Below are 63,154 nucleotides of genomic sequence, written 5' to 3'. Positions count from 1 at the left end.
GTTGAAAAATTATCACTAATGCATCCACTATTTCTGGGGCTACTTCCTTAAGTACTCTGGGATGCAGCCTATCTGGCCCTGGGGAATTATCGGCCTTTAATCCATTCAATTTACCTAACACCACTTCCCGCCTAACCTGGATTTCACTCAGTTCCTCCATCTCATTTGACCCCCCCCGCTATTTCCGGCGTATTATTTATGTCTTCCTTAGTGAAGACAGAACCAAAGCAGTTATTCAATTGGTATTTTTTTCTTCACATATCTATTAAAACTTTTGCAGTCAGTTTTTAAGTTCCCTGACAGTTTTCTTTCATAATTTCCCTTTCCTAATTAAGCCCTTTGTCCTCCTCTGCTGGTCTCTGGATTTCTCCCAGTCCTCAGGTAGGCTGCTTTTTCTGGCTAATTTGTATGCTTCATCTTTTGTTTTTATACTATCCCTGATTTCCCTTGTTATCCACGGATGCACAACCTTCCTGATTTATTCTTTTGCCAAACTGGGGTGAACAATTGTTGTAGTTCATCCATAAAGTAAACTAATTCATGCCATTTCTGCCAGCAATTCCCACAGCAATTATTGTGAAGGGATTTGGGCCCCATATCTAAGGGGGGATGTGCTGACATTGGAGAACGTGTAGAGGAGGTTTACGAGAATGATCCCAGGAATGATTGGGTTAACAGGATGAGCATTCCATCCCAAAGGCACGTGTGTGTAGGTTAATTGGCCTGATCGCTGGTCGGCGTGGACTCAGTGGGCTGAAAGGTCTGATTCCGTGCTCTGAACTAATCCTCTTTTGCCCCCCCCGCCCCTATATTTTCACCATGTTTTTGTGCTGACACGGTGGGCCGAAGGGTCTGTTTCCACGCTGTATCTCCAAAAAGAAAGTCTAAAAAGATAGATGGGCTGCTGGGAGATCGGTGACAATCAGAATAATTATATGACATCCTTAATGAAGTAAAACCTTCCAAACTGCCGCGTGGGCGAGCTGATAGCCATTCAGTCAGAAGACAGCATTCCCATCACAACTCAATGTTATCAGGTAGACAAAAGTGCTGGAGAAACTCAGCGGGTGAAGCAGCATCTATGGAGCAAAGGAAATAGGCAACATTTCGGGCCAAAACCCTTCTTGGGTTTCCTTCTTGGAAGAAGGGTTTCTCCCCGAAACGTTGCTATTTCATTCGCTCCATAGCTGCTGCTTCACCCGATGAGTTTCTCCAGCACTTTTGTCTACCTTCAATTTTCCAGCATCTGCAGTTCCTTCTTAAACACTTCATTTTCTCAGGATTTATCTGAGGTTTAAAAGTTGCCCTGCCTAAGTACAGGTGCAGTTTATTACTAGGACATGGCAGTGTATGCGTGATGAAGTGTACGTCTGAGGTTAATTAGGCAGCAAGGTTCCCACTCTGCTGGGGAACTCTTGCGCTCCCTATTAGGAAACAATTCCAAAGCCCTGAGCTGTAAACGTGATCGCTCTGTAAGATAAACAGATGCATCTGGGCTGCATAGTTGCAAGCCTCTGTCAGACTCTCGTTCCTCTCTCCTTGAAGGTCTTGCTCCTGAGTTCCTGGCAATAGCTCTCCTACCCAACGACCAAAGAAGCATTCAGCATAGCGTGGCATTGTGCAAGACCTTGGTGCGGCCACATTTAGAGTGAAGATAGACACAAAATGCTGGAGTAACTCAGCAGGACAGGCAGTATCTCTGGGTAGCAGGAATGGGTGACGTTTTTCGGGTCAAGACCCTTTGTGTTCAGTTCTGGACACCATGTTATAGGAAAGATGTTGCCAACCTGGATATATCTCTCTACATCACCATTGGTATCTCTCGTCTACCTTTCCTCTGACTCTCAGTCTGAAGATGCTTCTCGACCGGAAGCGTCACCTATTCCTTTTCTCCAGAGATACTGCCTGCCCCGCTGAGTTACTCCAGCTTTTTGTGTCTACCTTCATGAACAAAGCCATGCTGACTGTACCTAATTAACCCATTCATTACCAAATGGAAGCAAACCCTATCCTGTAGAATCCTCTCCAATAGTTTCCCGACCACTAATGCAAGACTCAACTACATTTAAGGGTAGTGTGTAACTTTGCCTGCATCTTGTGGCAACTCTTTTGTGCACAGTGTATGCAAAAAAGCAAAGAATGTCACTGTATCTTCATGGTACTATTCCGACCCACTGAGTTACTCCAGCTTTTTGTGTCTCTCTTCGGTTTAAACCAGCATCTGCAGTTCCTTCCTGCGTAAACTCTATGTGTACAGATACCCTGACAAGGAGTGTGCGGCAAGGAACTGCAGATAGATACAAAAAGCTGGAGTAACTCAGCGCGACAGGCCGCATCTCTGGAGAGAAGGAATGGGTGACGTTTCGGGTCGAGACCCTTCTTCGCGGACTGCAGATGCTGGTTTATACCGAAGATAGACGTAAAGAAGAGTGTGAAGAAGGTTTCAACCCAAAACGACACCTGCTCTTTTTCTCCAGACACACCGCCTGACCTGCTGAGTTACTCCAACACTTTGTGCTTACCATGACAAGGCGCATTTAAGCCGGTTTTCATACTGTACTGATGGAAGTAATATGAAAGGTTCACCACGTTCTGTGGGCCGCAAACTGTGGTTACATAAATGCTGTTCGTCTAGAACATTCCACCAAACAAAAATGTTAACATATTCAAAGGGTGAGGCAGCATCTATGGAGCGAAGGAATGGGTGATGTTTCGGGTCGAGTCCCTTCTTCTCCACCCGAAACGTCACCTATTTCCTTCGCTCCATAGATGCTGCCTCACCCGCTGAGTTCCTCCAGCATTTTTGTCTACCTTCGATTTTTCCAGCATCTGCAGTTCTTTCTTAAACGTGTTCAGGGAGTGATATTGAGAAGGGGATTAATGTTAATCTGGTTGGCAGGGACATGTGACGAGTTCCTACACTAAAACAAAAAGCTTTTTTCACTGTACCTCAGCACACATGACAATGAACAAGATACTTTTAATGAGGCAGGTTCCACCTCCAGGCGGGGGAGAAGGTCATTGTTTGGAATTGCTACTTTAAGCCCTGCCCTGCAACTTGCTGCCGCGTTTTCAGAGCCGACAAGCAAGTGCAGAGGGAGAGAGGCGGTGCAGGTGCAGCTTCTGTAACAAAGATCACGGCGCTCTTCAGCCCGCCGGGCCGGCTCTGCACTCACTAGTGCCGGGGCTTTAGGCGGAGAGTGGAGCTGGTATTCGGACGGATTCACACCCCCACCCTCTCCCCGTCCCCTGCACTGGACACGGCAGCGTTGCAGGTTGCCACGGCGCTGCAGGTGTACAGCCTTGCCTGTGCTTGACGGCCGCACCGACAGACTGGGACACAGGCAGCGGGGCCGGAGCCCCCCACACACGACCACCATGGGCGGCCGACCCTGGCGCCGCGCACTCAGTCTAGTCCTGGCCACAGGTGAGGGGGGAGAGTGGGAGGTGACGGGTGCGGGCAGGACAGGTGAGAGGGGGAGACGGGTGAGAGGAGGAGACAGGTGAGAGGGGGAGGGCACGTTGGGGGCAGGACAGGTGGGGAGAGGGCAGGGGAGGGAGGTGGATGGGTGATGTAGTGAGAGGGAGGGGGGGAGGAAGTTGAGGGCAGGTGTGGTAGGAGGGGGGGTGGGATGATGGGGAAGATGTGTTATGCGGAGAGGGAGAGGTTGACGGGGAGGAGACGGACAGGACAGGTGAGGGTATGATGGGGCAGGTGAGGGGCGGGATAGGTGAGGTATGGGGAGGAAATGGTGGTCGGTGGGGAGGGAAGGGGTGGTGGTGTGAGCAGCTTGTGAGGAGGTACAGGTGAGGGAGTGGGGTGATGGGTGAGTGGTGTGCTTGGCTGCAGAGGTCAATGAGAGTGGGCGCCGGTCATCGAAGGGTCCGTGGCCTCACCTTCACTTTAGTATTGAATCTGGGCTGAATGGATTGTATGATGTAATGAAACCTGTTATCAGGCTTCCATCTGCCAGGGTACTGTCCAATTCAAATCCAAGACTGCAAAAAATAGCAGAGAGTTGTGGATGTAGCCTATTTTATGTCAATGATCAATGAAATCAATGATCATCAATGATTTGGATGAGAACTCACGGGAAGATTAGCAAGTTTGCAGATGAAACTAAAGTGGGCGGTTTTGCAGATAGTGAAGATGGTTGTGAACGATTGTAGCAGGATCTGGATCGATTGACCAGGTGGGCGGAGGAATGGTTGATGGAATTTAATACAGAGAAATGTGAGGTGTTGCATTTTGGGAAGTCTAACATGGGCAGGACCTACACAGTAAATGGTAGGCCTCTGGGGAGTGTTGTAGAGCAGAGGGATCTAGGAGTGCAGGTGCACGGTTCCTTGGAGGTCGAGTCGCAGGTAGATGAGGTGGTCAAAAAGGCTTTTGGCACATTGGCCTTCATCGGTCACAGTATTGAGTATAGAAGTTGGGAGGTCATGTTGCAGTTGTATAAGACGTTGATGAGTGCATTCAGAGTATTGTGTTCAGTTCTGGGCACCATCTTATAGGAAAGATATTGTCAAGCTGGAATGGGTACAGAGAAGATCTACGCGGATGTTGCCAGGATTAGAGGGTGTGAGCTATAGGCAGAGGTTGAGTAGGCTGGGACTCTATTCTTTGGAGCGTAGGAGGATGAGGGGTGATCATATTGAAGTGTATAAAATCATGAGAGGAATAGATCGAGTAGATGCACCGTCTCTTGCCCAGAGTAGGGGAATCAAGGACATAGGTTTAATAGGTGAATATGAGGGGTAACCTTTTCACACAAAGGGTGGTGGGTGTATGGAACAAGTTGCCAGAGGAGGTAGTTGAGTCAACGACTATCCCAACATTTAAGAAAGTTAGGTAGACACAAAATGCTGGAGTAATTCAGCGGGACAGGCAGCATCTCTGAAGAGAAGGAATGGGTGACGTTTCGAGACCCAAAACATCACCCATTCCTTCTCTCCAGAGATGCTGCCTGTCCCGATGAGTTACTCCAACATTTTGTGTCTACCTTTGATTTAAACCAGCATCTGCAGTTCTTTCCAAGCATTTAAGAAAGTTAGACAGGTACATGGATAAAACAAGTTTGGAGGGACATGGACAAAACGCGGGCAGGTGGGACTGGTGTAGCTGGGACAAGTTGGCCGGTGTGGACAAGTTGAGCCGAAGGGCACGTTTCCACGCTGTATTACTCTATGACTCCAGGACTCACACAGACCAGACTCCCCACCATTGAATCCATCTACACTTCACGCTGCCTCGGGAAAGCAGCCGACATAATCAAAGACTTGTCCCTGTCCTACCCCGGTCATTCCTTCTTCTCCCCGCTCCCGTCCTGCAGAAGGTACAGAAGCTTGAAAGCGCGCACCACCAGACTCAGGAACAGCTTCTTCCCCTCTGTTATCAGGCTTCTGAACGGCCCTTCCATCAGCTAGTATACTGTCCGATTCACCTCTACCCCATTGCGGACATTGGACTTTGTCTCTGGAACTGATGCGCTACAATGCTGAGAACTATATTCTGCACTCTGTATCTTCCCCTTTGCTCTACCTATTGTACTGGAGTTTGTCGTGATTGTATTTATGTGTAGTATTATCTGATCTGATTGGATAGCATGTAGAACAAAGCTTTTCACTGTACCTCGGTACACGGGACAATAATAAACCTAAACCTGTGGTCCTGTGTCTTGAGCACAGAAATGGGCACTTTGGGCCACCTTGCCCATACCGACCAAGTTGATATAGTGGGCCAGTCACATTTGCTTGCATTAGTCCCATAGCCTTCTGTACCCTTCCGTAGTCCTGTATCGTGAGAGAGTGATTTCTGTTCCTACTGTTACAGTGGCACGGTGGTGCAGCGGTAGAATCACAGCGCCAGACACCCAGGTTCAATCCTGGCAAATTCATTTCACTTGCACTTTATGTGGAATGTGACGAATTAAACTAATTTATTGATTGCTGGATTGATTAACTACGGGTGCTGCCTGTGAGGAGTTAGTACGTTCTCGCTGTGACCACGTGGGTTTGCTCCGGTTTCCTCCCACACTCCAAAGATGTACAGGTTTGTAGGTTAATAGACATCTCTAAATTGTAAATTGTCCCCAGTGTGCAGGATAACGCTAGTGTACGGGGTGATCTCTGCTCGGCGCGGACTCGGTGGGGTGAAGGGCCTGTATCTGTACTGTATCCCTAAAGTCTATAAGTTACAAGCTGCCCTGGAATGATCTATTTTGCTGCCTCAGAAGGGACCTTGATGAAAAACATGAGAGTAACAAATGTTGTTTGTTTAAGAAGGGAAGTAGCAAGAATCCAGGGAATTGGAAATAGTTGAACCTTGCATTAGTGGTCGGGAAACTATTGGAGAGGATTCTACAGGATAGGGTTAGCTTCCATTTGGTACTGAATGGGTCAATTAGGGACAGTCAGCATGGCTCTCTGGAGAAAAGAACAAAGTGACGTTCGGGTCGAGACCCTTCTTCAGACTGAGAGGCAGGGAGGATGGAAACGAGAGATATCGATGGTGATGGGAAGAGATATTGAACAAATGAATGAAAGATATGCAAAATGATAAAGGATGTTTAAGAAGGAATTGCAGATGCTGGAAAATCGAAGGTAGACAAAAACGCTGGAGAAACTCAGCGGGTGAGGCAGCATCTATGGAGCGAAGGGAATAGGCAACGTTTCGGGTTAAAACCCTTCTTTCGACCCAAAACGTTGCCTATTTCCTTTGCTCCATAGGAACAGAAACTCACCCGCCGAGTTTCTCCAGCATGTTTGTCTACCTACAATGATAAAGGAAACAGGCCACTGTTGGCTGTGTGCTGTACCTGTTGTGCCTTACTAACTTAATTGAGTTTATTGATAGAAACATAGAAAGACAGGTGCAGGAGTAGGCCATTCAGCTCTTCGAGCCAGCACCGCCATTCAATATGATCATGGCTGATCTTCTAAAATCAGTACCTCATTCCTGCTTTTTCCCCATATTTGTTGATTCCTTTAGCCCTAACAGCAAAATCTAATTCTCTCTTGAAGTGAGGGTAGGGCGGTGGATAGTGTCTATGTGGATTTTAGTAAGGCATTTGATGAAGTCCCCGTTGATGGGCTGATCCAGAAGATGCATGGGATCCAGGTCGATTCAGAACTGGCTTACTGATAGATGACAGCGGGTTGTGAGGAAGAGCAATATTCCGGTGGGAGTTCTGTGACCAGTGGTATTCCGCAGTAATCTGACCTGAGACCACTGCTGTTTGTGATATAACTAAATGACTTGGAAGTAAAGGTAGACGGGTTAGTTAAGTCAAGTCAAGTTTATTTAGTTAGTAAGTTTGCAGATGACATCGAGATTGCTGGGGCCACGAGCTGCAGGCACACCTGTCAAACTATACAGTGAAATATAGATTAGCTACAGTAATGGGCAGAGAGATGGCAGATGGAGTTTAATCCGGGCAAGTGTGAGGTGTTGCACTTTGGGAGGCATTTTTGAGCGTATTTGTTGATGGGAGGTTGGGTTGCAATGTAGCTGATCTAAGACAATCGGCAGACAGACCAGGGAGGAGAGATGACTAAAGGGCCTGTCGCACTTGGGCATCATTTGCGCGTCACGCAGGTGGCGCGCGAAGATTTTGTGAATCCCAAAATCCTAGGGCGCCGCGTGCGACCGAGCGTCACTGGCTACGCCACCACGTCTCTCCACGCGCCATGCGCGCGTCACATGCACGTCACAATGCGCGCGTGACGTGTAAATTATGTCACGTAAATGACACGCAAATAACGCCCGTGGGACAGGTCCTTATGGCTCAACATGTGGCTGCGGTTTGGGAATGTGCTCGATGAAATCAGGAACCTTTTACAGAGAACTGTATTGTGAGCAGTTTTGGGCTCCATATCTGAGGAGTGGTTCCAGAGGAGGTTTATCCCAGGGATTATTGGATTAACATATGATGTTTTGATGGCACTGTTTAGTTTAGTTTAGAGATACAGCGCGGAAACAGCCTCTTTCGGCCCACCGGGTCCGCGCCGACCAGCGATCCCCGCACATTAACACCATCCTACACCCACTAGGGACAATCTTTACATTTACCAAGCCAATTAACCTACAAACATGTACGTATTTGGAGTGTGGGAGGAAACCGAAGATCTTAGAGAAAACCCTCGCAGTTCACGGGGAGAACGTACAAAATCCGTACAGACAGCACCCGTAGTCGGGATCGAACCCGGATCCCCGGCGCTGTATTCGCTGTAGGGCAGCAACTCTACCGCTGCGCCACCATGACCACCCACTGGGCCTGTACTCGCAGGAGTTTAGAGAGATGAGGGAAGAGAGAAGGAAAACAGTGAAAGGCCTGGATAGAGTGGATGTGGAGAGGATGTTTCCACTATTGTGAGAGTCTGGACCAGGGGCCATTGCCTCAGAATAAAAGGACATGCCTTTAGAAAGGAGATGAGGAGGAATTTCTTTAGCCAGAGGGTGGTGAATCTGTGGAATTCATTGCCAACGACGCTTGTGGAGGCCAAGTCATTGGGTATTTTTAAGGCATAACTTGGACAGATTCTTGATTAGTGCGGGTGTCAGGGGTTATGGGGTGAAGGCAGGAGAATGGGGTTGAGAGGGAAAGAGATCAGCCATGAATGGCAGAGGAGACTGTGCTAGGTTTTCTCCGAGTGCTCCGGTTTCCAAAGACGTGCAGGTTTGTAGGTTGATTGGCTTCTGTTAATTGTAAATTGTCCCTAGTGTGTAGGATAGTGCTAGTGTAAGGGGTGATCGCCGGTCAGCACAATCTCGGTGGGGCGAAGGGCCAGTTTCTGCGCTGTATTTCGAAAGTAAAGTCTAAGGTCTGCATATGATGCAAACTTGGAGGCACTGTTATCTGTGATGAAGGCAGCAATAAACATTAAGGCAAAGTGCTGGAGTAACTCAGCGGGTCAGACAGCATCTCTGGAGAACATGGACACAGAGTGCTGGAGTAACTCAGCGGGTCAGGCAGCATCTGTGGAGAACATGGACACAGAGTGCTGGAGTAACTCAGCGGGTCAGGCAGCATCTCTGGAGAACATGGATCGGTGATATTTGGGGTCAGCACACTTCTTTAGATGCTGCCTGACCCGCTGAGTTACTTTGTGTTGTCGGAATAATTTACACGGGATGTGGGGTGGGAGATTGCAACGGGAGCACGGGAGCACCTCAAGGCTGCGTGCTCAGCCCCCTGCTGTACTCACTCTATACCCATGACTGCGTAGCGAACCACAGTGCGAACTCCATCATCAAGTTCGCTGACGACACCACTATTGTGGGGCGTATCACTGATGGGGATGAGTCAGAGTACAGAAGAGAGATCGAGCAACTGTCCATATGGTGCCAGCGCAATAACCTGGCCCTCAACACCAGCAAAACCAAGGAACTGATTGTGGACTTTGGAAGGAGTAGGAGGGGGACCCACAGCCCCATTTATATCAACGGGTCGATGGTTGAAAGGGTCAAGAGCTTCAAATTCCTGGGCGTGCACATCTCTGAAGATCTTTCCTGGTCCGAGAACACTAATGCAATCATCAAAAAAGCACATCAGCGCCTCTACTTCCTGAGAAGATTACGGAGAGTCGGATTGTCAAGGAAGACTCTCTCTAACTTCTACAGGTGCACAGTCGAGAGCATGCTGACCGGTTGCATCGTGGCTTGGTTCGGCAATTTGAGCGCCCTGGAAAGGAAAAGACTTAAAAAGTAGTAAACACTGCCCAGTCCATCATCGGCTCTGACCTTCCTTCCATCGAGGGGATTTATCGCAGTCGCTGCCTCAAAAAGGCTGGCAGTATCATCAAAGACCCACACCATCCTGGCCACACACTCATCTCCCTGCTACCTTCAGGTAGAAGGTGCAGGAGCCTGAAGACTGCAACAACCAGGTTCAGGAATAGTTACTTCCCCTCAGCCATCAGGCTATTAAACCTGGCTCGGACAAAACTCTGATTATTACCAACCACTTTCTGTTATTTGCACTATCAGTTTATTTATTCATGTGTGTATATATTTATATCATGGTATATGGACACATTTATCTGTTTTGTAGTAAATGCCTACTATTTTCTGTGTGCTTAAGCAAAGCAAGAATTTCATTGTCCTATACAGGGACACATGACAATAAACTCACTTGAACTTGAACTTCACGTGGTCCGCCCTGTTTCGACGAATGCAATCAATCCGGCGTGCACAATCAAATAAGATCAAATAGAACAAGTTGTCCTACAACTTTAGGCTGAGCACGCCATACGCAAGAAGTAGAAGACTTCTTTATTGGCCATAACTTGTCAGACAAGGGGAACGGTCGAGCAAGAGACTGCTCAACAGACCCAAAAAGCATGCAGCCTTTTTATATTTTATTATATGTATCAATTATATAAGATGATTATTGTCACGTGCACTGAGGTGCGGTGAAAACTGAGTAGGAAGGAACTGCAGATGCTGCTGCCCAAGATAGGCACAAGGTACTGGACAGCGTAGGACAGCAAAGTGCTGAAGATGGCAGGAGAATGGAGATGGGAGGGAGAGATAGATCAGCCATAATTGAATGGCGGAGTAGACTTGATGTGCCGAATGGCCTAATTCTGCTCCTATAACCTATGAACGTACAAAGATACAAGGATGTGAACGGTGGAACTGGTTGGACAACTTGGTTGGGGGGGGGGGGGGGGGGGGGGGAATAGGGGAGTGGTAGGAATGCAGCAGTTCATTTGTCAGGGACGTATGTGCAGTGGGTCACGTACATTTGTTCACATGGTTAGTTATTGTGATCCAGTACTTGGCCTTTCCTCCCAGGACAGGCAGGTATCCAAGTTAGACACAAGATGCTGGGGTAACTCAGCGGAACAGGCAGCATCTCTGGAGAGAAGTAACGGGCGACGTTTCGGGTCGAGACCCATCTTCAGACTTCGTGGGTATCCAGGTTGTCGACTTCGTGGGTTAATAGGAATATGAGGGGCCCGAAGAGCACCCGTAGGATCAGACAGCACCCGTGATCAAGATCGAACCTTACCTGGAATATAATACGATAGAACTTTCTTTACCTCAGGAGGGAAATTGAAAGTAAAGGGCCTGTCCCACGATCATGCGACCTGCATGCGGCAAGCGCGACCAAACCGGAAGCGGGGGCCGTGCGGAGGTCGAGTGATCCCCGCACAGGGCCTGTCCCACGAGCATGCGATCTGCATGCGGCAAGCACGACCAAACCGGAAGCAGGGGCCGCGCAGAGGTCGAGTGTGTGACGTGAAGCTCGAGCGAAGTCCGCGGGAAGTTCGCGCATGACATACGGCGTCAAGACGCTGCGTCCGGCATCGTGGCGGTGCGTACGGCGTCGAGGCGGCTGCGGGCCGGCAGGCCGTTGCCACGAAGAATTTTTGAACACGGTCAGTTTTTTGGAGCCCCGCCTGATGTCGTGACCAGCTCCGCACAACTCCATACGGCTCCGGCGATCGAAGTGGGACCGGCCCCGCGAGGCCGTACGGCTCAAGCGACCACGTTAGGTTGCACTTGCCGCATGCAATCGCATGTTCGTGGGACAGGCCCTTAAGGCAGCAGCTCTACTGCTTGCCACTGTGCAGCCCGAGATGGGCCAAACAGGACTAGCTTAGATAGGGCGTCTTGGTCGGTATGGGTGGATGGGCCTTGGGGCCTGTTTCCGTGCTGTATCATGGGCTTGTCCCATTTAGGCGACTCTGGGCGATTGCCAGGGACTAATTTTAATGGAATTCATCTACGACACCTGGCAACAACCTACGACAGCAAAAATTGTCGCCACTGTCGCCAAAAAAATTTCTACGTGTTGATAATTTTACGGCAGTCACCTGTAGTTGCCCAAAAAATCGCCTAAGTGGGACAGGCCCATCAATCTGTGACATGCAGGCAGATGGGGCTAGTTTAATTTGGCATGATGGGTGGCAGAGTCATTGTTAGCAAAAGGACCTGTTCCTGTTCTATGCTTGTCTCCTCCTCCCTCCCCCCCCTTTCTAGCCCCCTCTGACTATCTAACCTCGCTCATACCAGGGGCAGCACGGTGGCGCAGCGGTAGAGTTGCTGCCTCACAGCGCCAGAGACCCGGGTTCCATCCTGACTACGGGTGCCGTCCGTACGTTCTCCCCGTGACCACGTGGGTTTTCTCCGGGTGCTCCCGTTTCCTCCCACACTCCAAACGTGCAGATTTGTAGATAAAATTGGCTTCTATAAATTGTAATTTATCCCTAGTGTGAGCGATAGTGCCAGTGCATGGGGTGATCGCTGGTTGGAGTGGGCCTGCTTCCACGCTGTATCTCTGGAGTCTAAAGTCTAGTGTTCTTGGCTCAATCACTGATGCTTTGCCTTCAGTCACTGCACTGCCTTGCACTCGTGTCCCATCTCTAAATATATTTCTCTCCTCTCAGCCACTGGAGCTCTGTGTCACGTGCCTTGGCTTAGTTTACACTGTTCAACGCAGTACAAACTGTTCCTGCCGTAGTCACAAGGTTAGTGAGGAAATAAACAGCCGGGGGCGTGGGGGGGTTTGTAGGTTAGTCACCTAACGTTCTTACCGTTAGTTTGCCAGCCTCCCGACCTCACACCCTTTCACATTCCCCTCCCCCCCTTCCTTCTTTCCCTCTCCCACCTGGACTCACACACATTTACACACCATGGGAAAAGCCCTTCAACCCAACTTGCCCATGCCGACCAACATGCCCCATCTACCCTAGCCCCACCTGCCTGCCCGCATCCCTGGCAGCAACTCTACCCGCTGTGCCAGCTCAAATTTTCTAATCCATGTACTTTAACAAATATGTCAACGTAGAACATTGAACAGTGCAGGGAACTATGCCCCTCAACTCTCAATTTTCCCCACTATCTATGGCCCCTGATAAATTTTACATACTTGTACAAGGTCTCCCCTCAACCTCTGACCTCCTGGAGAAACCAGTCCAAAATTGTCCAACTGTAGCTCACACCCTTTAATCCAGGCAGCATCCTGTTAGACTTTTACTTTAGAGATACAGTGCAGAAACAGGCCCTTCGGCCCACCGGGTGCGCGCTGACCAGTGATCATCCCCATACACTAGCACTATCCTACACACTAGGGACAATTTACAATTTTACCGAAGCCGACTACTCGACAAACCTGTACGTCTTGGAGTGTGGGAGGATGCCGGAGTACCCGGAGCAAACCCACACGGTCACAGGGAGAACGTGCAAACTCCGTACAGGCAGCACACGTAGTCGGGATGGAACCCGGGTCCCTGGCACTGTGAGGCAGCAACTCTACCACTGCGCCACTGTGCCGCCCCTGAGACATCTTCTGTACCACCTGCACCTTCTCCACATCCACCCTGTAATGGGGCGACCAGAACTGCAGGCAATACTCCAAATGAAAACCAGTGCATTTTTTTCTGATTTGTGAATTGAAAGATCTTTCCTCTGTCTAGGTTTGCCTGGTCAGCCGCTGCCGTGAACTCTACCAGTACAGTGCGTGAAGATAAGGATTTATGTAACCAGGTGCGGCAGATAAATTGTACAGGTAAGTACCACAGGTAGAATAATTCCAGCATATTCATGTGTTCATCAGTGATAGGAGCAGAATTAGGTCATTCAGGCCCCAATAACTTACTCCACCATTCAATCATGGCCGATCTATCTCTCCCTCCCAACCCTCATTCTCCTGCCCACCCCATAACCCCTGACACCCACAGTGTTCAAGAATCTATCTATCACTTAAATTGAGATGGAATGGGGGAGGGAGGGGGAGAATGCTCAGAGAGAGGTGAGCGTGGGGCAAAGCCTGGCAAATGATCTACTCCTCATCCACATCACTTGCCTTGTTCTTCCCCATCTCCCATCTCTCTTCCTGCTTTCTCTCCCCTACTATAATCAGTCTGAAGAAGGGTCCTGGCCTGAAACGTCACCTATCCAGAGATGCTGCCTGTACCCTCTGTGTTACTCCAGTACTTGGGGTCTTGTTTTAAAACCAGCATCTGCAGTCACTTGTGTCTTAAGTGATAGGTGGATACCGGTGAGGATTAATTGGCAAAAGGGTGGAGAAAGTGATACATATTATTTCTGCTGACTGGATAGCACGTACCATTAGCTCACAGTTACACAAGGAAAGTGTTACAGAGCTGTTACAGTGCTTGCATGGTGTAGCGAATTTCACAAACCTTTGAGATTATTTATTCCACACATACAAAACATTACGGGTGATTCGTCCAAGAGGATTAATGGAACTGAGTGGGTTGATAAAGACACAAGGAACTGCAAGGCGCTGGAATCTTGGGCAAAACACAATGTGCTGGAGGAACTCAGCGGGTCAGGCGGCAACTGTGGAGGGATGTTTCGGGTCGGAACCCTTCTTTGGAATGATGGGATGGGGGGGGGGGGGGGGGGGGGGGATGGTGAGTCTCTTGCCCAGAGTAGGAGATTTAATAGGAATCTGAGGGTAACTTTTCCACACAGAGTGTGGTAGCTGCCAGAGGAGGTAGTTGAGGCAGTGACTATTGTAACATTTAAGAAACATTTACACAGGTACATGGATATGACAGGTTTAGAGGGATATGGGCCAAATGCGGGCAGATGGGACTGTGTAGATGTGACGTGTTGGCTGGCGTGGGCAAGTTGGGCCGAAGGGCCATGTTTCCACGTTCTAGCACTCGATGACTCCGAGTGATTAATGGATACAGGTCGGGAGGGATTGTGATTGGCAGAGTGAGTGACGGAGGTGATGATTTGGGTTGGGGCCCTTCTTCAGACTGGAGGAGAACTCCTAAAAGAAAATCAATCATGGATGCTGTAAATCTAAAAGCAAAAAAAATGCTGGAAGCACCCGAGGTCAGATGAAAAGACCGCTCTGAACTGAAAGAAGGACAAACGGAAGGGTGGAGGAGGGGAGCCTTTCCGATGGAGTGACCATGGAGACAAGATGTAACCCCATAATGGCCAATGAGTGCATGGGAGCAGTTAGAGACACAACCTGGTCCAAGGATCCCTTCTTGTGACTCTTCCCCAGTTCAAGGGTCACGAATGTTTAATTGCCATGTGTACTGACGTGGGAACGTACAGGCCCGTTAACACAATAACGCACAGTTTTTCCATCAATCGATACAATAGATTGATAATCCATAATACGAGGTAAGCGTAATAGTGCCAAACCAAAGTCTGTAGCGCAGCCCAACACACACTCTATAGAAGATCACTGAGGTTGCTGAGGTTAGTGTTGGGCAGTGTTCAAGAGCCTGGTGTATATTGGGATGAAGCCTGTTCTGGAACCTGGAGGTCACGGTTTTTCATGACTCCTGTACCTTCTTCCCGATGGTAGCAGTGAGATGAGAGCGTGGCCAGGGTGGTGTGGGTCTCTGATGATGCTGGCTGCCTTCTGAGGCTGTGACTCCTGTAGATCCCTTTGACGATGGGGAGGTCAGTACCTGTGATGGACCACAGGTGTCCAGCACTCTCTGTAGATCCCTTTGTCCCCAGGCGTTTGAGTTGCTGAACCAGCCAGTTTGCTCTCTACCATATACCTGCAGAAGTGTGACAGTGTATTGGACAATATACCAAATCTCTTGCATTTTTTTAAGGATGAAATGTTGACCTGTTAAATATTTCCAGCATATTCAGATGGAGTCGGGGGGGGGGGGGGGGGGAGAAAGCTGAAAGAGAGGTGAGCGTGAGGCATAGCCTAGGCAAGTAATCTACCCCTCATCCAAAATAGACAAAAATGTTGGAGAAACTCAGCAGTTGAGGCAGCATCACTGCAGTAATGGAAATAGGCAAAGTTTCGGGTCCAAGACCCTTCTTCAGACCCCTCATCCACATCACTTGCCTTGCTTTGTACTTCCTCATGTCTCTTTCCACTTACTACCCCTAATATCGCAACTGAGACCTAGGTGTCATGGTACACCAGTCATTGAAAGTAGGAATGCAGGTGCAGCAGGCAGTGAAGAAAGCAAATGGTATGTTAGCATTCATAGCAAAAGGATTTGAGTCTAGGAGCAGGGAGGTTCTACTGCAGTTGTACAGGGTCTTGGTGAGACCACACCTGGAGTATTGCGTAATGTTTTGGTCTCCTAATCTGAGGAACGACATTCTTGCCATAGAGGGAGTACAGAGAAGGTTCACCAGACTGATTCCTGGGATGGCAGGCATTTCATATGAAGAAAGACTGGATAGACTCGGCTTGTACTCGCTGGAATTCAGAAGATTGAGGGGGGATCTTATAGAAACTTACAAAATTCTTAAGGGGTTGGACAGGCTAGATGCAGGAAGATTATTCCCGGTGTTGGGGAAGTCCAGAACTAGAGGGTCACAGTTTAAGGATAAGAGGGAAGTCTTTTAGGACCAAGATGAGAAAATCATTTTTTACACAGAGTGTGGTGAATCTGTGGAATTCTCTGCCACAGAAAGTAGTTGAGGCCAGTTCATTGGCTATATTTAAGAGGGAGTTAGATGTGGCCCTTGTGGCTAAAGGGATCAGGGGTATGGAGAGAAGGCAGGGATGGGATACTGAGTTGGATGATCAGCCATGATCATATTGAATGGTGGTGCAGGCTCGAAGGGCCGAATGGCCTACTCCTGCACCTATTTTCTATGTTTCTATATAATCAGTCTGTTAGAAGGGTCCCGACCTGAAATGTCTCCTATGCACATTCTCCAGAGATGCTGCCTGACTCCAGTGCTTTGTGTCCTGTTTTAAAGCCAGCCTCTGTTGTTCCCTGTGTCTGTAATTGGCGAATGGGTAGAGTAAGTGATGCGTAGTCTTTGCGCTGACTGGATAGCGGGCAAAATAAAAGCTTCACTGTACCTCATTACCCATGACAATAAACTAGACTAAACTAGAGGTGACAAAGAGTCCCATCTTCCAATCGACCATTTTCCGACTCCATGGAGAGGCACAGTGGCGTAGCGGTGGAGTTGCTGCGTTACAGCACTGGAGCCCCAAGTTCGATCCTGACAATGGGTTCTGTCTGTACGGAGTTAGTACGTTCTACCCGTGACCTGCGTGGGTTTTCTCCGGGATCTCTGGTTTCCTCACACACTCCAAAGACGTCCATGTCTGGTATAATTGTAAATTGTCACCTGGTGTGTGTCGGGTAGTGTTAGTATCGCTGGTTGGTTCGGACTCAGTGGGCCGAAGGGCCTGTTTCCATGCTGTATCTCTAAACTAAACTAAAGAAGGATACTGACCTACAATGTCGCCCGTCCATTCCCTCCACAGATGCTGCCTGACCTGCTGAGTTCCTCCAGCACTTTGTGCTTTACTCAGGATTTCAGCATCTGCAGTCTCTGTGTCTCTAGAAATGCTTGTGGTCTTATTCCATGTCCCACATTGACTGCTGCTCAAATAACCACAGACGGAAGTGGATGGTTTAATGATTGCAGTATTGTCGAGATTTAGAAACTAATTATACAACACTGATAGGCTTGTTCCACCGTTTGCAGTGTTATTTGATCTCGCCTGTCAGATACTTGACATTCCAAGGCTTCTATTAATATTTGACTGTATTCATTCCTGTTCACCTGCTTGGTTGTTGCTTTATGGGTGAGCCCGGCTATCGATGGGTGACATGTTGTTGGCACTAGACATCTTCTCCCCACTCCCATTACTGCCTCGGCAAGGCCAGCAGCATAATCAAGGACCAGTCTCACCCACATGCTCACTCCCTCTTCTCCCCTCTCCCATCGGGCAAGGTACAGAAGTGTGAAAACGCACACCTCCAGATTCAGGGACAGTTTCTTCCCAACTGTTATCAGGCAACTGAACAATTCTATCACCAACTAGAGAGCGGTCCTGACCTCCCATCTACCTCATTGGAGACCCTCGGACTATCTTTAATCGGACTTTACTGGATCTTGCACTAAACATTATTCCCTTTATCCTGTATCTGTACACTGTGGACGGCTTGATTGTAATCATGTATAGTCTTTCCACTGACTGGATAGCACGCAAATAAAAGCTTTTCACTGTACCTCAGTAACACGTACCTTTTTAGAAAGGAGATGAGGAGGAACTTCTTTAATCAGAGGGTGGTGAATCTGTGGAATTCATTGCCACAGACGGCTGTGGAAACCAAGTCAGTGGGTATTTTTAAGCGGAGATTGACAGGATCTTGATTAGTACGGGTGTCAGGGGTTATGGGGAGAAGGCTGGAGAATGGGGTTGCGAGGGAGAGATGGATCAGCCATGATTGAATGGCAGAGTAGACTCGATGGGCCAAATGGCCTAATTCTGCTCCTATGACATGAAATTACGAATGCGGCCAGAATAATAAAGGGCCTGTCCCACTTAGGCTATTTTAGGCGACTGCCGGCGATTGTCATAGTCGTAGCAGGTTGCCCAAAAACCTGGAGCTCCCTTCGACATAAAATTTGAAATGGAATCTTTACTTTAACAACAAACAAAAAACCAAAGTCAGCACTGGCAACAACCTACGTTAACCTGGCACCAACGATGACAGCACCCACGTCAGGAGAGTCAAACTATGCTCATTGGCATCAAACCCAACGTCGCCCACTGTCTCCGAAAAATGTTCAACGTGGAAAATCCAGCGGCGACCAGAAAGACGCTACGACTCTTTTGGGCGACTGAGGAGACGACTCACGACCATACAGGCAGCATCCCGGCGACCATATGGCGACAGCCTAGTCGCCTGTAGTCCCCTAAAATTGCCTAAGTGGGAAAGGCCCTTAAAGGACTAACTAAAGAACTGTCCCCTGCACTCCCCTCCACCCCACTGGGAGACCGGAGGCCATTATGCTCTGTTCGTGTTGCTATGGTGATCTCCTGAGTGAATGCGGCCAAGCTTGTTGAGGGCCATACCAGTCATTGTTAACTGAATGCCCTGGAGGCCAGCTTCATTGTGACTGACATTGGGACGATCCTTCTGCCTCTGTGTGATTGTTCCTCCCGGCTTGCCTGACCCCAAAGCCCACTGCCTCTGGTCTGGTCTTACCCTGTGGACTTGCAGTGTGGAAACAGTCCACCGAGTTCCCGCCAACCAATGATCACCGCATGCAATAGCATTACCCTTCACACAAGGCGTGCGGGTTTGTAGACTAATTGACCCTGTGTAAATTGCCCCTAGTGTGTTGGGAGTGGATGAGAGAATGGGGTGACATAGAACTAGTGCGAACGGGTGAACGACAGTCAGCACCGACCCGATGGGCGGAAAGGCCTGTTTCCGCATTGTAACTGAAATAACACTGTACAAGATGTTGGTGACACCTGCATTTGGAGAACAGTGTGCAGTTATGATCTCCCAGCCACAGGTAGGATATCATCAAATAGCTTAGTTTAGTGTTATGTGTACCAAGGTACAGTGAAAAGATTTTTGTTCCTTGCCAACTAGTCAGTGGAGAGACAATACGATTGTATAGGCTGAAGAAGGGTTTCAGCCCGAAACGTTGCCTATTTCCTTCGCTCCATAGATGCTGCTGCACCCGCTGAGTTTCTCCAGCATTTTTGTGTACCTTCGATTTCCAGCATCTGCAGTTCCTTCTTAAAAACGATTGTATAGGCAACTGGTAAGGCTGCAGAAGAGATTGTTTAGTTTAGTATAGAGATACACCTGCGGAAACAGGCCCTTTTGGCTCATCGGGTCCGCGCCGACCAGCGATCCCCGCACATTAACACTATCCTATGCCCACTAGGGACAATACCAAGCCAATTAACCTACAAACCTGCACGTCTTTGTAGTGTGTGAGGAAACCGAAGATCTCGGAGAAAACCCACACGGGTCACGGGGAGAACGTACAAACTCCGTACAGACAGCACCTGTAGTCAGGATCGAACCCGGGCCACCTGCGCTGTATTAGCTTTAAGGCAGCAACTCTACCGCTGCGCCACCGTGACCGCCCTATCGATGATGTTACTGGGACTGGAGGGGTTGAGTTATAGGGAAAGGCTGGAAAGGTTGGCCCTTTTTCCCCAGGAGTGTTGGAGGCTGAGGGGTGACCTTATAAAGGTCTAGGGAACAATGAGGGGCTAATTTAAGGTGGATGGGTGCAGTCTTTTCCACAGAGCAGGGGAATGTAAAACTAGATTTAATGCGAGCGAGGAACATTTTTCCACACAGTCACATTTTTCCACACAGAGGGTGGTGAGTATATGGAACGAGCTGCAGGAGGAAGTGGCAGAGGTGGGTACATCTCCCAAGTTTAAGAGACGGGTACATGGTTGAAATTCGTTCAAAAGGATATGGGGCAGGTGTAGGCAAATGGTATAGGGCGGAACTGTAGATGCGGGTTTATATCGAAAATCAACACAAAATGCTGGAGTAACTCAGCGTGTCAGGCAGCATCGCTGGAGAGAAGAAGTAGGTGATGATTTGGGTCGGAACCTTTCTTCAGACTGAACGTAAAGGGGGGGGGGGGAAATAAACAGGAGGAGGGAAAAGGCCAGAACAAATCAGGGCTGGCGACAGATGACCTCAGGAAGGGTGGAACTCATAATGGTCCATTGTTGGCTGTGGAAGGTGTGATAACAAGAGGCATACAAGGATGAGAACTGTGGAACTGGTTGAATGACTAGAGTGGGGGGAATAGGGAGAGATGGGAGGGGATGCAGACGTTACTTGAAATTAGGCAAATCAATGCTCATACCTTGTTTGCGTGGATATCACGGTTGGCATGGATGAGTTGGGCCGAAGGGCCTCTTTCCGTACTATATCACTCTAAAAACTCGTTGACATCTTTCTAATCCTGTACCCCTTTAGAATTATTCCCTCAGCTTTATATTCTAAGTATTACCCCCCGTTGTTCATTCCAGCACCTGTCTAATTGCTCAAAGCCTGTTCGTCTCGGTCCAGTACAGTTCCAAGATTAATGGATCCATACTGACACATTCTAGATAGGGGAGACAGTCAGAGCCTTTATCCCAGAGTGGAAATGTCAAATACTAGCAGGCTGAGGTTTAAGGTGAGAGGAGCAGAGGGGGTTTACCAGAATGGTGCCTGGACTAGGGGGTATTAACTACATCAAAGACCTCAACGGTGGAACAGGCGGAGGACGATGGCTGACCTTAGTGGAGCGTCACAACGGCAGGGAAAGCAGGTGAAGGCTGCAACAGAAAAGGGTCTCCGGTCGTCTTGGACTCCATGCCACTGGACCCTGACCCAGATCTGTCAAGGACCGTGTGGTGGCTGTCTGTGCAGCAGTCTCCCCACGTTAAACAAAGTCACGCACAGGCGTCCTCCAACCCTGGAAGCACCCATGGTCAGCCATGACCGAAGGGGGCCTAAGAAGAAGAGCTACATGAAGAGGTTGGGCACATTTGGATTGTTTTCTCTGGAACACTGGAGGTTGAGTGGAGACATGATAGAAGTTTATAAAATTGTGAGGCATAGATAGGGTAGACAGTCAGAACCTTCTTCCTAGGGTGAAATGTCAAAGACTAGAGTGTATACTTTTAAGGTGAGAAGGGCTTAGTTTAAATGAGATGTGTGAGGTAAGTTGTTTTTTTTACACAGAGGGTGGTGGGTGCCTGGAATGTGTGGTCAGGATTGATGGTGGAGGCAGATACGATGGTGCCATTTAAAAGACTTTTGGATATACAGAGAATGGAGGCAGAGGAGATCAGTTTAATTTGGCATCATGTTCGGCATGGACATTGTGGGCTGAAGTGCCTGTTCCTGTGCTGTACTGTTCTATCAGGTGCAGTACTGAGGGAATGCTGCATTGTATTGACCATGAGCACCCTAGGGGCGGGTTCGATCCTGACTTCGGGTGCTGTCTGTACGGAGATTGTACCTTCTCCCCTTGACCGCGTGGGTTTTTTTCCGGGTGCTCCGGTTTCCTCCCACACTCCAAACGCGTACAGGTTTGTAGGTTAATTAGCTTTGGTACAAATTGTAAATTGTCCCCAATGTGCAGGATAGTGTTACTTTACGGGATGACCACTGGTCGGTGCGGAGTTGTTGGGCCAAAGGGCCTGTTTCCACACTGTATCTCTAAAGTATAAATTGCCCATGGCGAAGGGTGCTACAGATTAGCTCAGGACTGTGTGTTGCTGATGCAGCATTGATTTGATGTTTGAGCATTGATGGACGGCATGGAGTCAGTGGGCCGAAGGGCCTGTTTCCACGCTGTATCGCTAAGGTGTAAAGTGTGGTCTCGCCAATAACATGTACAGCTACATCATGGCCCCCCAGCTTTGTACTCGGTACCCTTCCCAATTAGGACAGGCGTGCCAAACGCCCCCCCCCCCTCACCACCCTGTCCTCCTGCCTCGCCATTCTCGGGGATCCATGAACCTGCACTCCCAACAAGGTGGAGTTTCAACAATAGTTTAAATTCTTTCAGCGCAGCGCAGTTCAATGCAGTTTTGGTTTTGCTCCTCTGGTTTTGGTTTTAGTTCACCTGAAAGATTTGCCTGTTTGTTTGAAGGTTAACGCTTTGGTTTGATGTGTTTATTAGGGGAAAGAAAATAGAATCTGGACCTTTTGATGTGTGATGCAATGCCCATGAAATGTGGTGACATTAAGAGAACTTGTGGTTCTGGGTGTGGTGGAAACTAAGGTTATTTGGTGAACGAGCTTAGTTGGCACTGAGGAAGGGCTACCTCCCATTGTCAGCCAGTAGCCAAGCCAACAGCGTGACTAGCAGCAAGCAGCCTGCAGTGCTAAGTCAGTTTTATTTTTTGCCAGGTGTCCTATTGGCATTTAAAAAATGCAGCAGAACAAATATTGTTCAGGAATTCCACCTGTTGGAATTTAGTTTTAGTTTAGAGATACAGCGTGGAAACAGGCCCTTCGGCCCACCGGGTCCATGCCGATCAGCGATCCGCGCACATTAACACTATCCTATGCCCACTAGGGCCAATTTTTGCATTCACCAAGCCAATTAACCTACAAACCTGTACGTCTTTGTTGTGTGGGAGGAAACCGAAGATCTCGGAGAAAACCCACGCAGGTCACGGGGAGAACGTACAAACTCCATACAGACAGCGCCCGTAGTTGGGATGGAATCCGGGTCTCCGGCGCTGCCTGCACTAAGGCAACAACTCTACCGCTGCGCCACCGTGACCGGGGTTTTGAAACGGGTTATTTAGCACGTTTGGCAAAAGGCCTCGTGCATGCCTCATTGGCCACGGAGTTATACAGCACGTCCACACTGGTCGCTTTTACCCACCTTTGGTGCCTCCCGGCGGGCCGCGGACAAGCCAAGGCTGGAGCCTCGGGGGTTCGGAGCCCGCGGACAACGGCCCCTGGTTCGACGGAGGCTGTGGCCGGCCCCTGAGCCCGAAGCTGTGGCCGGGGTCCGCGAAACGGAGGCATCCGGAGAGGACCCGGCAGCGTTAGTGGAGAGGCCAGTGCGGCGTCGATGATGGCGCCGACCGACGGACGAGGACGAGCCACGCGCAAGTGAGGACGCCGCTGCCGGGGGAAAGAACAAAGGAGGTCACGGCGTGGGGGAGGGGGAAGAATAGCTAGGACCCGGCATTGGGGGACCAGCGTGGGGGAGGGGGAAGAGCAATGAGGGACCCGGTTGTAACTTTGTAAGCGCCGTAAGTGGCGACTATTTGCATGCCTTTCTTTTTTGTATCAAAAATAATTTATTTAATTACGATCACTATACACAAACACACCCACCACTATAGTACAAAATCAACAAATTATCCAGACACTAAATTTTCAAACTATGTACTATGTCACATTCCTTACAAATATACTAAATAACTACTATACAACTATGTTCCTCTCTAACCCCACCCGGGCGCGGACGTAACCCCGGAAAAGGGGCAAGCATCAGGCTCGGGCAGAGCCCTCTTCTGCCTGGCGCCGTGACTCGCGGATGGCCAGCTTGGCCAGGCCTATTTGAATACCTTGGGTAGGCAAGCAAAGAATTTCACTGAGACTTGTCACATGTGACAACAAAGTACTCATTCATTCACTGATATCCCTCTAAACCTTTCCTATCTATGCAATTGCCCGAATGTAACCTTTTCGCACAGAGAGTGGTGGGTGTATGGAATGAGCTGCCAGAGCAGGGAGTTGACGTGGGTACTGTAACAACATTGAAAAGACACTTGGACAGTGTTGTTGGAAACTTGGGAAATCATAAGGAAGATGAGTTGGTTATCGTCTGTTTAACCCTCGAGCTCATATCCTGGGGGAAGCAAGATGGGAAGAATGACCAACATAGGATGTTGGGAGTGGATTGTCACCTTGTCGTGGTGGAGAAGCTTGTGTGGTCCTGAGATCCTGAGAGCGATGCCGTCTGGAGCTATGCTCCTGGTAGGGCCTCCCATGGCGGTAAGGTCGAGGGGGAGTTCTCTGACAAAGAGCAATCCAACCAAGACCTCAACGGTGGAAGAGGTGGAGGATGATGGCTACCTTAGTGGAGCGTCACAATAGCTGGGAGGGCGGATGAAGGCTGCAGCAGAGAAGGGTCTGTTTTTTTGGACTCCATGCCACTGGATCCTGACCCAGATCTGTCAAGAACCGTGTGGTGGCTGTCTCCCCACGTTAAACAAAGTCACGCACTGGCGTCCTCCAACCCTGGAGACACCCATGGTCGAGGGGCCAAAGAAGGATGTTTGGAGGGTAATAGATAGAAATGTCATTGTATTTAGCCTACATGGCACAGCTAGCTTAGGTTGGGTAAACATTGCGGGTTGTAAATAGTTTAATGTAATAAAATAATACTCTGCTGAACAGCAGGCTTTCGTGTGTGTGTGTTTCTTCGTGGTCTCGACCTGAAACGTCACCTATTCCTTCCCTCCAGAGACTTCCTTATCTATTGAGGGGGAATTGTTGTTCACAGTTCGCTGTCTAGGTTTTTATCTTTCAACCTTTAGATTACAGCTGGTTGACATCTATGGTGTCTATGGGAGAGATATTTTCAAGGTAACAGAAAGCGTGGGGTTGGTGATAATTCTGGGGAAAGACAAAGGTGAAAGGTTGCAGAGACATTGATTAATGGTGACTTATTTCAAATCCACCAGTAACTGTTGTGTCATGAGAATATAAAATGCTGTTGGTACGGTGAATCTTTGAAACACTTTGGCTTATCTCAGTGTGTTTACAGTGAGCACTATTAAGACCTCCAATAAACTAACTTGTTTCATAGACACACCGCTGATTTACGAGCTGTTTTATTTTGTGTCTCTGCCTATCTGAGTAAAGCCAGATACAGTTTACAGGTCTAGCACAAAATTCCCTCCTACAGACAAGTATGTGGATAGGAAAGGTTTAGAGGACCAGTGTTGGCATCTTTGTCCGCATGTGCAAAGTGGGCCGAAGAGCCTGTTTCCGTGTTGTATGACTTTGACTCTGTAGGACAGTCAAAAGAAAGGGTCTGAAGAAGGGTCTCGACCTGAAACGTCGCCTATTCCTTCGCTCCATAGATGCTGCCTCGAGTCTGAAGCAGGGTTTCGACCCGAAACTTCGCCTATTCTTTCGCTCCATAGATGCTGCCTCACCCGCTGCGTTCCTCCAGCTTTTTTGTCTACCTTCGATTTTTACAGCATCTGCAGTTCATTCTTAAACAAAAGAAAGAAGATTGTGTGTTTTAAAAAAAATAGTGCAAAACACAATTGGGGAATAAACCATGTCCATGAAGTGCAAGTGGTGGTACCTAATTCAATAATCAGTAAATTGAAGTCTGCTTTTAATTCCCTCTGTGTATATTTTGTGATTTTAGCTTGGTTTGTTACTGCAGTCACAATAACACAAGCACACCTCATTGTTGCCTTCTTCATTGCCAGAGAGAGGCCACACACAAACTGGAGGAACAGCTCCTCTTGGGTAGCTTACAACTGGCACAGAGGCGCAATGGTAGAGTTGCTGCTGCCTGACAGCGCCAGAGACCCAGGTCTGATCCTGACAACGGGTGCTGCCTGTACGTTCTCCCTGAGACCGCGCGGGAGTGATCCAGTTTCCTCCCACACTCCAAAGACGTGCGTGTTTGTAGGTCAATTGACTTCTATAAATTGTCTAATGTAGGGTAGAACTAATTCACGAGTGGTCTTTGATTGGTGTGAATTCAGTGGGACCATGTTTCCATGCTGTATCTCGAAACTAAACCAAACTCAACTGTATGAACAAAATGGATAGAACTGCAGACGCTGGATTAAATCGAAGGTAGATACACACTGCTGGTGTAGATGGGGCATGTTGGTCGGCATGGGCAAGTTGGTCCGAAGGGCCTGTTTCCACGCTGTGTGTGTCTGTTCTCCAGAGATGTTGCCTGACTCGCTGAGTTACGCCAGCACTTGTCTTGTTTGTATCTCACTAAAATGTCTTGTTTGTTCAGATACCCCTACAACAGCTCCTCAGTTGACGCACTTCAGCGAGTGTCCTCCAAGCTTTGAGGGCTATTGCATCCATGGCCAGTGCCGCTTCTTGACGTCTGAACAGCAGCCATCCTGTATGTAAGTCATGATTACCGTCCGCAACCCCTTAGAAAGATTCCTATTTAATGTTAGGCGCAGTGACCCAGCCTCCGTCGATTCAGGTTGTGTGACCTTGCCTCGAACTCTGTACTTTATGCTCTACAACCTCTGGACTGCTTTTTAGTTGAGTTTATTGTCACGTGTAACGAGGTACAGTAAAAAGCTTTTGTTGCGTGCCATCCAGTCAGTGGAAAGACTTCTTCTTATCGAGTCCACACACAAGATTAGAATTGTTCAGCCAGAGCTGAACACACTTCTCGGCATCTGCATACAATGGTGTCTTTCTTGTTGCTTCTTGTTGCTTCTTGTGCGTGGTGGTGGAAACGGGGCCGTGACTTGAACGCTCTTTCCTTGACCGCAGTGGAAAGACAATACATGATTGTAATCGAGCCGTCCACAGTGTACGGATACAGGATAAAGGGAGCAATGTTTAGTGCAAGGTAAAGTCCGATTACAGATAGAACGAGGGTCTCCATTGAAATAGATGGGGGGTCAGGACCGCTCTCCAGTGGGTGATAGGATGGTTCAGTTGCCTGATAACAGCTGGGAAGAAACTGTCCCTGAATCTGGAGGTGTGCGTTTCCACACTTCTGTACCTTTTGCCCGATGGGAGAGGGGAGAAGAGGGAGTGACCGGGGTGAGACTGGTCCTTGATTATGCTGCTGGCCTCCCTTCCAGCGTCAATGGAAGGGAGGTTGGTTGGTGTGATGGTCTGGGCGCCACATTCTTTACTCGAGAGAGTCGAGTGTTCAATTGTCATATTTTACTGACAACAGAACAATGAAACTTGCTGCGGCACAGAGACACAAAATAAATAACACAATAAATGTTTAACTGGACCACTAGCTAACCATAATAGTGCCAAATCAATATCCATAATGCAACCAAAGACGCAGTCGCTAGAAGTCAAGTCAAGTTTATTCGTCACATACACATACGAGATGTGCAGTGAAATGAAACGTGGCAATGCTCGCGGACTTTGTGCAAAAAGACAAACAAACAAACAACCAAACAAACTATACACACAATCATAAACACACACATATTCTTTTACATATTAAATATTGGAAGGAAAAACGTTCAGTAAAGTTAGTCCCTGGTCATTGAAGGTCATTGTAAATAGAATTATGGAGTCATACAGCATGTTACTCTTCTAATTCCCGTTGACTATTTGGGGCCTGAAGTACATTCCCAACAAGATGATCATCCCCCTTTTGTTTCTCAGCTCCACACATACAGCCTCACTGGACAAGCCGTCAGTAATGTCATCTCCGACTACTGTCGTGACATCCTGCTTAACCAATAATGCAACCCCCTCCCCCCCCTCCTTTTACCTCACCCCTGTCTCTCCTGAAGCACCTGTACCCCGGAACATTGAGATGCCAGCCCTGCCCCTTCCTTAACCAGGTTTCGGGAATGGATACAACGTCCCACTCGCACGTAGCTATCCATGTCCTGAGTTAATTCTCCTTACTCGTCAGGTCTCTAGCATTAACTTAAATGCAATTTGATCCAACAGTCCTTCCTCGTTCTCTGCCATTCTCCTGCCTCTTCTGTCAACTGAACTCGCTTCCATCACCCTCCATACCGACTTCCAGCATCTCACCTGCCTCGGCCCGGCATTAGATCCTGTCTCCCTGCCTATCGAGTTTAAACCCACCTGTGTAGCACTAGGGAACCTGACTGCCAGTTAAGGTGCAACCAATCTCTTTTGCTCAGGTCATCTCTGCCCCAGATGTACCCCTGTCCCCTACACCAACTCCTCAGCCACACATCCATCTGTCCTTTCTTTCTGTTCATGCCCTCACTAGCACATGGTACCGGGAGTTATCTAGAGATTACTACCCCGGAGGTCCTGCTTTTTTTACCCCTTTGCCTAACTCTCTGTATACACTCGGGCGGCACAGTGGCGCAGCGGTGGAATTACTACCTCACAGCGCCAGAGACACAGGTTAGATTCTGACTATGGGTGCTGTCTGTACGGACTCTGTACGTTTTCCCTGTGACCGTGTGGGTTTTCGCTGGGTGTTCTGGTTTCAACGATGTGCAGGTTTGTGGGTTAATTGGCTTCTGTAAATGATGGTGTACAGGGCGATCGCTAAGTGTGGACTCAGTAGGCCAAAGGGCCTGTTTCCACGTTGTGCCTCTAATGTCTATAGTCTAAAAAAATCTTGGCTCACCAAACTGGATGCAAGCAAGTCCCCTCGATCTCGGGAAGATATTCTCCAACCAAAGGGTACTTTGAAGGTAGACAAAAATGCTGGAGAAACTCAGCGGGTGAGGCAGCATCTATGGAGCGAAGGGAATAGGTGACGTTTTGGGTCGAGACCCTTCTCTGAAGAAGGGTCCCGACACGGAACGTTACCTATTCCTTCAATCCATAGATGCTGCCTCACCCGCTGAGTTTTTCCAGCATTTTTGTCTACCTTCGATTGTTCCAGCGTCTGCAGTTCTTTCTTAAACAACTGGCACTTTGATCTCTTTTTCCAACAGATGTAAATTGAGCTACACTGGATCTCGGTGTGAAATGGTGGACATGCTGTATATCACCGGAGAGAGGGACAAATACATCATCATGGGGCTGGTATTGGCCATGGTGGTGCTCATAGTACTCATATTTATCATCTGCCTCTGTGTACAGTTAAGTATCAGCCCACGTTTAGTTTATGTTATTGTTAAAGGGGCTGAGGCTCTATAAGGCGCGGGTCAGCCCACTTTTGGAGTATTGTGAGCAGACTTGTGCCCCACGTCTGAGGAAGGATGTGCCGGCGTTGGGGAGGGTCCAGAGGAGGTTTACGAGAATGATCACAGGGATGATTGGGTTAACATGCGATGAGTGTTTGACGGTGCTGGGCCTGTACTCGCTGCAGTTTCGAAGGATGAGGAGGGAACCTCATTGAAATTTACCAGATAGCAAAAGGCCTGGATAGAGTGAATGTGGAGAGGATGTTTCCACTAGTGAGAGAGTCTAGGACCAGAGGCCGTAGCCCATGAATAAAGATGAGGAGGAATTTATTTAATCAGAGGGTGGTGAATCTGTGGAATTCTTTGCCACAGACGGCTGTGGAGGCCACGTTAGTGGATATTTTTAAGTTTGAGATTGACAGATTCTTGATTAGTACGGGTGTCAGCAGTTATATTTTGAAGGCAGGAGAATGGGGTTGAGAGGGAAAGATAGGTCAGCCATGATTAAATGGCAGAGTAGACTTGATGGGCCGAATGGCCTAAATTCTGCTCCAAGAACTTATGTACTGAAGTACAGTAAAAAGATTTTGTTGCGTGCTATCCAGTCAGCAGAAAGACAATACATGATTACAATCGAGCTGTCCACAGTGTACAGATACAAGATGAAGAGAACACTTTAAGAAAAAGAATAATAAAGGAGAACACTTAGCTCCATCCTGAGAATTTACAGGAAGAATGCACATCAGATGCACAGAATCTCTGGCCCAGAGTAGGGGAATCGAGGACCAGAGGACATAGAATCAAGGTGAAGGGGGGAAAGATTTAATAGGAATCTGAGGGGTAACTTTTTCACACAATGGGCGATGGTGGGTGCATGGAACAAACTGCCGGAGGAGGTAGTTGAGGCTGGGACTATCCCAGCGTTTAAGAAACCATTAGACAGGTACATGGATAGGACAGGTTTGGAGGGATATGGACTAAACGCAGGTAGGTAGGACTAGTGTAGCTGGGACATGTTAGCTGGTTTGGGCAAGTTGGGATGAAGGGCGTGTTTGCACGCTGTATCACTCTATGACTAAGTGTTGGGAAAGGTCAGGTTGCGTTGTGGATGGTTGGAATGGGTCGGCTTCTAACTGCTGCCCACTGTGTCCACCTGCACCCCCCAGTCCACCACCCCTCACTGAAGGGGCTGTCCCCGAGCTTTACTGCCCCATGGCTCTCCAGGCCTTTGTTGTTCACTGATAACTTGCGTTTTACTTTCCCCGTCATAACGTTTAAGAGACATTTGGACAGATACCCGGATAGAACAGGTTTAGAAGGGTATGTGCCAAGCGCGGGTAGGTGGGACTAGTGTAGATGGGGCATGTAGGTCGGTGTGGGCAAGTTGGGGCAGAAGGGCCCGTTTCCACGCTGTATCACTCTGTGACTGAGTTCAGGTCTGCTGCAATAAATTGTTGGTGTCGGTCTCTGCGAGAATAAATTGGTTTGAACTGAATAAAAGACACGCTAAAAGATCTGAAAGCGAATTAGGTTTGTACTGAATCTGCAGATTTGTAACTGGTCAAGGGAATCAGAACCCAAGGTGAAAAGGTTCACTTCTTAATAAACAGACAACTCACAAAACGGTTAGATAGACCAATTCAAAACTTCACTGATTATCGGCCGATGGAAGTAGCGAGGATATACCAGCCAAGTAAGCAACATAGACACTTGACTCTCCTCGTGTCCACTTCAATGAACAGAGAATTACATGGTATTTTATACTGGTTTTTTGTCACCTAAGCACATTCCAAAGATGTTAGTCATGGTCAGAGGTACAGTCAATGCACATTACCACAGGATGCGTCTGAGTTTGTCTCTTGTCAATCAGCAGTCGCATATCAAAGATATCCTATCAATTGGTACTTTCAAGATGAGATTTCAAAGGCATCGGACATTGTATCAATGCACCTCACTGGGACTGGTCTGGGTTTATCTCTCTCATCAATTGGTAGACGCATTTCAAAGTCATCGGTCATTGTCTCAACACCCCTCACCGGGACTAGCCTGGGCTTCTCTATCTCTCTCTTATCAATGTACCGGAGAAAGCCTGCTTGTGATGAAATATAAGTTATAATAGTCCAGGATTCCATTAGATATGTTTAAAAACAATGACCTTTACCGAGGTTCATTTGGGGATTTTGTGGGGGAGGTGAATCAGATTTTGGGCAGAAGACTAAAATGGTACCTTTTTAGTCCACTGAAACATCACCTATTGAAGGGTCACGACCCGAGACCTCACCTATTCCTCTTCTCCAGAGATGCTGCCTGACCCGCTGAGATACTCCAGCATTTTATATCTATCTACAGTGGTGTAAACCAGCATCTGCAGTTCCTTCTTAGACAGACTAAATAGTTTTGTTCTGTAAAAATAATTTATTTATTCCTGGTGTTGGTGTAAAAACCAATGTGGTCTTGCAGAAGCTGACACCAACATTAACCCCGAGCTTATTGGAGAACAACAGTGGCAAGTGGAGGTTGACGGGTGTGACTAAGCTGACGAGGAATATTTTTAAAACGTACCCCCCTTTCTCCCAATTATTGTCTCTGCAGTCGTTACCGCAGGAAGTGCAAAGGGACGAGGAAGTGGCGACCGGGTGTCAAGGCAGTGAACACGCAGACGGTGGAGGAGGGGAACGCACTGGGCCACGATGAAGATACAGCAATGACTACCTTGGCCTAAGTGAGTGGTGGCGTGGAGCTGGCCCGTGACTGGGTGGACTGTGCCTTGGCCTGTGGACCTCCTGGCAGGTCCTCTCCACCTCCGGTGTAGGATGAAGGGCGGGATGGTGGCGCAGCGGTAGAGTTGCTGCTTCACAGCGCCAGAGACCCAGGTTCGATCCTGACTACGGGTGCCGTCAGTGCGGAGTTTGTGCGTTTTCCCCGTGACCGCGTGGGTTTTCACCGAGGGCTCCGTTTTCTTCCCACTCTCCTAAGTTTGTAGGTTAATTGGCTTCTGTAAAATTGTCCCCAGTGTGTCGAATGCAAAACTGGGATAACATAGAACTAGTGTTCAGGTGGCCGTTGGTCGGCGCGGACTGGGTGGGCCAAAAGGCCTGTTCCCACGCTGTATCTCTAAACTAAACTAAATGAATGGAACCCATACAATCATAGGATCATAAGACATAGGAGTGGAATAAGGCTATTTGGCCCATCGAGTCCACTCTGCCATTCAATCATGGCTGATCTATCTTTCCCTCTCAACCCCAATCTCCTGCCTTCTCCCCATAATCTTTGACTCCCTTACTAATCGCGAAATGGTCAATCTCCGCTTTAAAAATACCCAAAGACTTGGCCTCCACTGCCATCTGTAGCAATGAATTCCACAGATTCACCACCCCATGAGTATAGAAATTCCTCCTCATCTCCTTTCTAAAGGTACGTCCTTTTATTCTCTGTTTGTGCACTCTGGTCCTAGACTTTCCCATAAGTTCATTAGTTATAGGAATAGAACTAGGCCGTTCGGCCCATCAAGTCTACTCCACCATTCAATCATGGCTGATCTATTTCTCCCTCTCCACTGCCTTCTGGGGGAAACATCCTTTCCACATCCACTCTCTCCGGGTTTTTCAAACGCTGGGCAAGGCTGAGTTGTATGTGGTTATCTCAGTCTAATTGATATAATTGTTTGGGATTGAAATAGAATTTTGCTGCACACAAACCAGCCCACCTGCAGGATGTCGATAGTTACCCACACACTAATGTGACAACTTTCTCCCGCAAGCCGTTATCAAGCACTCCACTTGCCACTGTTTATCAGTTCTGATGCACAGCAGGTTTTGGAGGGCTGGGCCTGGGGATATCATTGAAGTATTGCCTCATGCAAAGAGTCATTTTGCAACAGGACAGAGGTTCACCTGCACCTCCTCCAACCTCATCTATTGCATCCGCTGTTCTAGGTGTCAACTGCTCTACATCGGTGAGATCAAGCGCAGGCTTGGTGATCGCTTCGCCCAACACCTCCTCTCAGTTCGCATTAACCAACCTGATCTCCCGGTGGCTCAGCACTTCAACTCTCCCTCCCATTCCGAATCCGACCTTTCTGTCCTGGCCCTCCTCCATGGCCAGAGTGAGGCCCACCGCAAATTTGAGGAGCATCACCTCATATTTCGCTGGGTAGTTTACACCCCAGTGGTATGAACATTGACTTCTCCAATTTCAGGTAGTCCTTGCTTTCTCCCTCCTTCCCCTCCTCTTCCCAGCTCTCCCACTGTCTCCGCCTCTTCCTTTCTTCTTCCCGCCCCCCCAACCCCACATCAGTCTGAAGAAGGGTCTCGACCCGATACGTCACCTATTCCTTCGCTCCATAGATGCTGCCTCACCCTCTGAGTTTCCCCAGTCTACCTTGCAACAGGATAAGTCGTTGGTGAGACCACACTTGGTGCACTGTCTGCAGTTCTGGAGGATGTCATTACGTTGGAAAGGGTGCAGAGGAGATTCACCAGGATGTGACCCTGGCAGGATGGCATGAGTTATAGGAAGATACTGGATAGGATGGAGTGTACAAAATCATGAGGGGACTAAATAGCGTGAATGCACAGAGTCTTCAGACTTTAGAGCTACAACGGACCCTTCGGCTCACCGAGTCCACACTGATAGTGATCACCCCATACACTAGCACTATCCTACACAATCTACAATTTACAGAAGCCAATGAACCTACAAACCTGCACGTCTTTGGAGTGTGGCAAGAAACCGGAGCACCCGGAGGAAACCCAGGTGTTGCTGTTCCTCCAATTTGCGTTTAGCCTCACTCTGGAGGAGTCCCAGGCCAGAAAGGTCAGTGTGGGAATGAGGAGGAGAATTAAAGTGTTTAGCAACCGGTTGATCAGGTTGGTTCAGGCGGGCTGAGCGAAGGTGTTCAGCGAAACGATCGCCCAGTCTGAGTTTGGTCTCGCCGATGTATAAGAGTCCACATCTTGAACAACAGATACAGTAGATGAGGTTGGAGGAGGTGCAAATGAACCTCTGCCTAACCTGAAAGGACTGTCGGGGTCCCTGGACAGAGTCGAGGGAGGAGGTATAGGGACAGGTTCTTCTGCGGTTGCAGGGGAAGGTACCTGGGGAGGGGGTGGTTTGGGTGGGAAGGGATGAGTTAACTAGGGAGTTGCGGAGGGAATGGTCTCTGCAGAACGCGGAAAGGGGAGGAGATGGGAAGATGTGGCTAGGGGTGGGATCCCGTTGGAGGTGGCGAAAATGTCGGAGGATTATGTGTTGTATGTGACGACTGATGGAAGGTGAGGACTAGGGGGACTCTGTCTCTGTTGCGACAGGGGGGAAGGGGAGCAAGGGCGGAGCTGCGAGATATCGAGGAGACCCTTGTGAAGGCCTCATCCATGATGGGCGAGGGGAACCCTTGTTCCCTAAAGAATGAGGACATCTCAGATGTTCTGGTATGGAACACCTCATCTTTGGCGCAGATGCGGCGTAGATGGAGGAATTGGGAGTAGGGGATAGAGCCTTTGCAGAAAGCAGTGTGGGAAGAAGTGTAGTCTAGATAGTTGTGGGAGTCAGTGGGTTTGTAATAGATGTCAGTCGATAGTCTATCTCCTGTGATGCAAACGGTGATATCAAGAAAGGGGAGGGAGGTGTCGGGGATGGTCCAAGTAAATTTGAGTGCAGGATGAAAATTGGTGGTGAAGTTGATGAAGTCCATGAGTTCTGCACAGGTGCAGGAGGTAGCACCAATGCAGTCATCAATGTGACGGAGATAGAGTTCGGGGATAGGGCCAGTGTACGCCTGGAACAGAGAGTGTTCAACATACCCGACAAAGAGGCTGGCGTAGCTGGGACCCATGCGGGTGCCCATAGCTACGCCTTGGACTTGGAGAAAGTGGGAGGAGTCAAAGGAGAAGTTGTTGAGGGTGAGGCTAGCTCCGCTAGGCAGAGTAAAGTGTTAGTAGAGGGATATGCAGTACCCTGATGAAGGCCAATGTACCAAAAGCCTTCGTGACCACCCTATCTATCTGTGACGCCACTTTCAGGAGACCTGTAGTATTAAATCCTCTGCTCCACAACACTCCCCTGCGTTCTGCCCTGGTTTGACTTCCCAAAATGCAACATTTGAATTGAAGTTGAGTTTATTGTCATGTGTACCCAGGTACAGTGCAAAGCTTTAGTTGCGTGCTAGCCAGTCAGCAGAAAGACAATACATGATCTCAATCGATCCATTCACAGTGTACAGATACATGATAAAGGAATAACGTTTAGTGCAAGGTAAAGCCAGCAAAGTCTGATCAAGGATTGTCCAAGGGTCACCAAAGAGGTAGATAGTAGTTCAGCACTGCTCTCTGGTTGTGGTAGGATGATTCAGTTGCATGTTAACAGCTGGGAAGAAACTGTCCCTGAATCTGGAGGTGTGCGTTTTCACACTCTTGTACCTCTTGCCTGATGGGAGAGGGGAGAAGAGGGAGTGACCGGGGTGAGACTGGTCCTTGATTATGCTGCTGGCCTTGCCGAGGCAGCGTGAGGTACAAATGGTGTCACTAGAAGGGAGGTTGGGTTGTGTGATGGTCTGGGCTGCGTTCCACAATTCGCCGCAATTTCTTGCGGTCTTAGATGGAGCTGTTCCTAAACCAAGCTGTGATGCCTGGATAGAGTGGATGTGGAGAGGATGTTTCCACTGGAGAGAGAGTCTAGGACCAGAGGCCATAGTCTCAGAATAAAAGGATGTACCTTTGGAAAGGAGATGAGGTGGAATTTCTTTAAGTCGGAGGGTGGTGAATCTGTGGAATTCATTGCCACAAACGACTGTGGTGGCCAAGTCAATGGGTATTTTAATGTGGAGATTGACAGATTCTTGATTAGAACGGGTGTCAGGGGTTCTGGGGAGAAGCAGAAGAATGGGGTTGAGAGGAAAGATAGATCAGCCATGATTGAATGGCGGAGTAGAGTCGATGGGCCGAATGGCCTAATTCTGCTCCTAGAACATGAATTATAGTGGCATTTAAGAGGGTTATGGGTAGGCAAGTGGAAGTACAGGGAATGGAAGTATCGGGAGCTCATGCATGCAGAGGAGATGAGTTTAACTTGGCATCATATCATGCTTGGCACAGAGGTTAAGGGTCGAAGGGCCTGTCCCTGTGCTGTTCTGTTCTATGAATCTGCTTTCTCTGCTCTATTATAACTGCTGCCCTCTCCACTGCAGGATGGTACGCTGGGGTTGCCGCCAACCGTATGCTCGCCATGGGATGTAATGTACCCCAGGATCTGTGCCAAACTCTGACCTTTCTCGTCACCCCACCAAGGTGTATGGCCAGAGGTGAAGATTAAATTTGGTGATGAAGGGGAATATGTGTCACAGCCGAATGGAGAGGGGGACTGAGCAACACTGTCGGTTTTCCACGTTTGTCTCCGCACTGTGTTTGTAGAAGTCGCCGCGAGATCCAGAAAGAGGTTTGGCACTGAGAATGAGCGAAGGGAGCGAGCGATTTGCTTGCGACATTGGACCCACTCTGGGTCAGGACCGTGAAGTCTTGCCCAGCGAACCCACCGTCTTTAGGGGAAAGCTGCATACAACAAAGAGAGAAGATAGACAGATAAAAACTCAGCGGGACAGGCAGCATCCCCGGAGAGAAGGGATGGGTCTCGACCTGATACGTCACCCATTCCTTCTCTCCGGAGATGCTGCCTGTCCCGCTGAGTTACTCCAGCTTTTTGTGCCTATCTTCGGTTTAAACCAGCATCTGCAGTTCCTTCTTACAACAAAGACAGGGTCACTTAAAGGTACGGAGAGTCACGAGGAGATTATCTCGGCTAAATGTAGTTGAGAATGAAGCTGGTTCATCGACGGCTGCTTGATGTTCTTGCGACAAAGAGTTTTGGGCCCAGTCTCAGCACCGCTGCTTGGAGCAAGTTGTGACTCTTACACTGCGTATAGAACGGAACAAATGCTGGATGTGGTTGTGGAGAGAAAATTCTGAAATGGTGCCTTTTTTTTATCAGTATATATCAATAAAGATACGGTAGTGAGATCCAGGTCTGTGAACAGCGATGACTGTGTGACTGGTGAGCCAACTCCTGCCCTCTCTGCACTGGTTGCTACACGTAAACTGGGACCTGCCAATGGATGGGACTCTGAAGGGTGACCTTGATCTCCTCTCCCGATACAAAGTTTGCGTGTGCATTGACCCGCGGACTTTTGCAGAGGCTGGGTGGGGAATTAAATTACTATTTAATAAACGTTCTTCATTTGGGAATGCATTGCTGTGTTTTAACTAGCTGAAATACAGGGGCAAGGGTGGCACAGCGGTAGAGTTGCTGCCTCACAGCACCAGAGACATCCTAACTACGGGTGCTGTCTGCACGGGGTTTGCACGTTCTCCCTGTGACCGCGAGAGATTCCTCCGGCTGCCTGGATTAGAGGGTAATGGTACAGGGAGGAATTGCACAGACTTGGATTATTTTCTCTGGAGCATCAGAAACCATAGGGAGCCCTGATATATGTATGTAAACTCACGAGAGGCATAGATAGTGGAGACAGTCAGAAACTTTTCCCATAGGGTGGGAATATCAAAGATCAGAGGACATAACTTTAAAGGGAAGAGAGGCAATGTTTAAAAGAGACTAGACTAAGTGGGACCCGTTGGGTCCTATGTTCACACGTGAGGGCTGGTCCATCAACGCAATATTCCACCCCTCCATCAATTCCAATGTTGGTGGCCAGTGGGGGGGGGGGGTCTTTCTGGAACACTAGTATGGGTGTTGTGGGCTCAAGGACTGGTTTCCAGAGGCTAGCTATAAAAACCTGGATGCAACATAATTTCCTCAAACTCAACAGCGATAAGACAGAATTCCTCCTCATAGGCTCCAAAGCCACACTCAGCAAAATCAATAACCCCACTCTCACCATCGACGGCACCACTGTCTCCCCATCTCCCCAGGCCCGCAACCTTGGCGTGATCTTTGATTCCACCCTCTCCCTTGAGCCTCACATCCACCATGTCATTAAAACCTCCTTCTTTCATCTCCGCAACATCGCCAAACTCAGACCCTCTCTCACACCGCCAGCTGCTGAAAGACTCATCCATGCCTTCATCTCCTCCCGACTGGACTATTGCAACTCACTTCTCCTTGGCATCAGCTCCACCTACATCAACCGAGTCCAACTGGTCCAGAACGCAGCCGCCCGACTCATCACCCATACCAAATCCTGGCATCACATCACTCCAGTCCTCAAACAACTTCACTGGCTTCCCATCTCCCACCGGATCACCTACAAAATCCTGATCCTCACCTACAAAGCCCTCCACCATCTGGCCCCCCCATATCTCATTGACCTCCTCTCCCCCTACCAACCCTCACGGTCCCTCAGATCCACATCAGCCGGTCTCCTCTCCATCCACAAGTCCAACCTCCGCAGTTTTGGGGACAGAGCCTTCTCCAGGTCAGCTCCCAGGCTCTGGAACTCCCTCCCCCAACTGATCCGCAATTCCGTGTCCCTCACCATCTTCCAGTCCCGCCTCAAGACCCATCTCTTCACCTCTGCCTATCCTTAGCCCAACGTCCCCGTCCCTTTTCATCTGTGCATTAATTGCCTCATACTGTGTTTTGTATTGAATTCTGTCTTTACTTTGTGTACTAGTCATGTCTCTACTATTTATTTCATTCCCCTTATATGTTTTTCCTCTACATGCTCAATTTTTGTAAGGTGTCCTTGAGACTCTTGAAAGGCGCCCATAAATAAAATGTATTATTATTATTATTAGTATGGACATTGTGGGCCGAATGGATTCTTGGGCTGGCAGCTCAGTCACTCAGGGCTGGTGGGTTGGCAGCTCAGTTACTCAGGGCTGGTGGACTGGCAGTTCCCTCACGGCCATTTCAAGCAGAGTGCAGGCTACCAAATTCAATTTCATAGCATTTCCAGCAGAGTGCAGGCCACCAAATTCAATTTCATAGCATTTCCAGCAGAGTGCTGGCCACCAAATTCAATTTCATAGCATTTCCAGCAGAGTGCAGGCCACCAAGTTTAATTTAATAGCATGGCCAGCAGAGTGCAGGCCACCAAATAGCCAAACAACTCATTGCATTGTCATTAAGGGCTAACAAATAATTTATTGCAAATACATTGCAGGCTCACAGTTCAGTTGATTCACAGCTTAGAATCGCAGTTGTGGACTCTCCCTCGCGATCTTCCAGAGTGACTGACACATGTCCAGGCATCCGGGGTTTTATAGTCCTGCCCCCTCCGGAAAGGACGTTACCTTCATCAAGGTGATTGACATGCGAGAGGACCAATTAGCTGATCTCAAGATTTTTTAAACACTCATAACTTTTTTATTTTTCATCGATCGGAAAAATTCTCGGGGCTGCCTCAGCGGAGGAGGTCTGTGAGTAAGATGGCCAAAATCATAGTGATATATGGTCGCGTTTTTTCTAAAATCAATAGAGAACGCAGTGAGGAAGTGGTCAAGATGAGACTTTTAGTTATATAGATGTGCGGGGCAAGTTTTTTTTAATGTAGAGAGTGGTGGGTGCCTGGAATGTGTTCCAGGGGTGGTGGTGATGGCAGATACAATTCCTGCATTGAAGAAACATGTGGATATTCAGAGAATGGAAGGATATGGAGCATGTACAGGAAGATGGGATTATCAGATTGGTATCATGGTCAGCGTAGAGATGATGGGCTGAAGGGCCTGACCTGTGTTATTCTATGTTCTTCCCAGGATTTGTCCCGTCTATGTGTGACGAAAGCAACCATGTTGGCTCTTGAATGCACTCAGCAGTAGACCAGTCAGTCACTCGTACAAGGGCAATTAATGGGGACAGGGCAGTGGAGCAGCGGGTAGTGCTGCTGCCTCACAGCGACAGAGTCCCCGGTTCCATCCTGAGCTCGGGTGCTGTCTGTATGGAGTTTGCACGTTCTCCCTGTGACTGTGTGGGTTTTCTACGGGTGCTCTGGTTTCCTCCCACACTCCAAGGACTTGCCGATTTGTAGCTTGTAAATTCTATTCACTGGAGTTTAGAAGGATGAGGGGAGATCTTATAGAAACATATAAAATTATAAAAGGACTGGACAAGCTAGATGCAGGAAAAATGTTCCCAATGTTGGGCGAGTCCAGAACCAGGGGCCACAGTCTTAGAATAAAGGGGTGGTCATTTAAGACTGAGGTGAGAAAAAACTTTTTCACGCAGAGAGTTGTGAATTTATGCAATTCCCTGCCACAGAGGGCAGTGGAGGCCAAATCACTGGATGGATTTATGAGAGAGTTAGATAGAGCTCTAGGGGCTAGTGGAGTCAAGGGATACGGGCAGAAGGCAGGCACGGGTTATTGATTGGGGATTATCAGCCATGATCACAATGAATGGCGGTGCTGGCTCGAAGGGCGAATGGTCTCCTCCTGCACCTATTTTCTATGTTTCTATGTTTCTATAAATTGCTTTGGTAAATTGCCCCATGTATGCCCCAAGGACATAGAACTAGTGCACAGATGAGCCACTTCCTCCCACATACCAAAGACGTGCGGGTTTGTAGGTTAATCATCCCTCTGTAAATTGCCCCTAGTGTGTAGAGGGTGGATGAGAAAGTGGGATAACATAGAACTAGTGTGAACAGATGATCGATGGTTGGCATGGGCTCGGTGGGCAGGAAGGGACTGTTCCGTGCGGTATCTCTGAATTAAACTGTAATAACTAAATAAGATGCCTGTTGCCATAGCAGGACATTCCATGCATTCCCCTTTGTGACAAATGTCAATTGCAGTGAGTCAGCGTTGCTCAATGTGTGGCACTTTCACTGGACCCGGGGAAATCACTCCTTCAACACACAAACTCAGTGCCACATCATCAGTCCCATCTCTGGAGTGTTAACCCCAGCCCAGCCCAATCCCAAGGTTTCCACTGGGGAATCCACCCAATCACTTAAACACCTGAAACATTCACTATCTCAATTGCTGTTTGACTATTTGCTGAGTCATAGAATTGAACAGCCCACAATGCCCATGTCAAACACGATGCCAAGTTAAACTACTCCCCTCCACCCGCACGTCATCCATATCCCTCTCTATCCATGAGCCGACCTTGGTTTAGTTTAATTTAAAGATACAGCGTGGAAACTGGCCCTTCGGCCCCACTGAGTCCATGCTGACCAGCGATCACCCATACATTAGTTCGATCCTACACACTAGGGGCAGTTTACAGAAGCCAATTCACCTACAAGCCCGCAGGTCTTTGGGATATGGGAGGAAACGGGAGCACCCGGAGAAAACCCACATGGTCACAGGGAGAACGTACAAACTCCACACAGACAGCGAGCTAGGTCAGCATGGAACCCGGGTCTCTGGCGCTGTAAAGCAGCAACTCTACCGCTGCTCCACCGTGCCGCCATTGTTGGCTACGTTCCTGATTCGTGGGTTCTGCTGTTTGTAACCGGGCATATGAAGGGAATTTGCCAGCCTGCACCTTTGTGCAAACATTACCTTGATCACATCAGAAGATTGTAGGTGGACAGCACAGTGGCGCAGTAGGTAGAGCCGCCGTCCCACAGCGCCAGAGACCAGGGTTCAATCCCAACCTCGGGTGCTGTCTGTGTGGAATATGCACGTTATCTCTGCGACTGCGTGGGTTTCCTCCGGGTGCTCCGGTTTCCTCCCACATCCCAAAGACGTGCCAGTTTGTAGATTGTTCGTCCCTCTGTGAATTGCCCCCAGTGTGTAGGGAGTGGAAGGGAAAGTGGAATAATATAGAACTAGTGTGAACAGATGATCGATGGTCAGTGTGGACTCTGGGCCGAAGGGACTCCAGGTTCAGGATCAGCTACTTCCCAGCAACCATCAGGTTCTTGGACACTGCACACACTAACGTCAACTATGAACTATGAACTGTTTGTGGTTGCACTAAGGACGAGGGGTTTCTGCATTAGTGTAGGGGTCATTAATTTATTGAACTTTTGTTTATCATATCTGCATGTATTGTGGTTACTGGCCATTCGGCCCATTAAGTCTACTCCGCCATGCAATCATGGCTGATCTATCTCCTTCCTAACCCCATTCTCCTGCCTTCCCCCCATCACCACTGATACCCACACGAATCAAGGTTCCCCCTCAACCTTCTAAACTCCAGCGGGTAGAGACCCAGTGCAGTCAAACGCTCATCATATGCTAACCCCCTCATTCCTGGAAACATTCTTGTGAACGTCCTCTGGACCCTCCCCAGAGCCAACACATCATTCCTCAGATATGGGGCCCAAATTTGCTCACAGTATTCCAAATGTGCCTGCCCAGTGCCTTATGGAGCCTCCACATTACATCTTGTATTCCAGTCCTCGATATAAATGCTAGCATTGAATTTGCCTTCCTTACTACCGATTCGACTTGCAAATTAACTTTGTGGGAGTCCTGCACCAGCACTCCCAAGTCCCTTTGCACCTCCGACATCTGGATTCTCTCTCCATTTAGAAAATAATCTACGCCTTTATTCTTATTACCAAAATGCATAACTCCACCTTTTGCTGTACTGTATTCCATCTGCCACTTCTCTACCCATTCACCCAACCTGTCCAAGTCCTTCTGCAGAGTCCTTGCTTCCTCTACACTGCCTGCCCCTCCACCTATCTTAGCATCATCTGCAAACTTGGCCACAAAGCCTTCCATTCCCTTTGAAGGGGTTTCAAAGGGGGTTCCTGGAATGCTCTAGTGACGTGAGTCCATGGGGTGGAGGCGGGCCAGTGCTGAGACCAGTGCGATGGCTGTCAGCTCTGGCCCAGCCTCTGTGTTAACTTGTGCCCTCTGGACACCAGCGTGTTTTCTCCCTTGCCTGGACTTCCAGGCCAAACGCCGCGGAATGCACTGCCTGTTATTTTGCAGAAGACTCACCGAAGGCAGCTGCCTCCAAGTGGGGAGAGAACCAAAAAGCATTTACTCACCGTAAGTTCAGGTTCATAAGTGATACGAGGGGGTGGAAGATTGCAACCGTCACGTGGTCCGCCCTGTTTCGACTAATGCAATCAACTTGACGTGCACAAACGGAAGATCAAAGATCACAAGTTGTCCAACAACTTTAGGCTGTGCACGCCACACGAAAAAAGAAGAAGAAGAGTGATACGAGCAGAATTAGGCCGTTCGGCCCATCAAGTCTACTCCGCCATTCAATCATGGCTGATCTATCTCTCCCTCTCAACCTCATTCTCCTGCCTTCTTCCCATAACCACTGACACCTGTACTAATCAAGAACCTTTCTAGCTCTACTTTTAAAATGTCCATTGATGGCCTCCACAGCCTTCTGTGACAATGAATTCCACTGATTCACCACCCTCTGAGTAAAGAAATTCCTCCTCATCTCCTTCCTAAAGTACATCCTTTTATTCTGAGGCTAAGGTCTCTAGTCCGAGACTCTCCCACTACTGGAAACAACCTCTCCACATCCACTCTATCCAAGCCTTTCACTATTCACTATCACTATTTCATTATCATCTCCTACAATTTTGGTCGCCCAATTATAGGAAGGATGTCAACAAAATAGAGAGAGTACAGAGGAGATTTACTAGAATGTTGCCTGGGTTTCAAAAACTAAGTTACAGAGAAAGGTTGAATAAGTTAGGTCTTTATTCTCTGGAGCACAGAAGGTTAAGGGGGGACTTGATAGAGGTCTTTAAAATGATGAGAGGGATAGACAGAGTTGACGTGGACAAGCTTTTCGCATTGAGAGTAGTGAAGATTCAAACAAGAGGACATGACTTCAGAATTAAGGGACAGAAGTTTAGGGGTAACATGAGGGGGAACTTCTTTACTCTGAGTGGTAGCTATGTGGAATGAGCTTCCAGTGGAAGTGGTGGAGGTAGGTTCGCTTTTATCATTTAAAAATAAATTGGATAGGTATATGGATGGGTTATGGTCTGAGTGCAGGTAGATGGGACTAGGGGAAAATAATTGTTCGGCACGGACTTGTAGGGCCGAGATGGCCTGTTTCCGTGCTGTAATTGTTATATGGTTATATGGTTACATAATTATGGACACAGCCCAGACCATCACACAAATCAACCTCCCTTCCATTGACTCCATCTATACCTCACGCTGCCTCGGCAAGGTCAGCAGCATAATCAAGGACCCGTCTCACCCTGGACACTCCCTCTTCTCCCCTCTCCCATCAGGCAAGAGGTACAGAAGTGTGAAAACGCACACCTCCAGATTCAGCGACAGTTTCTTCCCAGCTGTCATTATCGAACCATCCTACCACCAACTGGAGAGCCCTAACCACCCATCTACCTCATTGGAGACCTTCGGACTATCTTTAATCGGACTTACTGGACTGTGGAAGACTTGATTGTAATCATGTCCAGTCTTTCTGCTGACTGGATAGCATACACAACCTTGGTACACGTGACAATAAACTAAACTCATTGTCCCAAAGCTTGTTAGTAAACTTGTCCTTTTTAAATGGGAAAATATAACAGTGTGTTTTGACATTTTGGAAGGGTGCAGAGGAGATATACCAGATAGACACAAAATACAGGAGTAACTCAGTGGGTCAGACAGCACCTCGAGAGAAGGAATGGATGACATTTCAGGTTCAAAGGTTCTAAGGTTCAAAGGTTCATTTATTGCCACATACACCAATGAAGTGAAATTTGAGTTGCCATTGCAGCACACTAATACAACACAACATTAAAGAAGAATTTAACATTAATCATAAAAACATCCCCCCACAATGGTTCCCACTGTGAGGGAAGGCACAAAGTCCAGTCACCATCCCCTTGTCTACCCATAGTTGGGCCTACTGAAGCCTCCGCAGTCGCCACTACGGCAGCCTGATGTTTCAGGCCCTCTCGCCAGATGATGGTGCTCCGGCGTTGGGAGAACCCTCTCAGCGGCTTGGGATACCTGGAACGGCCGCTTCCTTACCAGAGACCGAGGCGTCCGAAGCCGGCAGGCCGTGCTGGATGGAGCTCCAAAACTAGCGATCTCGGCGAGAGATCCCAGGCTCCGCATTGTTAAAGTCAGCGCCGCCGCCCGCAGCTGGACGCTCCACAGACCCGCAGCTCCGCGATATTCCAATCGGCGGACTCAGCATTCTGGAGCCTCAGCACGGCGACCCGGGCAAGGCATCGCCCGCTCCGCTCTGCGATAACGCTCCAGCACTGTGCCGCCGCTGAAGCCGAGGTTCTGGCCGGTCCCAACAGGAAACGCCGCTCCAGTCCCGATGGTAGGCCGCGAGGACAGGGGCGAAGATGCGGCTCGGAGGAAAGTTGCCTCTCCGACCAGGTAGGGACTGAGAAACACAGTTTCCCCCTTAACCCCACCCCCCACCTCCCACATAAAAAGACTAGACCTCTAAACAAAACACTTTTAACATACTAATAATAAAATTAAAGGAGTGAAAGGACGGACAGCTGCAGGCAGGGCAGCCATACCCAACTGGATGGTGCTTCCTTCTCTCCAGAGATGCTTCCTTGTTTGAAGTAGGGTTTTGACCCAAAACGTCACCCATTCCTTCTCTCCAGAGATGCTGCCTGTCCCACTGAGTTACTCCAGCATTCTGTATCTATCTTCGGTGTAAACCAGCATCTGCAGTTCCTTCCCACAGGTTTACAAGAATGATATGTGGACTAGTTTAGTTTAGATTAATTTAGTTTAGAGATACAGCACGGGAACAGGCCCTTCGGCCCTCCGAGTCCGTACCGACCATACCGACCAGTGATACACTACACCCGTGATACACTATCCTACACACACTGGGGACAATTTTACACATACCTGTACACCAAACCAATTAACCTACAATCTTGTACGTCTTTGGAAGGAGGAAGGAAACCGAAGATCTCGTAGAAGACCCACGGGGAGAACGTCCAAACTCTGTACGGACAGCACCCGTAGTCAGGATCGAACCCGGGTCTCTGGCGCTGCAAGCAGCAACTCTACCGCTGTGCCACCGTGCCACCGATTAGGGTGTGTCAGCTACAAGGAGAGGTTGGACACACTTGGATTGTTTTCTCTGGAACATCGGAGGCTGAAGGGAGACCTGATGGAAGTGTACAATATTACGAGACGTGTAGATGGGCAGACAGTCAGACCCTTCCTCACACGGGTAGAAATGTCAAAGACTAGAGGGCAAAGTTTAAAGGAGATGTGTGGGGCAAGTTTTTACACAGATGGTGGTGGGTGTCTGGAACGTGCTGCCGGGGGTGGTGGTGGAGGCAGATACCTTAGTGGTGTTTAAGAGGCATTTAGATTGGCACATGGATATGCAGGGAATGGGGGGGATATGGATCATGTGCAGGCTGAGATGTTTTAACTTGCCATCATGTACAGTTTAAAGGAACAAGAGTCAAGAGAGTTTAATTGAAATTTAACTCCTACATGAGGCCAGTAACCACAATACATGCAGATAATATATGATAAACAAAAGTTCAATAGACAATTATTAAGTCCCCTTTCGGTCGTGGCTGACCAAGGGTGTCTCCAGGTTTGGAGCACGCCTGTGCGTGACTTTGTTTAACGTGGGGAGACTGGTGCACAGACAGCTACCACACGGTCCTTGACAGATCTGGGTCAGGATCCAGTGGCATGGAGTCCAAGACGACTGGAGACCCTTTTCTGCTGCAGCCTTCACCCGCCTTCCCAGCCGTTGTGACGCTCCACTAAGGTCAGCCATCAACCTCCTCCTGTTCCACCATTGAGGTCTTGGTTGGATTGCCCTTTGTCAGGGACCATTCCCCTCGACCTTACTGCCATGGGTGGCCCTACCAGGAGCATAGCTCCAGACGGCATCGCTCTCAGAATCTCAGGTCCACACAAGCTTCTCCACCACGACAAGGTGACAATCCACGGAGACAATAGACAATAGACAATAGGTGCAGGAGTAGGTCATTCGGCCCTTCGAGCCAGCATCGCCATTCAATGTGATCATGGCTGATCATCCCCAATCAGTACCTCATTCCTGCCTTCTTCCCATATCCCCTGACTCCGCTCTCTTTAAGAGCCCTATCGAGCTCTCTCTTGAAAATAAATTAATAACCCCTACACTGCAAAAAACCCTCGTCCTTAGTGCAACCACAAACAGTTCATGGTTCATAGATGACATTAGTGTGTGCAATGTCCAAGAACCTGATGGTTGCTGGGAAGTAGCTGATCCTGAACCTGGAGTCCCTTCGGCCCACTGAGTCCACACTGACCATCGATCATCTGTTCACACTAGTTCTATATTATCCCACTTTCTCTTCCACTCTCTACACACTGGGGGCAATTTACAGAGCGATGAACAATCTACAAACTGGTACGTCTTTGGGATGTGGGAGGAAACTGGAGCACCCGGAGGAAACCCACGCAGTCACAGAGATAACGTGCAAACTCCACACGGACAGCACCCGAGGTTGGGATTGAACCCGGGTCTCTAGCGCTGTGGGACGGCGGCTCTACCTACTGCGCCACTGTGCTGTCCACCTACAATCTTCTGATGTGATCAAGGTAATGTTTACACAAAGGTGCAGGCTGGCAAATTCCCTTCATATTTCCGGTTACAAACAGCAGAACCCACGAATCAGGAACGCAAGCCAACAATGGCAGCACTGGTGGAGCAGCGGTAGAGTTGCTGCTTTACAGCGCCAGAGACCCGGGTTCCATGCTGACCTAGCTCGCTGTCTGTGTGGAGTTTGTACGTTCTCCCTGTGACCATGTGGGTTTTCTCCGGGTGCTCCCGTTTCCTCCCATATCCCAAAGACGTGCGGGTTTGTAGGTGAATTGGCTTCTGTAAACTGCCCCTAGTGTGTAGGATCGAACTGATGTATGGGTGATCGCTGGTCAGCATGGACTCAGTGGGGCCGAAGGGCCAGTTTGCACGCTGTATCTTTAAACTAAACTAAACCAAGGTCGGCTCATGGATAGAGAGGGATATGGATGACGTGCGGGTCGAGGGGAGTAGTTTAACTTGGCATCGTGTTTGACATGGACATTGTGGGCTGTTCAATTCTATGACTCAGCAAATAGTCAAACAGCAATTGAGATAGTGAATGTTTCAGGTGTGATTGAGTGATTGGGTGGGTTTCCCGGTGGAGACCTTGGGGTTGGGCTGGGGTTAACACTCCAGAGATGGGACTGATGATGTGGCACTGAGTTTGTGTGTTGAAGGAGTGATATCCCCGGGTCCAGTGAAAGTGCCACACATTGAGCAACGCTGACTCACTGCAATGCACTTTGATGTGTCGGGAAGATCACAGTTTCTACAGCCCTGTCGTAAATATTGTTTTTATAGACATTTGTCACAAAGGGGAATGCATGGAATATCCTGCCATGGCAACAGGCATCTTATTTAAGGTAGACAAAAATTGCTGGCTAATTAAACTGTAAACTGTAAACCAAATTATATAAGACACCTGTTTAAGAAAGAACTGCAGATGCTGGGAAAATCGAAGGTAGACTAAAATTGCTGGCGAAACTCAGCAGGTGAGGTAGCATTTATGGAGAGAAGGAATTGGCGACGTTTCGGGTCGAGACCCTTCTTCAGACCCAAAATGTCGCCAATTCCTTCTCTCCATAGATGCTACCTCACGTGCTGAGTTTCTCCAGCATTTTTTGTCTACCTTCGATTTTCCCAGCATCTGCAGTTCTTTCTTAAACAGGTGTCTTATATAATTTGGTTTACAGTTTAATTCAGAGATACCGCACGGGACAGGCCCTTCAGCCCATCGAGTCCATGCCGACCATTGATCATCTGTTCACACTGGCTCTATGTTATCCCACTTTCTCATCCACCCTCTACACACCAGGGACAATTTACAGAGGGACGATTAAACCTACAGTGGGTGGGTGGAAGTGGCTCATTTGTACACTAGTTCCATGTCCTACACGCTTGGGGCAATTAAAAAAAGGCAATTACATGTTACAAATTGACACGTCTTTGGAGTGTGGGAGGAAACCGGAGCACCCGGAGGAAACCCACGCAGTCACAGAAAGAATGTGCAAACTCCACATAGACAGCACCCGAGGTCGGGATTGAACCCGGGTCTCTGGCGCTGTGAGACGGCGGCTCTACCTGCTGCGCCACTGTGCTGTCCACCTACAATCTTCTGATGTGGTCATGGTAAGGTATGCACAAAGGTGCAGGCTGGCAAATTCCCTTCATATGCCCGGTTACAAACAGCAGAACCCACAAATCAGAACGCAGCCAACAATGGCGGCACGGTGGAGCAGCGGTAGAGTTGCTGCTTTACAGCGCCAGAGACCCGGGTTCCATCCTGACCCCGGGTGCTGTCTGTGTTGAGTTTATACCTTCTCCCAGTGACTGTGTAGGTTTTCTACTGGTGCTTCGGTTTCCTCCCAATGAGTCCATGCCGGCCAGCGATCACCCGTACACTAGTTCTATCCTACACACAAGGGGCAATTTACAGAAGCCAATTAGCCTACAAGCCCGCACGTCTTTGGGATGTGGGAGGATACGGGAGCCCCAGCAGCTCCACTGCCCTGTCCCCATTAATTGCCCTTGTACGAGTGACTGACTGGTCTACTGCTGAGTGCATTCAAGAGCCAACATGGTTGGTTTAGTCACACATGGACGGGACCAATCCTGGGAAGAACATAGAATAACACAGGTCAGGCCCTTCGGCCCATCATCTCTACGCTGACAATGATACCAATCTGATAATCCCATCTGTCTGTACATGCTCCATATCCTTCCATACTCTGCATTTCCATATGCTTCTTCAATGCAAGAATTGTATCTGCCATTATCAACATCCCTGGAACACATTCCAGGCACCCACCACTCTCTACATTAAAAAAAAACTTGCCCCGCACATCTTTAAACATTGCCTCTCTTCACTTTAAAGCTATGTCCTCTGATCTTTGATATTCCAGTGAGGAGGATGCTAGGAGGCTGCAAGGTGACTTGGATAGGTTGGGTGAGTGGGCAAATGCATGGCCGAAGCAGTATAATGTGGATAAATGTGAGATTATCCACTTTGGTGGCAAGAACAGGAAAGTAGACCTGAATGGTGGCTGATTAGGAAAAGGGGAGATGCAACGAGACCTGGGTGTCATGGTACACCAGTCATTGAAAGTAGGCAGGTGCAGCAGGCAGTGAAGAAAGCAAATGGTATGTTAGCATTCATAGCAAAAGGATTTGAATATAGGAGCAGAGATGTTCTACTGCAGTTGTACAGGGCCTTGGTGAGACCACACCTGGAATATTGTGTACAATTTTGGTCTCCTAATCTGAGGAAAGACATTCTTGCCATAGAGGGAGTACAGAGAAGGTTCACCAGACTGATTCCTGAGATGGCAGGACTTTCATATGAAGAAAGACTGGATAGACTCGGCTTGTACTCGCTAGAATTTAGAAGATTGCGGGGATCTTATAGAAACTTACAAAATTCTTAAGGGGTTGGACAGGCTAGATTGTTCCCGATGTTGGGGAAGTCCAGAACAAGGGGTCACAGTTTAAGGATAAGGGGGAAGTCTTTTAGGACCGAGATGAGAAAATCATTTTACACACAGAGAGTGGTGAATCTGTGGAATTCTCTGCCACAGAAGGTAGTTGAGGCCACAGTTCATTGGCTATATTTAAGAGGGAGTTAGATGTGGCCCTTGTGGCTAAAGGGATCAGGGGGTATGGAGAGAAGGCAGGTACAGGATACTGAGTTGGATGATCAGCCATGATCATATTGAATGGCGGTGCAGGCTCAAAGGGCCGAATGGCCTACTCCTGCACCTATTTTCTATGTTTCTATGTCACATTTTGGGAAGTCAAACTTTATTGAGGCTCTGTAAGGCACTGGCCAGATCGCATTTGGAGTATTGTGAGCAGTTTTAGGCAGTTCTGAGGAAGGATGTGCTGGCTCTGGAGAGGGTCCAGAGGAGGTTTACAAGAATGATCTCAGGAGTGATTGGGTTAATATATGATGAGCGTTTGACGGCACTGGGCTCATTGGAGTTTAGAAGGATGAGGGGGAACGTAATTGAAACTTACCGAATAGTGAATGGCCTGGATAGAGTGGATGTGGAGAGGATGTTTCCACTTCCTCAGAGAATAGACAGAGAATAAAAGAACATGGCTTTAGAAAGGTGATGAGGAAGAATTTCTTTAGTCAGAGGGTGGTGAATCTGTGGAATTTATTGTCACAGACAGTTGTGGAGGCCAAGTCAATGGATATTTTTAAGGCAGAGATAGATATGTGTCAAGTTGGGAAAAGGGAAGTATAACGGGATCTGGGGGCATTTGTTCATCAGTCAATGAAAGTAAGCATGCAGGTACAGCAGGCAGTGAAGAAAGTGAATGGCATGTTGGCCTTTATAACAAGAGGAGTTGAGTGTCGGAGCAAAGAGCTCCTTCTGCAGTTGTATAGGGCCCTAGTGAGACCACACCTGGAATATTGTGTGCAGTTTTGATCTCCGAATCTGAGGAAGGACATTCTTGCTATTGAGGGAGTGCAGCGTAGGTTTACAAGGATAATTCCCGGGATGGCGGGACTGTCATATGCTGAGAGAATTGAGCAGCTGGGCTTGTACACTCTGGAGTTTAGAAGGATGAGAGGATATCTTATTGAAACATATTAGATTGTTAAGGGTTTGGACACGTTGGAGGCAGGAAACATGTTCCTGATGTTGGGGGAGTCCAGGGGCCACAGTTTAGGAATAAGGGGTAAGCCATTTAGAACGGAGATGAGGAAACACTTTTTCTCACAGTGAGTTGTGAGTCTGTGGAATTCTCTGCCTCAGAGGGCGGTGGAGATCGGTTCTCTGGATACTTTCAAGAGAGAGAGCTAGATAGGGCTCTTAAAGATAGCGGAGTCAGGGGATATGGGGAGAAGGCAGGAACGGGGTACTGATTGGGGATGATTAGCCATGATCACATTGAATGACGGTGCTGGCTCGAAAGGCCGAATGGCCTACTCCTGCATCTATTGTCTATTGTCTATTGTGTATTGTTCTTGATTAGAGTTGGTTTCAGAGGTTATGGGGAGAAGGCAGGGGAATGGGGTTGAGAGGGAACGATAGATCAGCCATGATTGAATGGTGGAGTAGACTTGATGGGCCGAATGGCCTAATCCTGCTCCCAGAACTTATAAACCAGGCCATCACCATCGGGTCTATGAAATTCTATACTGTGTTTTCATTCACGTATCTACACACTGCCCTCGTGTTGCAACAGAAGGCTGGAGCTTTTTCCACAAAATAATGATTCTAATTTAACAAAGTCTTTCAGAATCCACAGCCCCACCTTGGACAACAATGTCTTCCTCAGCGTCAGCAAGACAAAGGAGTTTATGATCACCAACAACTTCTCCTGGACCAGCCACATTGAAGCGCTGGCCCAGAAAGCACACCAACCCCTCTACTTCCTGAGAAGGTTCTGGAAGTTGGGCATGTCCCCTACAACTCTCACCAACCTCTACAGAGGTGCCGTAGAAAGCATTTTATCGAGATAAATCACAGCATGGTTTTGGGAACAGTTCCATCTAAGACTGCAAGAGTTGTGGGCGCAGCCCAGACCATCACGCCAGAGGTGCAGAAGTGTGAAAACGCACATTCCAGATTCAGGGACAGTTTCTTCCCAGCTACTGAACCGTCCACTCACCAGCTTGAGTGCAGTCCTGACCTCCCATCTTCCTTCTTCAACACTCCCATTTTCCTCGTTGGAGAACTTGGCGCTATCTTTTATTGGACCTTAACTTGCACTAAATGTTGTACTCTTTATCTTTAATCTGTACACTGTGGACAGCTTGATTGTAATCCTATACGTGAGGTCTTTAGCTGGATAATAACACAAACAAAAGCTTTTCACTGCACCTCGTGACAATAATAAACTGAGCTGAACTAAGCTGGGTGGTTTGTGCAGATGAAGGACACCAGGGGGCAGTGCTGCAGCGCGGTTGGAAGGTCTGAGCCGCTGGACTCTCCGTATACTGCCCCCGCAGGGAGACATCGCAATCGCACAGCCACTGAGCATGGAAACAGGCCCTTCGGCCCAACTTGCCTAGTTAATGCCTAGCTGTTACCAGGCAACCGAATCATCCTACCACAACCAGAGAGCAATTCTGAAGTACTATCCACCTCGCGGGGGACCCCAGGACTATCTTTGATCAGACATTACTGACTTTACCTTGCACTAAACGTTATTCCCTTATCATGTATCTATACACTGTGAATCACTCCATTGTAACCATGTAGTGTCTTTTCGCTGACTGGTTAGCACGCAGCAAAAAGCTTTTCACTGTACACGTGACAATAAACTAAACTAAACTGAACTAGTATATAGGAGATAGACACAAAAATCTGGAGTAACTCAGCAGGACAGGCAACATCTCTGGAGAGAAGGAATGGGTGACGGTTCGGGTCGGTTCTTCAGACCGGTTAGGGATAAGGGAAACGAGAGATATAGGCGGTGATGTGGAGAGATAAAGAGCAATGAATGAAAAATATGCAAAAAAGTAACGATAATATAGGATGCAGGCTGTTTTAGCTGTTTGTTGGGTGAAACAGTATATAGGAGAAACAGGAGACTGTGGACACAGGAATACAGAGCAAAAAACAAAGTGACAAAACTTTCCCACGCCCCATCTACACTCGTCCCACCTGCCTCCATTTGGCCCATATCCCTCTAAACCTGTACTACCCTGTCCAAATGGTGTATAGTACCTGCCTCAGCTACCTCCTCTGGTATATACCTACCACCCTGTGTGTGGAAAAAGTTGCCCCTCAGGGTCCAATAACTGTCTGCATTTGGCCTATATCCCTCTAAATCTTTCCTATCCAGGACCCTGTCCAAGTGTCTATTAATTGTTGGAAATGAAGGAATTGAAAAATGCTGGTTTACAAAAACAAGACACAAAATTATGGATAACTCAACGGATCAGGCAGCATCTCTGGAGAACATGGATGACATGGTAGTCTGAAGATGAGTCCCAGCTCGGAACGTCACCTATCCATGTTCTCCAGAGATGCTGCCTGACCCGCTGAGTTACTCCAGCACTTTGTGCCCATGTTCTCCAGAGATGCTGCCTGACCCGCTGAGTTACTCCAGCACTCTGTGTCGTTTGTGTTATTTGTGTCTTTGTGACTCGACTACCTCCTCTGGCAGCTCGTTCCACCAACCTCTGTCATGTGGAAAAGTTGCCCCTCAGGTTCCTGTGAAATATTTTTCCTCTCACCTTAAATTTATGTCCTCTGGCTCTTGATTCCGCTACTCTGGGTAAAAGACTGTGTGTTCTCCCATCTCCCATCTATTCCCCTCATGATCCAAGGAATAAAGTCCTAGCCTGCCCAACCTCTCCCTATAGCTCAGTCCCTCAAGACCGGGAAACATCTTTGTAAAAATCTCCCTCCAGTTCCAATCTAACTTATTTGATGTTACTTGAAACTACAGTCATGCGGTTGTACAGCATGAAATTAGGCCATTCATCCCACCACGTCTATCCTATCCATCATGGCTATCTTGGGCGGCACGGTGGCTCCGCAGTAGATATCGCCGGAGACCCAGGTTCGATCCTGACTCCGGGTGCTGTCTGTATGAAGTTTGTACGTTCTCCCCGTGACCTGCGTTGGTTTTCACCGGGTGCTCTGGTTTCTTCCCACACTCCAAAGTTGTGCAGGTTTGTAGGTAAATTGGCTTCTGTAAATTGTAAATTGGCCCTAGTGTGTAGGATAGTGGAGAATTATATGCAAGAATGCACAGTCTTCACACTGTACATCTCTGTCCATAGACTGGCTCGTTGTTCCTCTGCCTCCATCCTCCCAACTTAGTCTTTGAACCAGGACATTACCTTGATTTCCCTCTCCACAGATGCTGTCCGGCCAGCCCACCGACCAGCATTTTAGACAGATATTGGCTCTCATGGCTAAAACTTGTCTAACATAGGTTTTGAAGAGCATGAACTCATAGAGTTCTACAACGTGGAAACAGGCCCTTTGCCTAACTTGCCCATGCTGACCAAGATATCCCATATACTTTAGTCCCACTTGCCCGTAAACCACTAAAGGGCCTGTCCCACTTGGCCATCATTCGCGTGCCATTTACGCGACCTGATAGCGTGTGGGTAGCGCGTGGGTAGCATGTGGGTAGCGCGGCGACGGGCGCATGGAGTGGCGTGGAGGAGTGTGGACTTCATCCTGCATGAAATCTTCGTGCACCACCGGCCTGTCTCGTAACTGACGGCCAAAGTGGGACAGGCCCAAGACGTGGCGCAACATCTCACCTCCAACAGCAGCAGAAGCAGGCAAACGATCGCCGAGCTCGGCCTGGGGCTCACGGCCGTTGCGGATCCGGATCTGCCCCCACTCCTGCTCCCAGAGCCGGTTACAGAGGGCGGTGGGAGCGTGCAGGAGAATGGCCAATTGTCAGTTAGCTTGCCGCAGTCAGAAGCAATGGTACCTGCCCCGGTCACTGATCCTGGAAGTGGGATGATGACAGAGGAGGGACTGTGTGATGTGGCTGAAAAGCTCACCTCACAGGGAGGGGTGAGTGAGGTGGCTGAGAGTAATAATCTTCCAACTTCGGGCTCGGACATTGAGTGCGAGGAAGTGGGGTACGCGGAGTCTATAGACAGTGAGTTATCTGACTGCTCCACCCGCGGCCCCGTGTCTCGACTTGTCGAAGTCTGGGAACTTCGGAAGTTCTTAAAGGACACTAGAGGGAGTAGGAACAAGCTGGATTTGGCTGTCTACCGCTGGTCGGATCTGAGGGCGCCCATGCAGTCCATTCATGCCATCCTTCAGAAGAAGGGGAATGAGGCGGGGCTAATACGAAATGAGAGGCGCCAGTTCCAAGAGCTTTTTCAGACCCTAAAGAGAGGGCAGAAGGTTAGGGGCGGCTCCAATCCTTCACCGGGGGCGGGTAAAAGATCTAGTGTACTCTCAAAATGAAGCTCACTATAGCCAGCCTGAATATCAATGGGGGCAGGGGGTCTCTCCGTAGGTTTCACCATCTCTCAGTGCTCAGGGACGGGAGGTATGCGGTGAGCTTCCTGCAGGAAACACACACTGTGGCTAGTGATGAACCCACCTGGCTCCTGGAGTGGGAGGGGGGGGTCTACATGAGTCATCTCAGCTCCAATTCGAGTGGAGTGGCCTTCCTGTTGGCCCCGTCTTTCCAGCCAGAGATCCTCAAAGTGCAGAGCATTGTACCAGGCCGTTTGCTGTATCTGGCCGTGCGCTTGGATGGCGTGCCATTACACTTCATTAATGTGTACGCCCCCAAGATCGGCGTAATGCAGACGCGCTTAACAAGGGAAGTGACCACGTTGTTAAATACTATCGACCGTGGGGAGTGTGTTTTCCTTGGGGGAGATTTTAATTGTGCCCTCGAGGCAAGAGATCGCTCTGGCGTTCAGCATGACCCGGGTGCAGTAAAGACTCTAAGGGAGATGGTGGACTCTTTTGAGCTGGTAGATGCTTGGCGGAATTTCAACCCCGACTCTAACGCCTTCTCGTACAGGTTTGAGGGTGGTGGTTCCCGTATTGATCATCTATACGTGTCCAAGGCCTATGTCTCCTGTGTTTCGGCGGCCTCCATGCAGCCGGCACCATGCTCGGACCATTGCCTGGTGCGAGTGGATTTTATCCCGATGCGCACACGGGCTGGGTCCGCGTACTGGCATTTTAATAGCCAGCTGTTGGAGGATCGCCGATTCCAGGATTCATTCAGGCAGTTCTGGGCGAGGTGGAGAGAGAGGCAGGGGCGTTTCCTTTCCCTAAGGCAGTGGTGGGACGTGGGGAAGGCCTACGTCCGTCTGTTTTGCCAGGACTACACGAGGGGGTCGACTAAGAAGCGAAACTCTGAGATCGGACGGCTTGAGAGAGAGTTGCTCGACTCGGGGGCACGTCTGGATCAGACTGGTGGGGCTTCATGTGAGTGGGAGGAATACCAGGAGAAGAAGGGAGCACTGAGGGACTTGCAGCTTAGGAGAGCCCGGGGTGCGTATGTGAGGTCGCGAGTCCAGATGTTACACGATCTGGACCGCGCCTCCCCCTTTTTCTTTTCTCTGGAGAAGGGGCGAGGAGCCCGCAGGCAGCTTGTTGAGTTGCTTGCGGATGATGGCTCCTCTGTCACAGATCCAGAGAGCATTGGTGCCTCGGTTGGGTCTTTCTACAAGACTCTGTTCTCGGCAGGCACATCGAGTGGGGAGGCACAAGAGGTCCTGTGGGAGGGCTTACCTGCTGTGTGCAATGATGTGGCTGAACACCTGGATGATCCCCTAACTCTGGAGGAGATGACTGGTGCCCTGCACCAGCTCAAGGGGGGCAAGTCTCCAGGGCTGGATGGGCTGACTGTGGAGTACCTTAGAGCCTTCTGGGATGTCCTGGGGGGTGACTATATGAAGGTCCTGGGGGAGAGCCTGGCGACTGGGGAGATGCCCTTCTCGTGGCGCAGGGCAGTTGTTGTCCTGCTGCCCAAGAAGGGCGATCTCCGCCTTTTGAAGAACTGGCGCCCGGTCTCTCTCCTCAGCACGGACTATAAAGTTTTTGCCCGGGCATTAGAGAATCGCCTGGGTCCCGTGTTGTCCCAGGTGATCCACCCTGACCAGTCGTACACAGTCCCGGGCCGGTCCATCCAGGACAATGTTCATCTAGTCCGGGACCTGATCTATCTGACCCAGGGAGCTGGTCTGTCGGTCGCCTTTCTCTCCCTCGACCAGGAGAAGGCGTTCGACAGGGTGGAGCATGATTACCTTCTGGGGACTCTGCAGGCGTTCGGATTTGGACCACAATTTGTGGCCTGGGTTCGACTTTTATATACTGCTGTAGAATGCCTTGTTAAGGTCAACGGCTCTTTGTTGGCCCCCTTTCCCTTTGAGAGGGGTGTTCGTCAGGGATGTCCCATGTCCGGCCAGCTGTACTCCATCTGTGTTGAGCCTTTCCTGTGCCTTCTCCGGAGACGGTTGACAGGCCTGGCTTTACCGGGGCCGGGGATGGAGGTGGTCCTCTCCGCCTACGCCGACGATGTAATTCTGATGTTCACCGACCCTGTTGACCTGCGGAGGATGCGTGAGTGCCAGCAGGTTTTCTCGGCTGCTTCCTCCGCCAAGATCAACTGGGGGAAGTGTTCTGGTCTCTTGGTGGGTAGGTGGCAGGTGGACTCCCTGCCGGAGGAGATGGCAGGTTTTGCGTGGAATACCACGCACCTCCTCTATCTGGGGGTCTACCTGAGTCCCGATGAGAGGGGGTGGCCGGCGAACTGGCAGGAGCTGGAGGCGAAGGTGATTGCCCGGCTGGGACGTTGGTCCGGCCTACTTGGTGTGCTCTCTTACCGGGGCAGGGCTGTAGTTATTAACCAGCTGGTGGCCTCTCTGCTGTGGTACCGGATGGCCACTATGGTCCCGTCCTCTTATTTTATAACCATGTTACAGAGGAGATTGGTCAACTTCTTCTGGGGCGAGAGGAACCACTGGGTCTCTGCTGGGGTTCTGAGTCTCCCTTTGGAGGAGGGTGGTCAGGCGCTGGTCTGTATTCGCACCCAGGTGGCGGCTCTCCGACTCAGGACCCTGCGGAGGTACGTCTACTCGGACTACCCTCCTAAATGGCACGTGTTGGCGACGTATTTTTTACGCCAGGGGCGCTGCCTTCAGGAGGGCTCACGGTTCCCATTAGCGGGCATGAGTCGACGCGCTAGGCGGGAGTTGCCTGGCTTTTACCGTGACCTCTTGAAGGCCAGGAATTTGGTCACCTTCAGCCAAGGCCCTACTCCTCAGGGGGAGGGGGGTGTCGTGGCTGTGATGGTGGGTGTTGAGGAGAGACGTGTGCATGGAACGATTCCGGACGAGCTTGCCCCCGTTCAGTCGGAATTGTTCATAGGGCCCAAGGCCCGGGTCCCTCCCCGAGAGTCGGCCCCATGCAACATGAGCCGCCTTTCCGAGATGCCCAGCGTACCGTTCTGTGACGCGGAGAGGCGCGTACTGTACAGGCTGCTCCTGCACACTCTCCACTTCCTCGCCCTCGTCTTTCGTCCAGACACACCCTGGCGGTCCGTGTTACCACCTGACGAGGGGAGCGGTCCCCAGTGGAGGTCTCTCTACAAGGGAGTCCTCCCCCTTTACATCGGGGACCTGGGGTGGAGAGTGTTGCACAAAGCCGTGGCCTGTAATAGGTATTTGAGCCGGTTCACGGACTCCTCCCCTGCTTGTCACTTCTGCGGTGAGGTAGAGACCGTGTTCCATGTGTACATAGAGTGTGAGAGGTTGCAGCCACTGTTCGAATATCTGAAAGGGCTGCTCCTCAAGTTTTGGCTACATTTTAGTCCAACATTATTAATTTATGGGCATCCGGTGCAGAGGGGGGAAGGTTGGGAGGGAGGAGTGGGTCTCCCTGTCGGTCTGCTCCTGGGCCTGGCCAAGATGGCCATTCGCGGGTCCAGGCAGCGGGCAGTCGATGGCCGCACACCGGTCGCCTGCCTGCCCCTTTTCCGGGGTTACGTCCGAGCTCGCGTGTCCCTAGAAAAGGAACACGCGGTGTCCATGGGGACTGTGGAGGCCTTCTGTGCACGCTGGTCACCACAGGAGGTTGAATATATTATCGATAAGAATGTTAATATTTTAATTTGATAATTTTGTTTAAGTGTTAAGAGGGAACACGTGGTGTCCATGGGGACTTTGGAGGCTTTCCATGGATACTGGTCGCCGTTGAAGGTCGAGTGTTTTGTTGATAAATGGAACACTCGACCTTCAACGGCCATTTCGTGGGTCCAGTTGACGTTGATGTTATTAATTTGACGATCATTTGCTTGTAAACTGTCAGCATAGGCAGTCTTTGATTGTGTTAATACTCTATGTTTATGTTTATTTTTTGAATAAAAGTAGTTTCATAATTAAAAAAAAAAAAAAAAAAAAAAAAAAAAAAAGAGCGGGTGACGTTTTGGGTCGAGACCGTTCTTCAGACTGAAGAAGGGTCTCGACCCGAAACATCATCCATTCGTTCTCTCCAGAGATGCTGCCGGTCCCGCTAAGTTACTCCAGTATTTTGTGTCTATCTATAAATGATGTCTCACGCTCCAGACGGCCGTGCGGGCGCATGATGACGCGCTCGACCATCGCACGTCAGTCACTACCGGCCTGTTGCGTGAATGACGGCCAAGTGGGACAGGCCCTTAAAGCTTTCCTTTCCATGTACCCGTCCATTTGTCTTTTGAAAGTTGTTCGTGTAATAAGTTCCTAAAGTAGAGGAGCAGAATTAGGCCATTTGGTCCTTCAAGTCTACTCCGTAATTCAATCATAGCATTTGACGCCTGGGAAGGTAGTACTGCCTCAACTACCTCCTCTGGCAGCTCGTTCCATATACCCACCACCCTCTGTGTAAAAAATTGTCCCTCAAGTTCGTATTAAATCTTTCCCCTCTCACCTTAAACTTACGCCGTCTGGTTCTCGATTCCCCTACTTTGGGGAAAGATCTCTGTGAATTCACCTTATCTATTCTCATAATGTAATACCTCTATAAGGTCACCCCTCAGCCTCCTGCACTCAATGGATGAAATTCCTAGCTTGCTCAACCTCTCCCTATAACTCAGGCACTTGAGTCTTGGCAACATCCTCGTACATTTTCTCTGCACCCTTTCCAGCTTAATGGCATCTTTCTTATAGCAGAACCTACAAACCTGCATGAAATCGGAGCATCCAGAGAAAACCCACGCGGTCACAGGGAGAACGTACATACTCTGTGCAGACAGCACCTGTAGTCAGGATGGAACCCGGGTCTCTGGCGCTGTAAGGCAGTAACTACCGCTGCGCCAGTGTGCAACACTGCCAATATTATAGCCACTTGTACCGAGGTACAGTGAAAAGTATTGGTTTGTATGCTATCTGATCAGATCAGATAATACTATACATAAATATAATCGGCAAACTTAAGTACAATAGGTAGAGCAAAGGGGAAGATACAGAGTGCAGAATATAGTTCTCAGCATTGTAGCGCATCAGTTACAGAGACAAAGTCCAATGTCCACATTGGGGTAGAGGTGAATCTAACAGTGCCCTAGCTTATGGAAGGACCGTTCAGAAGCCTGATAACAGAGGGGAAGAAGCTGTTCCTGAGTCTGATGGTGCGCGCTTTCAAGCTTCTGTACCTTCTGCCGGACGGGAGCGGGGAGAAGAAGGAATGACCGGGGTGGGACAGGGACAAGTCTTTGATTAAGTCGGCTGCTTTCCTGAGGCTGCGTGAAGTGTAGATGGAGTCAATGGTGGGGAGTCTGGTCTGTGTGATGGACTGGGCTACATCCACAACTCTCTGCAATTTCTTGCGGTCTTGAGCAGAGCTGTTCCCATACCATTTTTGGACACAAAATGCTGGAGTAACTCAGCGGATTAGGTAGCATCCCAGAGAAAAGGAATAGTTGACGTTTTGGTTTGGAACCCTTCCTCAGACTGGAGAAGTCTAATGACCCGAAACGACACCTCCATCGTGTTCTCCAGAGATGCTACCTGACCCACGGAGTTACTCCAGCATTTTGTGTCTATCTTCGGTATAAACCAGCATCTGCAGTTCCTTCCTACACATGTTCCTAAGCTAAGCTGTGATGCAACCAAACAGGATGCTTTTTATTGTGCTTCCGTAGACATTTGTAAGAGTCACTGGAGACATGGTGAATTTCCTCAGTCTGTTTTACAGCCTCTCATTATTTTGACAGCAGTCTGGGCAGTGAGTTTCGAGGATTTCTGCAATAGAAACTCTGATGACACAACAAGCCTTGCGTGCTCTCTCCCTCTCTCTCTCTCCTGGTTTGGCACCTGTTCCTTATCAGACTGCGAGTAAATTCTCTGGGATTTTCCCTCATCTGAAACTTGTTACTATCTGTAGACGTTAATCCCAATTCACAAGAAGCAGCTGTTATCTCTTGTTTTATGGAGTTTAGTTCAGTTCAGTTCAGTTCTTCGTGGATGGTCACATTGTCGTGGTGAAGCTTGTGTGGACCTGAGATCCTGAGAGCGATGCCGTCTGGAGCTATGCTCCTGGTAGGGCCACCCATGGCAGTAAGGTCGAGAGGGAGGTCTCTGACAAAGAGCAATCCAACCAAGACCTCAACGGTGGAACAGGCGGAGGACGATGGCTGACCTTAGTGGAGCATCGCTACGGCTGGGTAGGCGGATGAAGGCTGCAGCACAAAAGGGCCTCCGGTCGTCTTGGACCTCATGCCACTGGATCCTGACCCAGATCTGTCAAGGACCGTGGGGTAGCTGTCTGTGCACCAATCTCCCCATGTTAAACAAAGTCACGCTCTGGCATCCTCCAACCCTGGAGACACCGTTGGTCAGCCATGACCGAAAGGGGCCTAAGAAGTTTAGTTTAGTTTAGTTCAGTTTAGTTTATTGCCACGTGTACCGAGGTACAATGAAAAGCTTTTTATTGCGTGCTATATAGTGGAACAACTATACATGATTACAATGGAGCCGTCCACAGTGTACAGACACTGGATAAAGGAAATAACGTTTAGTGCAAGATAAAGTCCAGTAAAGTCTCCAATGAGGTAGATGGGAGGTCAGGACCGCTCTCTAGTTGGTGATTGGATGGTTCAGTTGCCTGATAACAGCTGGGAAACTCGAAAAACGAAGTGGTACAACAAATGTAATAAGATATATCGGATGTGTATTATTGTAATTTACTGTACTTCTAATAAAAAAAAAATTAAAAAAAAAATTAAAAAAAAAACCCAGCTGGGAAGAAACTGTCCCTGAATCTGGAGGTGTGCGTTTTCACACTTCTGTACCTCTTGCCTGATGGGAGAGGGGAGAAGAGGGAGTGACCGGGGTGAGACTTGTCCTTTGATAAGGATTAGCATAGATGGGGCATCTTGGTCAGCATAGACAGGTTGGGCTGAAGGGGCTGTTTCTGTTCTGTATGACTACTATATTTTTATCTGTGTGTTATTGTGTTTATAAGCTTGTTTAAGCAAGTAAGAATTTAATTGTTCCATTGTCGCTAAACATGACAATTAAACACTCCAGACTCTTTGCTTGACCAGATTGCCGCGTTATCTTACAGAGCTCCTTCCTGGTGTGTTATGGCGCCCAAGCCAGGCAAGTCTCTGCATGCTGGTCCCAGAAATGTGTTGGCACGGTGGCACAGTGGCAGAGTTGCTGCCTCACAGTGCCAGAGACCCGAGATCGATCCTGACTATGGGTACTGTCCGTATGGAGTTTGTAC

At 49.0% G+C, this 63,154-nt stretch overlaps 1 protein-coding gene across 1 annotated transcript; it reads left to right on the top strand.

The window, feature by feature from the left end:
• Nucleotides 1-3,025: 3,025 nt before the first annotated feature.
• Nucleotides 3,026-37,019, top strand: LOC116972358 (protransforming growth factor alpha-like). Its single transcript, XM_033019938.1, has 6 exons — nucleotides 3,026-3,429; nucleotides 13,427-13,517; nucleotides 26,240-26,357; nucleotides 28,872-29,018; nucleotides 31,656-31,785; nucleotides 36,250-37,019. The coding sequence occupies exons 1-5, from the start codon at nucleotides 3,379-3,381 to the stop codon at nucleotides 31,783-31,785; spliced, it is 537 nt and encodes a 178-aa protein (XP_032875829.1). The 5' UTR covers nucleotides 3,026-3,378; the 3' UTR covers nucleotides 36,250-37,019.
• The last annotated feature ends 26,135 nt before the right edge of the window (nucleotides 37,020-63,154 follow it).

This window comes from Amblyraja radiata, chromosome 1 (genome assembly GCF_010909765.2).
Source record: "Amblyraja radiata isolate CabotCenter1 chromosome 1, sAmbRad1.1.pri, whole genome shotgun sequence".
Classification (NCBI taxonomy): Eukaryota; Metazoa; Chordata; class Chondrichthyes; order Rajiformes; family Rajidae; genus Amblyraja; species Amblyraja radiata.
This window is presented reverse-complemented; position numbering and strand designations above follow the sequence as displayed.

What these genes read in the sequence shown, in the direction of transcription:
- LOC116972358 (XM_033019938.1), top strand. Translation starts at nt 3,379, where the DNA reads ATGGGCGGCCGACCCTGGCGCCGCGCACTCAGTCTAGTCCTGGCCACA. An exon ending in GTCTAGTCCTGGCCACAGGT is followed by an intron (nt 3,430 to 13,426) that starts GAGGGGGGAGAG and finishes CCTCTGTCTAGG; the next exon opens with TTTGCCTGGTCAGCCGCTGC. An exon ending in ATCATCTGCCTCTGTGTACA is followed by an intron (nt 29,019 to 31,655) that starts GTTAAGTATCAG and finishes TTGTCTCTGCAG; the next exon opens with TCGTTACCGCAGGAAGTGCA.